Source organism: Myodes glareolus, chromosome 1 (genome assembly GCF_982192425.1).
Source record: "Myodes glareolus chromosome 1, mMyoGla1.1, whole genome shotgun sequence".
NCBI classification, from domain to species: Eukaryota; Metazoa; Chordata; class Mammalia; order Rodentia; family Cricetidae; genus Myodes; species Myodes glareolus.
The window spans coordinates 144,739-205,686 of NC_142026.1; the positions used below are offsets into that span (position 1 = coordinate 144,739).

General features: G+C 43.4%; 1 protein-coding gene and 1 pseudogene across 1 annotated transcript; one reads left to right on the top strand and one right to left on the bottom strand.

The window, feature by feature from the left end:
• The first annotated feature begins 7,957 nt into the window (after positions 1 to 7,957).
• On the top strand, positions 7,958 to 9,154 carry LOC148123197 (glyceraldehyde-3-phosphate dehydrogenase pseudogene; annotated as a pseudogene).
• A 34,294-nt stretch (positions 9,155 to 43,448) lies between these two features.
• LOC148123198 (fibroblast growth factor receptor 3-like) lies at positions 43,449 to 57,692 on the bottom strand. Its single transcript, XM_087903260.1, is given in 18 exon segments — positions 43,449 to 43,876; positions 43,878 to 43,957; positions 44,125 to 44,230; positions 44,376 to 44,513; positions 44,746 to 44,816; positions 44,897 to 45,019; positions 45,137 to 45,324; positions 45,403 to 45,513; positions 45,589 to 45,710; positions 45,940 to 46,070; positions 46,399 to 46,589; positions 47,094 to 47,238; positions 49,016 to 49,206; positions 49,288 to 49,411; positions 49,924 to 50,093; positions 52,971 to 53,024; positions 53,319 to 53,588; positions 57,493 to 57,692. Coding segments are annotated over 18 exon segments (2,406 nt in total). The 5' UTR covers positions 57,623 to 57,692; the 3' UTR covers positions 43,449 to 43,815.
• Positions 57,693 to 60,948: the final 3,256 nt, after the last annotated feature.

Sequence of the window (60,948 nt, forward strand, 5' to 3'; positions counted from 1 at the left end):
AGATGTAATGAATCAAATGGACTTAACAGACATATATAGAACATTCCACCCAAACAGAAAAGGATATACACTCTTCTCAGTATCTCATGGAACCTTCTCAAAAATTGACCACATATTCAATAACAAAGCAAACATCCACAGATACAAAAAAATTGGAGTAACCACCTGTGTCTTATCAGATCACCATAAAGTAAAGTTAGAATTTAACAACAATTCCACCCCCAGAAAGCCTACAAACTCATGGAAATTGAACAGTCAACTACTAAACCACCCCTGGGTCAAAAAAAAAAAGAAGAAAAAAATTAAATTCTTCCTTGAATTCAACAAAAATGAAGACACAACATACCCAAACCCATGGGACACTACAAAAGCAGTGCTATGGGGAAATTTAATAACACTAAGTGCCCACATAAAGAAAATGGAGAAAGCTCACATTAGAGCTCACCTGAAAGCTCTAGAAAAAAAAAAAGCAGACTCACCCAGGAGGAGTAGAAGACTGGAAATAATCAAACTGAGGGCTGAAATCAACAAAATTAAAACACAGAAAACAATCCAAAGAATCAAGGAAACAAAGAGCTGGTTCTTTGAGAAAAACTGACAAAATTGACAAACCCTTATTCAAACAAATCAAAAGGCAAAGAGAGAACACCCAAATTAACAAAATCAGAAATGAAATGGGGAACATAACAACAGACACTGAGGAAATTCAGAGAATGATTACATCTTACTACAAAAGCCTGCATGCCACAAAATTGGAAAATGTAAAAGAAATGGACATTTTTTAGATAAATGTCATATACCAAAATTAAATCAAGACCAGGTGAACAATTTAAATGGACCTATAAGTCACAAGGATAGAAGCTGTCATCAAAATCCTCCAAACCAAAAAAAAGCCCAGGACCAGATGGTAATACCTATAAACCTTAATGTGTTCCACATAATAGAAACAGAAGAGTCATTGCCAAACTCTTTTTATGAAGCTACAGTTATTATGCTACCAAAACCACACAAAGACCCAACCAAGAAAGAGAATTACAGACCAATCTCACTCATGAACATCGATGCAAAAATTCTCAATAAAATACTGGCAAACCAAATCCAAGAACACATCAATAAAATTATCCACTATGATCAAGTAGGCTTCATCCCAGAGAGGCAGGGCTGGTTCAACATATGAAAATCTATCAATATAATTCATTATATAAATAAACTGAAAGAAAAAACATATGATCATTTTATTAGATGCTGAAAAGCATTTGACAAAATTCAACACCCCTTTATGATAAAGGTTTTGGAGAGATTAGGGATACAAGGATCATACCTAAATATAATAAAAGGAATATACAGCAAGCCAACAGCTAACATCAAGTTAAATGGAGAGAAACTCAAAGCAATGTCACTAAAATCAGGAACAAAACAAGGCTGTCCACTCTCTCCATTTCTCTTCACTATAGTTCTTGAAGTTCAAACAGTAGCAATAAGGCAACAGAAGGAGATCAAGGGGATTCAAATTGGAAAGAAAGAAGTCAAACTTTTGTTATTTGCACATGATATGATAGTGTACATAAGTGACCCCAAAAACTCTAACAAAGAACTCCTACAGTTGATAAATACCTTCAGTGATGTGGCAGGATACAAGATCAACTCCAAAAAATCAGTTGCTCTCCTATACACAAAGAACAAAGAAGCAGAAAAGGAAATCAGATAAACATCACATTTCATGATAGCCACAAATAGCATAAAGTATCTTGGGGTAACACTAACCAAGGAATTGAAATATCTATTTGGCAAGAACTTTAAGCCTTTGAAGAAATAAATTGAAGAGGATACCAGACAATGAAAGGATATCCCATGCTCTTGGATTGGTAGGATCAACATAGTAAAAATGGCAGTTCTACCAAAAGCAATCTATAGATTCAGTGAAATCCCCCATCAAAATCCCAACAAAATTCTCCACAGACCTTGAGAGAAGAATTATTAACTTTATTTGGAAAAACAAGAAAACCAGGATAGCCAAAACAATCCTATACAATAAAGGAACTGCAAGAGGCATTACCATTCCTTACTTCAAACTCTATTACAGAGCTACAGTAATGAAAAGAGCTTGGTACTGGCATAAAATCAGAGACGTTGACCAATGGAATTGAATCGAAGACCTGGATATTAATCCACAAACCTATGAACACCTGATTTTTGACAAAGGAGCTAAACTTATACAATGGAAAAAAGAAAGCATCTTTAACAAATGGTGCTGCATAACTGGATGTCAACCTGTAGAAGAATAAAGATAGATCCGTATCTATCACCATGCACAAAACTCAAGTCCAAAAGGATTAAAGACCTCAATATAACTCTGACCTCACTGAATCTGATAGAAGAGAAAGTGGGAAGTAGACTGCAATACATGGGCACAGGATACCACTTGCTAAATATAACCCCAGTAGCACAGACAATAAGAGCAACAATGAATAAATAGAATTCATTTATTCCTGAAATGAAAAGCTTCTGTAAAGAAAAGGGCACAATCATTAAGACAAAAAGGCATCTGAATGGGAGAATATTTTCACCAACACCACATCAGACAATGTTCTGATCTCCAAAATATATAAAGAGCTCAAAAAACTAGACATTAAAATTCTAAATAACCCAATTAAAAAATAGGGTACTGACCTGAACAGGGAATTCTCAACAAAAGAATTTCAAATGGCCAAGAGATACTTGAGGGCATGTTCAACTTCCTTAACAACTCTGAGATACTATCTTACTTCTGCCAGATTGGCTAATATAAAAAACACTAATGGTAGCTTATGCTGGAGAGGATGTGGAGCAGCAAGGGGAACACTCATCCATTGCTGGTGGGAATGCAAACTTGTGCAACCACTTTGGAAATTAGTGTGGCAGTTTCTCAGAAAATTGGGAGTCAACCTACCTCAGGATCCAGCAATACCACTCTTGGGAATATACCCAAAAGATGCTCAATCATACTACAAAAGCATTTGTTAAACCATGTTCATAGCAGAATTATTTGTAATACCCAGAACATGGAAACAACCTAGATGCCCCTCAGTGGAAGAATGGATAAAAAAGTTTGGCACATCTACACCTTAGAGTACTACTCAGCAGTAAAAAAACAATGACATCTTGAATTTTGCATGCAAATAGATGGAAATATAAAACACTATCCTGAGTGAGATACAGACCCAAAAATATGAATATGGTATGTAGTTATTCATTAGTGAATTCTAGTCATAAGCAAAGGACATTGAATCTATAGTTCGCGATCCTAGAGAAGCTAAGTAATGAGGTGAACCCAAAGAAAAACATAAATAGATCTTCCTGGAAATTGGAAACAGACAAGATCTCCAGGTTGGGAGCATAGGGGTGGGAGTGGAGTGGGGGGAAGGGGAGAGGGGGAGAGAAAATGGAGAAGGGGAGTGTTGGGGAGAGCTTGGAGGAGTGGGATGGCTGAGATAAAGGAAGGATGGATATCGGAGCAGGGAAAAAGATATCATAATTAAGAGAGCCATTTTAGGAAAGAAAAGAGAGCCATTTTAGGGTTGGCAAGAGGCTTGGCTCTAGAGGGGTTCCCAGGTGTCCATGGGGATGTTCCCAGCTAGAACCCTGGGCAATGGAGGAGAAGATGCCTGAACTAGCCTTTTCCTGTAGTCAGACTGAAGACCACCTTGAATATCACCATAGAACCTTTGGCAATGGATGGAGATAGAGACAGAGACCCACACTGGAGCACTGGACTAAGCTCCCAAGGTCCAGTTGAAGAGCAGAAGGAGTGAAAATATAAGCAAGGAATCAGGACCATGAGGGGTTGGTCCACCCACTAAGACTGTGTGCCTGATCTAATGGGAGCTTACCAAAGCCAGCTGGACTGGGACTGAACAAGCATGGGATCAAACTGGACCCTCTGAATGTGGCTGATAATTGGGGCAGATTGAGAAGCCAATGATAATGGCACTGGGATTTGTTTTTGCTGCATGTACTGGCTTTCTGTGATCCTAGTCAATTTGGATGCACACCTTCCTAAGCCTGGATGGAGAAAGGAGGGCCTTGGACTTCCCATAGGCAGGGTACCCTATCCTCTCTTAGGACTGGAGGGGGGAGGAATGAGTGGGGGAGCAGGAGGGAAGTGGGAGAAGGGGAGGAAGCAGAAATTTTAGATAGTATTATTTATAAAGCAATAACAAAATAAAGGAAAAAAAGAAAGAATTTCAAGTAGACACAGAAAGTTGAAAGATCTCCCATGCTCTTGGGGAGGCAAATTAACATAGTAAAATGGCAGTCTTACCAAAAGCAATCTACAGATTCAATTCAGTGCCCATCAAATCCCAGAAAAATTCTTTACAGATATTGAAAGAATGGTACTCAACTTCATATGGAAAAGCAAAAAGCCAAGAATAGCCAAAACAATCCTGTACAATAAAAGAACTTTTGGAGGCATCACAATCTCTGACTTCAAGCTCTACTACAGAGCTACAGTACTGAAAACAGCCTGGTATTGGCATAAGAACAGACAGGAGGACCAATGGAACTGAATTGAAAACACAGATATTAATCCACCCACCTTCAAACACCTGATTTTTAATAAAAAGGCAAAAAATATAAAATGGAAAAAAGAAATCTTATTTAACAAATGGTGCTGGCATAACTGGATATCAACATGTAGAAGAATGAAAATAAACCCATATCTATCACCATGCACAAAACTCAAGTCCAAATGGATCAAAGATCTCAACATAAAGCCAGCCACACTGAACTTATAGAAGAGAAAGTGGGAAGTATACTTGAATGCATTGGCACAGGAGACCACTTCCTAAATATAACTTAAGCAGCACTGACACTGAGAGAAACAATTAATAAATGAGACCTCCTAAAGCTGAAAAGCTTCTGGAAAGCAAAGGACACAGTCAAGACAAAATGGTAGCCTACAGAAAGGGAAAAGATCTTCACTAACCCCACATCAGATTGAAAGATCCCCGATTTGGGGAGACTCTCACTCGAGCCTCGGGATGATGCGAACACCCCCAGTAACTCACGAGAGACCGTCCTTGCTGCACTCACACAAAGTTTAATGACAAGACGACAAGACGACAAGACGGGGACCAGTGCACTGGGGCCGAGACTCATAACCCACGCAGGGGAAGAGTTTGACCTCGAGTGACCGGGAGAATTAGTTTTTATAGGAAGAAACCATATAGTCCAGTAATCCGAAAGGGGGGGCAGGGAGGATGTCACAAAAGATTCCAAATATTCCAGTGATGATTACAAAGGGGCAATTCCCTGCATCTCAAGATCATTCTCAAAGGTCCTAATCAGCTAGTTCCTATTCCAGTGATAATTACTAGGGGGTGACAATTACTAGGGGGAATCTCTTAGTCTCTCAAGATTACTCTCAAGATTACAATCCACCTTTATCTTCAGCTAGTTCCTGGAACCCTGGAACTGGTTAACCTTAGATTTCTGATTCTTCTCTTCCTGCTAGATTTTTGGCTCTATTTTCCTGTTAGGGGGATCTGGATTTATCCAGGTCTTTCAAGACAGAGATCTGATCTCCAAAATATACAAAGAACTCAAGAAATTGGTCACCAAAAGAACACATAATCCAATAAAAAAATAGAGTACAGACATAAACAGAGAACTCTCAACAGAGAAACCTAAATTGGTTGAAAGACTTAAGGAAATGCTCAGCATCCTTAGTCATCAGAGAAATGTAAATCAAAACAACTCTGAGATTCCATCCTACACATGTAAGAATGGCCAAGATCAAAAACACTGATGACAAATTATGCTGGAGAGGTTGTGGGGTAAAGGGGACACTTCTGCATTGCTGGTGGGAATGCAAGCTGGTCCAACACCTTTGGATGTTAGTGTGGTGATTTATCAGTAAATTAGGAAACGATCTTCTTCAAGACCCAGTAATACCACTTTTGGGTATATGTCCAAAGGATACTCAATCGTGCCACAAGGACATGTGCTCAACTATGTTCACAGCAGCTTTGTTTGTTATAGCCAGAACCTGGAAACAACCTAAATGCCCCTCAACCAAAGAATGAATAAGGAAAATGTGGTACATTTACATAATGGAGTACTACACAACAGAACAAAATGATGACGTCTTGAATTTTGCAGGCAAATGGATGGAGCTAGAAAACATTATTTCAAGTAGGTAACCCAGATACAAAAAGACAATTATCACTCATAAGTGGTTTTTAAACATAAAGCAAAGAAAACCAGCTGACAAGCCACAACCAGAGAGAACTTAGACAACAATGAGGACACTAAGAGAAACTTACATAGACATAATCTACATGAGGAGTAGAAAATGACAAGATCTCCTGAGTAAATTGGGAATATGAGGACAATGTGGGAGGACTGAACGGGAGGGAAGAGCCAGGAGGGGAGCAGAGAAAAATGTAGAACTCAATAAAAACAAAAAAACCCAAAAGCTCCCAGTGAAATGACAACTAGGCCAGGACACTCCAAGTTTGTTGGTCTCCACTGAAGAAGATGCCTGGATGAAAATCAACCCACTGCAGTGCACCGTCAAGTTCAAACTGATGATCCCAAAGGCTCAGGCTACAAATGACCAACTAGCAGCCTTGAAAGATGGGAAAGAGTGTGTCTTCTCCTTTAGGTACCTAGACCAACCCCATGCAAAAACCTGCCTGGAGATCCACAGAAATATAGCTTATTTTGGTTTTAAAACAAAGAAAGTCTACCACTAAGTTAGCATGAAGGAGGCTGTGATTAACAAAGTCACATGAGAAATAACCTCTACTTATCAGAGTCAAACAGAAAAGCAAGTAGTCTTTCCCATGCAGTGATGATAAACAGTAGCTGCCAGCCCTCTCCCCCAGCCCTCACAGTGGTTCCTGAGCAGGACACAAGTTCACATCTGTTAGAGCCCAACACAGACATTTATTTTCCCTAACTGGACTGGTACAGAGGCGCAAGGAATAACCAGACACAGCTTACACTATTATTATGGAAAAGTGCATCTCAGGCTTCTTCCTCCTGAAGATCTCCCCGTGTTTATTCTCCAAACATCTTTTATAGGAATACATAAACTGGGCAGGAAAATACAACATCATACTGTCTCCTAGGTAACCAGGTGAATGGCCTTTTGTCACATCCGCATCTACCTGTCTGCTGAGTCTGCTAGCTGTCACGTGGCTTGAATTAGCATCTCTATAAGGCATCCTCCAAATTACAAAGAAAAGGAGCAGCAAACATCCTGACCTTTGTCAGGCAGAGACAGCCTGACTGTAGGGCTACTGCAGATCACTCTGGATCTGCCCAATGGCTTCAGAGCCTGGCTGCTACAACATAAAGAAATATGGGCCTACAACATCAGCGCTCAAAACAAATGGCTGCAGAAAGTGCATGGGAAAAATATCCCATCCCGCACAGAGAACCGTGGAGTAGTGACTGTTAGCACCAGCATGAAAACCTGCTTCTTCTGAGACCTTCATGAATGTCTGTGTGCTCTTAGATTAAAATGAAAAGGAAACCCACACAGAGAAGGCCTAGACCCCAGACCCTGGCACATGATGCAGAGGCAGGGGATCAGAGTTTGAGCTTAGCCTGCTGACTCAGAGGAAACAGTCTAAGGCAGGCAGGCAGGCAGGAAAAAAACACTGAAAAAGACCACACTAAAGACTAGCCCTGGGGTGCTTGCTTGACTGGCTTCTACATCAGTTACATATCGCTAAGTCTAATTGAGGCTTAGAAGAAACTCAAGTGCCATTTCTAGTTTTCAAGGACAGTGTTTGTTGCAAAGCACAGCATTTGGATAAAATTTAAAAAAAAAAAAAACCTCTGACATATAAGGAAATACACAGAAATACCTTTAAAAAGCCCTCCTTTAGAAGAAATTCTTCGGCTCTTGCTCCTCCCTGTTCTAGAGATAGCTGCTTCTTTTTGTGCAGAGCCAGCCTCGTTCCAGAGACACGATGGTGAAGGTCAGAGTGAATGGATTTGGCTGTATTGGACGCCTGGTTACCAGGGCTGCCTTTGCTTCTGGCTAAGTGGACATTGTTGCCATCAATGACCCCTTCATCAACCTCAACTACATGGTCTACATGTTCCAGTATGACTCCACCCATGGCAAGTTCAAAGGCACAGTTAAGGCTGAGAATGGGAAGCTTGTCATCAACGGGAAGGCCATCACCATCTTCCAGGAGCTAGATCCCGCCAACATCAAATGGGGTGATGCCTGCGCCAAGTATGTTGTGGAGTCAACCGGTGTCTTCACCATCATGGAGAAGGCTGGGGCCCACGTGAAGGGTGGAGTCAAAAGAGTCATCATCTCCATCCCTTCTGCAGATGCCCCCATGTTTGTGATGGGTGTAAACCATGACAAGTATGACAATTCCCTCAAGATTGTCAGCAATGCTTCCTGCACCACCAACAGCGTAGCCCCCTTGTCTAAGGTAATTCATGACAACTTTGACAACGTGGAAGGACTCATGACCACAGTCCATGCCGTCACGGCCACCCAGAAGACTGTGGATGGCCCCTCTGGGAAGCTGTGGCGAGACGGCCGTGGCACTGCCCAGAACATCATCCCTGCATCCACTGGCGCTGCCAAGGCTGTGGGCAAAGTCATCCCAGAGCTGAACAGGAAGCTCACGGGCATGGCCTTCCATGTTCCTACCCCCAATGTGTCTGTTGTGGATCTGATATGCCACCTGGAGAAAGCTGCCAACAAGAAGGTGGTGAAGCAGGCACCTGAGGGCCCACTAAAGGGCATCCTGGGCTACACTGAGAACCAGGTTGTCTCCTGTGACTTTAACAGTGACTCCCACTCTTCCACCTTCGATGCTGGGGCTGGCATTGCTCTCAATGACAACTTTGTAAAGCTCATTTTCTGGTACAACAATGAGTTTGGCTACAGCAACAGAGTGGTGGACCTCATGGCCTACATGGCCTCCAAGGAGTAAGAAGCCCACCCTGGACCACCCACTCCAGCAAGGACACAGAAAGACAGAGGTCCTCGGCTGCTGAGCAGTCCCTGTCCTAACTCAACCCTTGACACTGAGCTCTCCCTCACAGTTTCCATCCCAGACCCCCAGATAGCAGGAGCGGCTTAGGGAGCCCTACTCTCTTGAATACCATCAATAAAGTTCACTGCATCCCCTCAAAAAAAGAAGAAGAAATTCTTTTTTCCAAGGTCCATTTCTTTCCAGAGGTCATCGGGAACCATAAACATGTCCCCCGTGAAAGTGTACTGAAGTAGTCTACATACAGCACAGAAAGTCACAGTGCTAACCTCCAGTCCCCTTCACTGCTAAGGAAATGGAGGAGGACGCTGAAGATGATCTCCTCACAGGAGCAGTCTAAGACCCACTTCCTCTGACTGGGACCCGTGTCCTAAGAGCCCAATTGCTGTGATGTCACCAATGGGTCATCCATGGAGAAGGTCAGCACAAACATGCTTCAATCACCTCTCAGTGGTGCCACCAGATAGAGAGCAGTGCTTAGGAGCCCTTAGGAGGCTACTCTACATCCACTCCATGACAGGTCAGAATTTTGATAACACTGCATTTATTTACTTCATAGAGTGACCCCAGAACACTGTTCTATTTCACTCTGTTGATAGTCATGGACTCAGTAAAACACACTCTCTCCATTCTTTACACAAGAGTTTTAAACTGAGTGACCAGCTTTCTGGTTTGTGTGTGCTATCTGCATATATACAACTTTAACCATGCTCCACCTGCTTAGACAATAATGATGACACTGTCAGTGCTTTTTAGTTGTTTTTTTTTAATTTAATTTTTGTGTGTGGATGTTTTGCCTGCATATTTGCCTGTGCACCATGTGTGTGCTTAATGCCTAGGGAAGTCAGAAGAGGGTATCAGGTCCTCAGGAACTAGAATTTCTAAGAGTTGTGAGCCACTATGTAGGCTCTAGAGTTTAACCCAGGTTCTCTGGAAGAGCAGCCAGTGCGTTTAGCTGCTGAGAGATCTGTCTAGCACATATATTGTTTCTTCCAAGCATGGTATAGAACAATGTATGCCATAGTGATTACATGGATATGTATCATGGTCAGAGCTCATCAGTGGTACTGTAACATCAGCAATAAACACTAGTGGCTTTTATGTTCACTCACTTGAATTAGTTTCCCCACTTTACTCAATAGGTGAAATGCTTTTCAGATGGAGAGACACACACCTGTGACCCTAGCACTTGGGACACAGAAGCAGGAGAATCTCGAGTTCTTTGAGCTCCTTTACATTTGTATCTTCAAAATGGCTGTCTGTACTACAGCCTCCAATTCAGGACTCCTTACCTCCCTCCCTCTCTCCCCGCTTTCTATTTTGTTTTGTTTTTCAAGACAGGGTTTTTCTGTGTAAACATGGTTGTCCTGAAACTCACTTCATAGACTGGCTGGCCTTGAACCCATAGAGATACACCTGCCTCTGCCTCGGGAGTGATGGGATTAAAGGCATGTGCTGCTCTGACCAGTTTCCCTTTCTCTATTAGGCACACTCCAGTATACTCCCCTGACCATGGGGAACATGTAGAACATGCACTATTGGCCTCTCTCTCTCCTTTTCCTCTTTCTTTTGCTCTTTTTTCAAACATCATTGCATGTAATCCAGGCTGACCCTGAGCTTATAACAGAAGCTGATCTTGAACTCCTGAGTCTCCAGTCTCCACATCCTGTGACTGGCTCCATTCCTTGATTTTTGCAAAGTTCTTCTGTCCTGAACTTCCAGGACATTAGCTCTACAGGGTTGATCCCCTTCTACTGTCCCTGTTCAGACTCCTTTGCTCTTCTGTCTTTGAGATCTGTAACACCTAAGCCTCAGGCCATCTGGGGCTTGTACTTTGGATGGGTCTTCTCTGCTTGCCCTCTCCTTTGGAAATCACAGTCTCACGACTTTAAAAAGTGACTGACCTTAAATGCTACTTGTCCACAGATTCTATATCCAATAGAGACCAACCCTTGACTTCCAGGCATGTGTATGAGAGTTTCTGATCTACAGCCTCAACTTTGATGTTTAATAGACACTCCAGAATGTAAACCTTCCACTCCAGAGCAAGCTCTGGATCTCATCCTCAACACAGTTTCTTTTCTCATTTAACCTTTTCCAAACCATGAGTCAGTGCTGATGCAGCACTCTGCCTCCTCCTTCTTTCCCTCCTCCCTCCACTTTAAAAAAGGAACCAACACTCCAAATACTCATTTATTCTTTGTGTATGTTAGTGTGTGTGTGTGTGCGTGCACGTGTGGTGTGCCCACGTTCCAACATGTGCATGTGAAAGTCAAAGGGACAACTTTCTCACTCCTTCCACCTATATGTGAGTTCCAGGACTCAAACTCAGGTTTTCAGACCTGGAAGATAAGCACCTTTACCCTCTGAACTATCTCCTTAGGCTGACTCTATACTCTTCTAAATACTGGATAACAGCAATTCATTAAAAACTCATGACGACTCTATCACTGTCACCATTATCATTTCATGGACTAGCAAGCTGAGGTATAAAAAGGTGAAAAAACATAGTGAATAATCCTTAAATGCATGAATGAAGGATTGTGTGATCTCACTTATGCAATAATTACAACCTAGGGATTCCATATTTGGGATGCCCCCAGGTGAGCTACAGCCATGTGTACTCAAAGTAGCTAGGATACAGAGGCAAGCTTCCATTCAAGGTGGCCCATGACACATAAGCATCTGGAGACATTGTTCCTTCTCATATCTTTCCCATTTATGGGTGTTTAGAAAAGCCTCAAGGTGCCCAGGAAGTTAATTGCTATTATTTTTTATTTGCTGGGCTGAGATAAAACCCAGGGTCTTGGACATGCCAGGCAAGGGCTTTACCCCTGAGGTCCAGCTATCCTTGCCTAGGAGGTTACTACTTCTGTAGTATGGTTGTGCCTGCCCCACTTTGTCAGCAGAATATTTTCCTTTATTTTTACTGATGGTATGTCATCTCCTCCTAAGCACCGGAGACAGACTAACCAATTGTCTCTTTACCATAAACAGTAGTGCCTTTCAGTCATGATGTTTTATAGTTGAGGAAACTTTCCAGTGGCATACTGTATGGGATTGACTCAGTCCTGAATTGGTCAATAGGAAGAGAAGCTGTTTGTGGAGAGCCAAAGCCATAGGAATGGAGGAGGTCACCTGTACAGACACTGCTGGCCAACACACCTGCTGTGGAATAATCTTTTCGTACACTGTGAAGATGTGTCACTCAGATTGGTTTAATAAAAAGCTGAATGGCCAAGAGCTAGGCAGGACTTCCAGGCACAGAGGATGCTGAGAAGAAGGATAGAGTAGCCAGGAGACAATGCCAGGAACATATTACAAAGTAGGATAGGCGTTACAAAGTAAAGGTAACCAAGTCACATAAAAGAAATAGATTAAAAGAAATGGGTTATTTAAATTATAAGTGCTATTTAGAAACAAACCTAAGCTATCAGCAAAACTTTCATAATTAATAATATGTGTCATGATCTGGGAGCTGGGTAGTTGGATAGAGTAAGACTCACAACACACACCTGCTGAGCTAGGATGCTGCTGGCCCCCATGTGCCTATGCCAGATCTTATCTGTCTGTAGTTGTGTTCTGAGCAAATGGAATTCTCAGAGTGAATGGGTAGCTAGTGTTGCTCCTTTTTGGAGCTCTTGAATTCTTTGACTCCTGGGGCTTGGGGAAGGGATTGTTTTGAAAGGTTTGAGGACAGAGTGGTAGTGGGACTCTCAACCACCAGACACATATACTGTAGGCAGCACTTCCATTGGTGAGGCCAGACTTCCCCTCTAGCTCTTTCTATCCCTCCTACAGTCTGCCCACTACAGTCAGTGTGGTATGAGCTGTCACTTTATAATTGTTGCACATTCCAGTCTGGAAAGTAACCAGCCACTAAAAGCTGCTGTGCTTCAAGTGGCCAGGGCTGCGGACATATACACAGAATTAAAGCCTTTTACATGCAATGCTAGCAAAGTGTGTGATTCTGTCAACTGGAAAGGCAGTGGCCCTTCCTTCCTGTTCTCCATTTGCATGTATGTCCTCTTTCCAAGCACCAGCAAAGTTGTCAGCTCTGTGGCAGAGTGCTTGCCCAGCATGACATCAGCACTGCTGACAGTTTTTCCTTGACAGCTTCACCAGTGATGGGAATGGACGAGAGGGCCTAAGTGCCAGTTACCTCAAAAACCCACTGCATTGGAGCTGCTTAAATGAAATAATATCCTTTTCAGAATTGAAAATAAATGGCCACATGAAATTCACATGTGAACTTTCCCAATAGCTAAGAGGTAGAAACAACTCAAATGCCTATCAATGAATGAATATGGATAAATAAATTGAGGCATATTCATTCATCTACTGGAATGTTACTTAACCATATAAAGAAGTGAATTTCTGACAGTTCCTGCTCCTGCACTGAGGCTACCACCAGAGGGGTGAGTGTGCACCTGCCTGGCCAGAGGGTAGTGCAGGGCACCTCTAGCTCCTGCTCTTGGTTCTGCACAACTCTCCCCCCAGTTCGTCCTTTTGTCTGCAGGGTCCTTAGAACTCCAAGAGTCTTGTCCCTGTGCTGAGGACAACCTTTCAGACCGGGGAACAGTTCCTGCTCCTGCACTGAGGAGATCCACCCAGAGTCAGTTACAGCAAAGATTGGACCAAGACACCAAGACTCTCCTGGCTGCATTTGAAGGAAGAGATGGGCAGGCGCCAATGCAAGAATTCCTCCAACAACCTGAAAGGCAGCATGACACCACCAGAACCCAGGGATCACCCAACAAGAATTGAACACCCTACTCCAGAAGAAATAGAAGAAATCAACTTTAAACGGAACTTTATGAAAATAATAGAGGAACTTAAACAGGAGGTGAAAAACTGTCGTAAAGAAATGGAGATGACAAACAAAAAGGTAGAGGAAATGAATAAATCTCTCAAAGACAACCAAGAAAAAGCAATCAAACACGTAAGGGAAACGGTTCAAGGCTTGAAAAATTAAATGGAGGTAATGAAGAAAACACAAACCGAGGGAAGGCTGGATATGGAAAATTTGGGTAAACAAACAGGAACTACAGAGAAAAGTACTACCAACAGAATACAAGAGATGGAAGAAAGAATCTCAGACACTGAATGCAAATGGATGGAAATAGAAAACGCTTTACTGAGTTAGATAACCCAGACCCAAAAAGATGAATATGGTATGTACTCACTCATTAGTGGATTCTAGCCATAAATAAAGGACATTGAGCCTATAATTCGTGATCCTAGAGAAGCTAAATAAGAAGGTGAACCCAAAGAAAATCATAATATTATCCTCCTGGATATTGGAAGTAGACAAGATTGACAGGCAAAAGTTGGGTGTTGGGGGGGGTGTAAGGGGAGATGGGTAGAGAGAAGGGAGAAGGGGAGGATTGGGAAGAGCTTGGGGGAATGGGATGGGTGGGATGAAGGGTGGATATGGGAGCAGGGAAGTAAATATCTAATTAAGGGAGCCGTTTTAGGGTTGGCAAGAGACTTGACTCTAGAGGGGTTCCCAGGTCCAAGGAGTTGTCCCCACCGTGTTCCTTGGGCAGCAGAGGAGAGGGTACCTGAACTGGCCTTGTCCCATAGCCACACTGATGAATATCTTGCATATCATAGAACCTTCATCTGGCGATGGATGGAGATAGAGACAGAGACCCACACTGAAGCACTGGACTGAGCTCCCAAGGTCCAAATGAGGAGCAGAAGGAAGGAGAACATGAGCAAGGAAGTCAGGACCGCGAGGGGTGCGCCCACCCACTGAGACGGCAGGGCTGCTCTAATGGGAGCTAACCAAGGCCAGCTGGACTGGGTCTGATGAAGCATGTGATCAAACCATACTTTCTGTAAGTGGCTGTCAATGAAGGCTGACTGAGAAGCCAAGGACAATGACACTGGGTTTTGATTCTACTGCATGGACTGGCTTTGTGGGAGCCTGGTTTGTTTGGATGGTCACCTTCCTAGACCTGGATGGAGGGGGGAGGGCCTTGGACTTCCCACGGGGCAGGGAACCCTGACTGCTCTTAGGACTGGAGAAGGAGGGGGTGGGGGAGGGGAGAGGGAAAAGGGAGGCAGGGAGGAGGTGGAAATTTTTAATAAATAAATAAATTTTTAAAAAAAGAAGTGAATGTCTGGTACATGCCACCTTGAAATCATTGTGCTGGGTAGAAAATGAAGGCTATGCACAAAGGGACAGTATTGTATCCACTATTTATGCAAAATGCTATCAACAGGAAAAGCTAAATAGACAAAAAGTCAAGGGATTAGGAACTGACTACTTAAGTGTGGCTTGCTTTTGGGCTGATAAGAACACTCTAGAGCTAGACAGTGGTTGCATGAGAAAGTGCTAGATGTCAGCAATGGCATAATTTCTGTGATATAAATTTACCACAAAAAGTTTTCCTAAAAATCAAAAGGGGAAAAATTCAGGAATATGTGGGCATTATCCCAAATCAAAATTTACCCCTCCTTCCCAAAGAGAAAATTAACCAACTAAAATGTTAACTGTTCAAGTGCATACATTTGTCAGAACTCTTTCACTAAACTCTGCCTCCATTAAAGATTGGCCAATCAGTACTTGAGTTGGCATCACAGACCCTAAAGCATGAGCAGTGCAATTAGCATGACCCCTGGGCAGAGGTGACATGAGAAGTTCCACATTCTGAAAGGGAGACAACAGCTGGTCCAGAGAGACAGAGAACAAAGGAAAATCTCTGAATCTGTGGCCAGCAGGGCTGGTTGGTGGGCCAGGTCCTCTGTCTGCTGTGCTCTGTCAGCTCTGAGATGCACACCACAGTCCCTTACACCTCCACAGAGTTCAGAGGGGTTCAGGTGTGGAGTTAGAATGGGGACAGATGTTCTATGTCAGAGGTCATCTTGTCAAAGGTTTCCTTCCCAGCCCCAGGAAGCTTGAACATCACCCACCTAGCAGTTTTTAAGATGGGTGGAGTGACAGAGGCAGGAGGATTGGCAGTTTGAGGTCAGCCTGGGCTCTGAAATGAGACACCATACTACCCCTTCTTTCCACCCAAGACCTTCATGATCTGCTGTTGGGCAGCCAATAAAGACAAATACCCATTGCCAGTAAACATGTTTAAAAGCACAGACTGGAAAAGACAGGAAGAGGATCTCTGACTGGACACATGACATCACGTCCATGCTACCACCGTCACTGCAAAGTGTTTGAATCACCATGTGATTGACAAGTGAAAAGAAGGCTTTTTCTTCTTTATAGGTTAGAAGTTGGTTGCTCCAGGAATGTGGCAGTCAGGGGCAAAAATAGAAGCTTCCATTAACTATTCACAAACTGATACAAACATTGAACAACCTTGACTATATTGATTGACTAGTTGATCTAGCAAGAGCATAGATTAACAGGTAGTCTTAGAAATTTACTTTATATTCCTAATCTAAATCAGCTAGATGCCTTTGGTATTCCTCCCCATCTAATTGAAAGGAACAGCCATCCAGTTCCCAAGGACCTTTGTCTAGTTTATTTCCTCTGACTTCCTTTCCAAGCCTTTCATACCGGACAGCAAAGGGGCTGTATGAATAAAATGGTCTAAGGCAAGTGGTGAGGTGGGGGTGTGATTTGAAACTCCAGGGGAAAAATGTAAATAAAAAGGTAATTTAAAATATTCTAAACCTCTACAGTGAATATATAAATAATAAGATGTGATTAGTTATGTTTCAACCTTTAGAATCAATAGTTAGGTCTAGACTTCAGTTGTAGAGCACTTGCCCACCAGGCACAAGGCCCTGGCTTTGATCCCCAGCACCACATTAAACCAAGCATGGTGGTTCATGTTTATAATCCTAGTAGGAGTAGAGGCAGAAGGATCAGAATTTCAAGGCCGTCCTCAGCTACAAGTGAACTTGAGGCTAGTTTTGGATTCACAAGATCTTGCTTCAAAAAAGGGAGGGGAGAGACAGAAATAATCAAACCTTTCCACACACACACACACTAAGCAAATACATCTTATTTATAAAAGAAATTTAATGTGCCCAGGGGTTGAGGAGATGGTTCATTGGGTAAATCAAATGTAGCACACAAGCATGACGAGGTGAGTTTGGAATCCAAGCATGGCAGCACACATGTGTAACCCCATCACTCCTACAGTAAAAAATGGGAGGTGAAGAATAGAACCCCTAAAGCTCACTGGTCAGCTAACCTGGCTCACTCAGAGAAAAAACAAGAGAGAGACCTAGTCTCCAGCCTATGGAAGATAAGAATCAACCATCAAGGTAGTCTTCTGACTGTCACACATGTTCTCTGGAAAACATGTCCCTCCTCTCCCTTTCCTCCCCCCACACACACACACACACACACACACACACGCACACACACACACAAACACATGTATACATATACTCAAACATATACATGTACAGACACAAACACATACATATATACACATACACATATACATACGTACACTCAACCACACAGATTTTTAAAATCAATCCAATTTGCCAAATCACCCTTGACTAAAAACCACTAGACTTGGTTAATACCATATACAAGTCAGTACACTAAAAGTATTTCTAGAAGACACAGACAGGGGTGAGGGCCTGTGGCCTGAGTCAATGGTGTCCATTCCCTATTTCACACACGATTCCCATGTAGCTATGTGAGACCATTCAACTTAAGATTGAAGTGGGGTTTTGCTGAGGGTTTGCAGGAGAAAGTCTGAAAAGCTTACACTTTTAAAGAAAAAGTTTTGAAGATTTATTTTATTGCTGGGTGCACACCTTTAATTCCAGCACTTGGGAGGCAAAGGCAAGTGAATCTCTGTGAGTTCGAGGTCAGTCTAGTTTACAAAGTGAGTTCCAGGACAGGTTCCAAGAGAAATCCTGTCTTGAAAGCAAGAATGAAAAAGAAAGAAAGAAAGAAAAAAAGAAAGAAAGAAAGAAAGAGAAAAGAAAAAGGATTTATTTTATGTGTATGAGTGTTTTGTTCATGTGTCTGTGCATCACATGAGCCTGGTGTCCTCGGAGGTCAGAAGAGAGCATCAGATCCCATGGATCTGGAGAGACTGGAAGGTATGAACTACCATGTGGGTGCTAGGAATTGAACCCAGGTCTTCTCCAAGAGCAGCCAATGCTCTTAACCATGGAGCCATCTCTTCAGCTCACAGCTTACAAGGAGACATGATCCTGTTTCTTGCCCATTTCCTTCTTTCTCTCTAGTGAATTTCAGTGATATCTGGAGCAGCAGCAGCTTTTCTGTAATAGAGAGAAGATACTTGTGCACATAAAAGCTAATCCACTAAGAACAGCAGAGAGGAAATAGAGAAAGCCCGGTGCTTCTTGGAGGTTTCTGACAGCTGAACAAACAATAAAAGGACTTATTAAGTAACAGAAATAGCTCCTGTGTAAACCCTGTGGTCAGGTTTCTGTAATTTAAGAGCAAAGCAATCACAACTCCTGAAGTTACAAGCATAATAAAAAAAGGAAGCTAAAATGGGCACTTTATCCTGGCCAGTTAGAGTTAGCAGCCTGAAACAAAGCCAGGCATACCCCAGAAGAGGGGACCTCCACTAAGGGATTGCCTCCAGCAGATCGGCAGCAGGACTTCGGTGCTGTCTCATGCCCTCTGGGTCCTTCCTCCCTGTGACCTCACCTCTGCTTCCTACTCCAGGACTCAAAGGGACGCCATTCTGAGCTCACCCAACACTTGCCCACAGCATCAGGCCCCCGCAGCATCAGGCCCCTGCAGCATCAGGCCCCCACAGCATCAGGCTTTCCATCTGGAAGGCACAGATTGTTGGTGTAGATGCCATGGCTGAGATGCATAGGGCTTGCAGTCTTACTTTTCACACTGGCCTGCAGAATGAGGCGCCAAGAGGCAAGTGTCTGTGGGCAGCTGCCAATCAGCAGGCTCATCTGCTCCTTTTCTAGCATCTGCCAAAAGCAGTTTCCCTTTCCTACAGTTCAGTCTTAGAACAGAAGCCATGGGTCTGGCCTGAGGCAGGTGCTCATCCCTGTCCTGGTCGCTGTGGCCAGAGGAGGACCGCAACATGTCAGGCTTTTCATATACCTGCCTGAGGTACTGGGACTGACTGTGGGGCAGGGAGCTCAGAGTTGTCCTGGTGCAAGGAAGGTGTGAGCTGGCCCTAGAGACATATTCCTATAACCCCACCTACTTGGGAGACTAAAGGAAAAAGCTCACAAGTTCCAAGACCATATGAGTAATTTAATGATAACCTGTCTCAAAATAAAAGGAGGCTGGGACAGAAATAAAGGGCTTCCATTGATATGAGAGGTCACAGTCTCTCAGATATCTGTAATGTTGTTTAGTTTTGTTAATTTGGCACAAGCTGGGACCATCTTCGAAGAGGTGCCTCAACTGAGAAAATTTCTTCATCACAGCATCTTGCTGATTTATGATTGATGCAGAAGGGCCCAGCCCATAGTGAGTGATGACACTCCTGGGCAGGTGGTCTTGGGGTATGTAAGAAAGCAACCCAAGCAAGCCATGAGGATCAAGCCAGTAAGCAGAGTTCCTCCATCATGTCTGCCTCAGTTCCTGCCTCCAGATTCCTGTTTTGCCAGGATGATGGACTGCTTGCTATAAGTTGTAAACTAAGTAAATCTTTTCCTCGAATTTCTTTTTGTCATGGTGTTTAATCAACAACCAATAGAAAATGAAGGCAGCTGCTGAGGAATAAGGGATACCTCTGTTTGCCTTACTGAATCCTCATTTCACCAGGAGAATGAGGCAGGCTGAGGGGATGTAAAAGAGTTATCAAGAACACACCGGTGTGCGTTACAGGTGGATATTTCCACAGTTAAGGGCATTCATTGGCAGTTCTTCCAGGGGATCCAGGTTTGATTTCCAGCACTCAAAAGGCAGCTAAAAACCTTCTATAGCTCCTTTCTCAGAACTCTGACATTTTGGGCCACTGTGGGTACGGAACACCTGTGGTACAGTAATGTGCATAAAAACAGATCCCTCTGAATGAATAAAGGGGGAAATCTGTAGGTTTTTTTAGAGCAGGAAATTTATAGAATAAGAATGAGTGCAACTTGGTGTAGTGTAAAAACATTACTTCTTGTGTGTGATGTGGAAAATTACTAAGAGGCAATGTTAAGAAAAACATGTAGGAAAGACACCCTTGCCATTTTGAGGTAAGCATGCTTTCCAATAAGACACAAGAGAGGCCTCACCCTTCTGTGCCTAGTCAATACAGACTTGGAGTAAACATGTTTACCAGAAACATGGACACAAGAGGGACATCACCCCTCTGTGCCCAGTCAATATCAACAGCCTAGGACATCTGGCTATCGGAAGGCAAGTAAACAATTTGTTTACTAACATATATAAAAGAGAGGCAAAAGAAAGACAGTCATCTCACCATCACGATGGCCCTGGCAAACTGCTGAGCCTCGTAGAGATCCTCCATAAGCCTTGTCTCCCAAGACTCTGCCACCCAAGAGCAGAAACCTCCAAAGGCCCTGCATTCTGTGATAAGACTGGCACCAAAACACAGACTAACTTTATGATCCAGCACCCAGTACCAGCCTGAGAGAAGAACATCGAATGCCTGCTTCCTGAGAGCAGAATCTTCCAAATGTCCTGCATCCCAAGATAAGCTACTATCACCAGACCATACAGACTACGTTTTCAAGCAAGCTTCATGATCAAGCACCCAGTGCAGTTGAACTTCCAGCTGGAAGAAACCTAACAGTCCCTTTCAGCCCTTTATAGAACAGATCAGGTCATATAATGTGTGTGTGTGTGTGTGTGTGTGTGTGTGTGTATGTGTGTGTGTTGGCAGGATTATTTAAGTAGAACACTTTGTAACATGTGTTTAGAGTGTGAGTTGTTAAAAGTTATTGAAACATTAGTATTAATATTAGAGCATGAAATGTTAAGGGAAATCAATATTTTAATACATATGTTTAATGTTTGGTATTCGTATTAGGAAATGTTAATTGATAAGTTGCATTAAGGTTAAGAAGTGCTTCATGAATAATTGATGAGCTGAATTGAGGTTATTAATTGATTTTATGTATTAGGATTAGTAGGATTAATAATTGTGATATCGAATTGCCTGTGTGTTGCCCATCATCAATCCCCCATGCCTATTAAGACTGTAAATCCCATTGATGCATTGGATATTGAAATTGCTAGTAAAGAATTATTATAAAGACAATTCTTTTGCTTGGTCTGGTTACTCATCGATCTCTGGGGAGAAAGGCACTGAGTCCTCGTAGCACTACTCACAAAAGAACATTGAGCTGAGGAAATCACAGTGATTGAAGTGTTAGCCACTCAGCAGCTCATGACAGGTACACAGGCATAAATACAAACCAAACACCCATACAAAACTTTAAAAAAAAAAGGAGGATACCCAGTTCAGTTCAGACCTGTCCCATATACCTTCTGTACAGCACACATTTTTTTCTTGCTCGCCCATAATGACTATGGCCAACAGACATGTCTACAGGGCAATCTGGTGGAGGCAACTTCTCACTTGAGATTCCCTCTTCCAAGGTGAGACCATTTTGTATCAAGTTGACAGATTAACCAGAACAACACCTCCCATCCCTCCCCCCACAAGCCATACCTGATTCATCCCCTATCCTGCAGGACCAGGAAGACATTGGTGGCTAGGGGGCTCCTTTGGAGAAAGCAGCACCCCATGGGTCAGGGTTGTTCTCACAGAAGGACTATGTCATTTTGGCCAGACATCTCCCAGACATTGGGTCTGGGGTTTTCCAGGTGAATTTCCCACTGTCTCACTCTCTGAACACTGCACTGTCCCCAGCTCCACAGGGCAGGTAATGGAAAATCGCCTCACCTGACTTCGGGGACAGAAACACGAGTGTTCCACTCCAATTTCCTTCTGCAAGTGGAGATCAGGGCCCTCTCCAGTTAGGCCTCCCATCCCTCAGGACCCCTGAAAACTGCTTCTTCCATCTCAACTGGCCAGGTGGGAGATGGGTTGACTTCCAGAAACACAGGCCCCTCCTATCTTAGTGCTGGCTTCTCATTAGACTTTTCTGTCATGTTGCCTAAAGGGTGTCCCAGAATCAGCAGGGGTGGCTGTTCCAGCAATGCCTGCTAATGCTGACCAGTGAAGGATCAGGTGTCTCAGCCCCACTTTCTCTAGCACAGGTATTCCAAATGCTCTAAGTCTGCAGCTCTGGGACCGTCACAAGACACAAGTGGATGATTAAACAGCACTTTGCTTCATGGAGTTATTAAACACATTATATAAGAGCAACCTCGGGCATGAAACACATTCATTCCTTGTTGACGCTTGAACCTTCCCTGAAGATACCTCATCATATATTTGCGGAATACCCCACATATACAACTTGAAACATTTCTGGTGCTAAGCATTTGAATAAGGATTCCACAGCCCAAGTGTCCTTCCTGTTTTTCCTCTGGGATATTTGTGACATCATATTGACTTAAGCAAATAAAATCAGCTAAGAAATGTTTATTCAGCACCTACTATTGTAGCTTTCAACTATTCAGCTACATTTGGGGATGAGAGATAAATGGAGACTGGACTTGTTCTTGTTACCCACCTCCCCCCAGCTCCACACCACAGTCATAGAGGTTTCCAATGGACCATATCCCTCTTTTATACAATGACTTTCACTGGCTCCCCACTTACTTAGGCTACAGTCCAAACTACTTTGCATGAGTTAGCCGCTCTTTCTGATCATGCTGACCCTTGAGAGTGTGGTTTCTTCTATAGAGTCTCCTCCCCAAATGTGGCTTGAGATTTCTGACTCTTCATCTGTGTCCTAGATGTGATGGTGACAATAGGGAAATTCTGGTCTGGGTGGATGGACCTCATACATGCTTAGGGAGTTAGCCAGCCAGAGTCCTTAGGGATTATGCCATGACATAAGGGGGTGTTACTGGGTAGGTGAAGGAGGTATTTTGTCCCAGTCTGCAGCTCAGGTCAGAGGCAGGCAGAAGGCAGATGGTCTGAGGGGAGGGACTAGACACCCAGGATCAGACATGCAAAAACTATTGAACATTCCCATCACCTTTTAGACTCTTGATCAATGAACAACCTGGTAGCATCTGCCTCCCCCTGCTCCACTCTTGATCCACACTCAGCAGGGCAGTGCCCACTTTCCCTCCAGGAGTCTGGTCAGGGGCCATAGGGTGCTGCAGAGTCGGGGGATGAAGCCTATGATGACTCATATGGAAGTGAGGATAAAGTGCTTCCAGGAATAGTTGAGGTCAGGGTCCTCAGTGGGAGTGATAGAGACCAGGCATCTACTAACATGGGCTTAGACTCTCACAAGCCCCCAGAGTAGTCCTTGGCTGGGAAATAGTAGGTTCTGGATCTCTGAAGCTGTGGTACCTCAAACTTCTTGTGTGACTGCAGAAGATTGGAGCTAAAAGGAACCATGTGCACAGAGTAAAGACATTGCACAGGACATTGTAGCTCAGAAAGTCATTGTACCAATTAAAAGAGCTTATTCTTCGATTTAGTAAGGACTACTCTTCCATTTTTTGAAATAAAGCCCTAGTTTTAGTTGGAAGCCTAGCCACCCCAGAATGGTCATGCTTTGTCCATTTCTAGGGCATCTGTGGTGGTTAATGTTGAAGGAACTGAGTGAAGGATGTCTCTGTTTAAATCATCAACACTTTACATGGCCTGTGCAAAGGATTATATGGCAACCTCATCTCACATTAACGCCAACATTTTCTGAATCTCTGACCCATGAGAGATGTGAGGTTTGAGTACACATGCACAGGCCACTGACCGTATCACTTTCTTTCAGCTCTCATTCTGCTTTACAAACATCCCTGAACTTTATCCTCAGACTCAAGGTGAATTTGAAGCTCTTTTGTTCAAGGCAAACTTTATCTCCAACCTCCATGCCCGGGCTGTGTAATGACTCATCTTGAACGTCAATGTGATTAGATAGTGATCTGTGAGATTAATAAAGCATCTCTTTGTGTCTTGGAAGGCATTTCTAGAGATGATTGACATGTAAGACAGTAAATGGACAGGGGAGGACCCAGGATGAATGTGGGCAGTGCCATCCAACAGCATGTGTGTGAAAGAGGAGAAACAGCTATCACATGCAAACTCCACTGTTCTAGAGAGAGTGCATCTACATGCTGCTGTTGCCCTTGGATGTCATCTCATTCTCCAGTCCCTCAGCACAGCCCTATAGCAGTAGCTCTCAGACACTTCCAGCCTTCATCTTCAGGGTGGGACTGCATCACTGATTGTATCTAAAGCAGAGCAGCTACTAGATTCTCTGGTTTTCCAGCCTGACAGACAACCAGGAGACTGTAAAGCATCTTGTGCTTGTGCATGCTACTCTAATAAACCCCCTTTGGTAACCTCAAGATTTTTTAAGCATCATGCTATCTATCCATCCATCCATCCATCCATCCATCCATCTGAAAGACCTGGATAAATCCAGATCCCCCTAGCAGGAAAACAGATCCAAAAATCTAGCAGGAAGAGAAAAATCAGAAATCTAGGATTAGCCAATTTCAGGGTTTCAGGAACTAGCTGAAGATAAAGGTAGATTGTAATCTTGAGCGTAATCTTGAGAAACAGAGAGATTCCCCCTAATAATTGTCACCCCCTAGTAATTATCATTGGTATAGGAACTAGCTGATTATGACCTTGAGAATGATCTTGAGAGGCAGGGAGTTGCCCCCCTGTAATCATCACTGGAATTTTCGGAATTTTCTGTGACACCCTCTCTGCCTCCCTTTCGGATTACTGGGCTGCGTGGTTTCTTCCTATAAAAACTACTTCTCCCGGTCACTCAGGGTCGAACTCTTCCCCTGCGTGGGTTATGAGTCTCGGCCCCAGTGCACTGGTCCCCATCTTGTCGTCTTGTCATCTTGTCATTAAACCTCGTGTGATTGCAGCAAGGACGGTCTCTCGTGAGTTACTGGGGGGGTTCGCGTCATCCCGAGGCTTGAGTGAGAGTCTCCCCTAATCGGGGGTCTTTCACATCCATCCATCTATCTGTCTAAAACAGTTTTTTCTCATTTTACATATCTATCTCCATTCCCACTCCCTACCCTCCTCCCACTTACCCCACCTTTCCCCTACCCCAGCTCCAATCACTCCTTAGAGAGGGTAAGGTTTCCCATGGGGAGTCAACAAAGTCTGACACATCTCTCTGAGGCAGGACCAAGGCTCTCCCCCAGATATCTAGGCTGAGCAAAGTATTCCTCCAAAAAGAATGGGCTCCAAAAAGCCAGTTCAAACATTAGGGATAAATCCTAGTCTCACTGCCAGTGGTCATACAGACTTTCCAAGCCATACAACTGTCACCCACATTCAGAGGGCCTAACTTGGCTCTCTGTAGGTTCTTCCACTTTCAGTCTGGAGTCAGTGAGCTTCTACTAGCTCAGGTCAACTGTTTCTGTGGGTATCCCCATCATGGTCTTGACCCCTTTGCTCATATTATTGCTCCTCCCTCTCTTTGACTGGACTCTAGATGGTTGGCCCAGTGCTTAGTTGTGGACTTCTGCATCTTCTTCTGGTGTGGGAGAATTGTCTGTATTCTGTCAATCATATTTTAATAAAATGCTGATTGGCCAGGCAGGCAGTATAGGCGGGAAAGCCAGACAGGAAGTAGGGGTGGAGCAAAGAGACTGGGAGTATTCTGGAAGTAGAAACTCTCTCACCACTCCTGCGCAGAACACCGAAGAGGCAACATGTAAGCTGTCACACTGAGAAAGGTACTGAGCCCATGTGGCTAACATAGATCAGAATAATGGGTTAAGATAAGTTATAAGAACTAATAAGTAGCCTGACCTAATGGGCCAATCAGTTTATAACCTGATGTAGACTCTGTGTGATTTTCTTTGTTGCTTGCTGGCTGTTGGGGTACTGGGAGGGACAGTAACCCCAACAAGCCTGCCCCTTCATGTTACATATGGCGCCCACGTGGATAACTGCATCCACAGAAAGCCTGAGAAAGTTTGGGAAAGAATAGAGTAAAGCATGTTTTCTTGCTTTTCTTGGTGGCAGCAATTTCTCGGGTCTGCTCTGCTTGCTAGAGGCAAGCAAGGCTTTCATCTAAGAGAGGCTTCCTGACTCAGCTTTAGCTGCAAAACTTTGTGGCTCTTTTAAGAGGTCCTGCCACGAAACACTTAAACGTTGATGAAAAGCTGAACACACGCTTTTCGGTTTTCAGCCATAGCAGGAAAAAAGCTGTGCTGTTTTAAAATGCCGGCTTTCTGGGCTGTCCTGCCAGGGCAATCTCTGACTCTTTCAGGCAGGCAGTCTGACTGAGTGTGGTCTGTGAGCAGAATGCTGTAGCTTGCTTGCTAGCAGGGACCTTGAAATGCCACAGAGTTGTGGCAATAAAAATGGCTTCAGCAGTACCTCTACCATGAGGCTGAAAAGCTAAGAAATGGCCTAGATCCAGCCGTCAAAGCCACGGTTTTAGGCTCATGTGGTCAGAAAAAAGGAGAGATATACAGTAAAGAGAGATTCAAAGACAAAAAAAACCTCTAAATGGTTTATAGTGTGTTACAAATAAATGCAGGATAAAAGTTAAAGTTCTTAAAGTAAAAAGAGAGTAGTTAGGTGTGGTGGTACACACCTTTAATCCCAATGCCTGGGAGGTAGAGGCATATTGACCTCTGTGACTTCAAGGGGTAGAGATAGATTGACCTCTGTGACTTCAAGGTGTGGTAGCACACACCTTTAATCCCAATGCCTGGGAGGCAGAGACAGAAGCATCTCTGAGTTCAAGGTGTGATAGCATACACCTTTAATCCTAGCACTGGGGAGGCAGAGACAGTGGATCTCTGTGAGTTCAAGGACAGCCTGATCTACAGAGTTATTCCAGGACAAAGATATACAGAGAACCTGTCTCAAAAAGTAAAAGTAAAAATAAAAGAAATAGAGGTTAAAATAAAGCCACATAGAGATGGAAAATACACAGAGAATCTTGATACTGTGTGTTATTCTGCTCTCTTTGAATTGTTTGAATGATGAGGAAGGAGCAACAGCTGCTAAAAGATATTTGTTTATGAATGCTGCTGAACTAACCCAAGATAGGTATTTTGAAAATACCTTGGCTTCAAAACTGAAGTCAAAAGGTATGTTACTTTGGAGAAGAGATTTTGCTTTTGTTTCCACAGAAAATGAGAGGCTATGGATTTATTCAGAGTTAAGAAAAATCATCTTTGACCAAGGGAGGCCACCTGAGAAATCTGACAGGAACAGATGGCCCAGATGACAGAGTTCTACATCCAGAACTGATTCAAGACTGCTGCCTGAGATGATCAAGACTCCCAGGATACTTCAGTCAGGACTTGATTATAACTCTAAATTTTCTTTAGGTCCCCATAAGATTATCAGCGCCCCCAACCAGCAGGAAGTAGCCTGAAATACTACGCCCACATTCCCAACAAATGGACTTTGTATTTTCCTATATTTAAAAAAAAAAGAGGGAAATGGTGTGGGAGAATTGTCTGTATTCTGTCAATCATATTTTAATAAAATGCTGATTGGCCAGGCAGGCAGTATAGGCGGGAAAGCCAGACAGGAAGTAGGGGTGGAGCAAAGAGACTGGGAGTATTCTGGAAGTAGAAACTCTCTCACCACTCCTGCGCAGAACACCGAAGAGGCAACATGTAAGCTGTCACACTGAGAAAGGTACTGAGCCCATGTGGCTAACATAGATCAGAATAATGGGTTAAGATAAGTTATAAGAACTAATAAGTAGCCTGACCTAATGGGCCAATCAGTTTATAACCTGATGTAGACTCTGTGTGATTTTCTTTGTTGCTTGCTGGCTGTTGGGGTACTGGGAGGGACAGTAACCCCAACAAGCCTGCCCCTTCATGTTACATTCTTCCATCAGTAGCTGGATGAAGATTCTATGATGACAATTAGGTAGTAATCAATCTGATTACAAGGGAAGGCCAGTTCAGGCACCCTCTCCATTATTGCTTAGAGTCTTAGCTGGCATCATCCTTGTGGATTCATGGGAATTTCTCTGATGCCAGGTTTCATGCTAGCCCCCAAATTGCTCCCTCATTCAAGATTGATGTGGGAAGTCCTTCTGTATGGTGTTGCTTTTATTGGTCAATGAATAAAACTGTTTCGTCCAGTGGCTTAGCAGAGTAAAGTCAGGCAGGAAATCTGAACAGAAATATAGAAAGACAGCAGGTGGACTCAAGGAGATGTCATGTAGCTGCCAAAGGAGACAGACACCCAGAACCTTTGCCAGTAAGCCATAGACTTGTGGTAACACACAGATTATAGAAGTGGGTTAATTCAAGGTGTAAGAGCTAGCTAGAAATATGCCTGAGTCACTAGCCAAGCAGTATTGCAGTTAATTAAACTATATTTTGGAATATTTTCATTACTTTCATCTCATAGATTTATGAACACTCTCCTTTCTTTTGACTGTCCATATTTTTAAACTAATTTCCTAAAAGAATGTTTCATTAGTAAAATATAGTCTAACAAAAAGGAATAGCCTCAGTACTAATATGAACAGAAAGCTCTTGATCATGCTTTCTCTTCATCCTTTAGAGTAATGGGAACTAGGAGACAAACTGAGGTTTCTGACTTTTTCATAACATTAGATACTGTTCTTCAATTTAGAAAAAATATTTTTCATCAAATTTAACTGTTCTTTAATATAAGTATCAGTTAGATAATTCTATTCTAATTAAAACGATTAAAATCAGAAACTTCCAGCTTTGTATTTCTCACTATTTTAGAATCCAGAACTGGGGGGGTTGGAAATGAGAGCATAAAATTCTCTTCAATGCATATATGCATTGGCCATGGACTGAGCAAGATGGTATGCTATTTCCTACTGTTGAACTCAGTTGTTCTGATATTCTTGCCTGGCTCACTTCATTTTAGAATTAAATCAAATTGCTTTAATTTGAAAATTTGGTTGCAATGATATTGTTGCTTACAGAAATAAATTTTAAAATTTCTATTTACTGTCCAGAATTTTATATAAAATGTAACTGTCTGTGTGTACAGTTGTTCAATAAACAATATGTATAAGAATGAGTAGTGGTTGAGAAGAATGAAGGGATGATATTATTTGCAAGAAGCAAAAGCTATTTTTAACAAATTTCAACAGAGAACTTGGGAAGCTCATCAGCTTATATCCATAACTAAATTTAAGTACACGCTGTTCTCCACATAGGTATACAGGGAACAAAACAAAACAATGCTCTTCCATAGTTTAGAGTACACTTATGCTACCTTGTTCAAACAGTGAATTATGGAAGGCATACTGTTAAATATTTTCACTATAATAACAAAGCATTATAAAAGGAATATTGTCAGGTGGTGGTGGCACACACCTTTAATCTCAGCCCTTGGGAGGGAAATTCAGTGAATAATGAATCCTGAGTCTGTTTTTGTTTATGTTCCACACCTTTTTATACCCCGTTCCAAAAGGGGATGGGGAAGGCAACATACTTCACTAACACGGTACAAGAAATAGACAGAGCATCTATGATCTTTGGTCCAGGTGGAGCAGATACACCTTTATACTCAAAACAGCCAGCCTAGGTCAGGATCTCTGTGTTGTAGCCACCCATAGTTAACAACTCTGAGAAAGCAAAACAAGCTCAAACTCTCTAAACACTAGTCAGGGTGGAATGGACTCACACCTGTGGGCCCCAACAATAGAAATAATCCTATGGTAGGTAGTGTCAGAACAATGCACATGCCTATCAAATATGCTATACTTATAAAAATGCAACATTTAATTGTCAATTATTCCCTTCAAAGTCTGGGTGAGAAAAAGAATTCACAAGATTAGGCTATAAACAAACTGTTTTTTTCCTTCCTTTCCTCTGACTAAAGTCAGTTAAAATGCTGTGAAATGTCTTGGAACATGTGACAGGGAATGGGGAGAAGTGTTTGGTCAAGAGCCAGCGAGAAACTCGGTCCTCAGACCAATAAACTGAGATACTGAACTCTGCATACAACTGTGTATGAACGTAAGATGAAGCCTATCAGCCTTCATTTCTCATCACTAAAGTCAAGGTGTTGACTAAACTTTCTGAAGCTCTAGCAGAAAAATTGATGTTCCTATCTCTTTTTTTATCCTCTAGAAACTTCCTGCCGTCTTTGGTTAACAACCCCTTTCCCCTTAAAGGGCAAGAGTGTTGAGTCTGGTTGAGTCTCTCATATGGTATCACATTGGCTCTCCCTCTATGTTTCCCTCTTGCATTTAAAAGTGACCTAGAGATTATACTTAACCCACACACATAATCTATTCCAAGGGCCTCCTAGTGAAACCTTACACAACTTTAATTCTCCCTTTTCGTGTGCTGTTAACATATTTACACTTTCTAAGGATTAGATTGGGCATCTCAAATGTTCTCACAATTATTGGCTATATGAAGTAATGGACTATTATCAATTTAATTAAATCATTCACAATGCATATAATATATATTATATACACATCATTTACAGAAACCAAGGGTTCCTCATTCTTGTAATCATCATGTCATTTTAGTTTGCTTTAAACTCTAAGTTGTGCTGCCAATTTGCTTTAATAGCACAGACTATACTCTGGCACTGAAAACAAGCAGTCCATGTGAAAACAACACCCTAGAAACCACTAGAGGGGGTGGAAGAGGTTTGGGATTCTTGCCCACACTCTCTCCAGATAGTTACTCATTTGATCAGTTCAGCAGCTACACGGAAAAGATTTACTTACAGAGATTCTCTTTTTCATATTAACTTATTACTTAACTTATTAATTTGTGTCTAAGTGTGTGTGCTCAAGAGGGTGTGCACACACATGTACATTTTCTAAATCATGCATTTAGTGTCAGGTCTTTTGTACCACTATCTGGGTCCTAGAACTTGAATTCAGCTTGTCAGGCTTGGCAGCATGGACCTTTGCATGATAAGCTATCTCACTAATCCCTGTTTACTGAGATTTACTTTATGTGACCTAATTCTGAGCTCACTCAGGGACTAAACTGTCTGTTTGTAGGATGATTATTTTTTGGAGAGTCACTGGATGAGAAAAACGAAGCCATTTGAGTTGCCAAGAGGCTGAACAAAAGCATAAAGGAAATTCTTAGGAATGAGATGTCTACGAGGTCTTTGAAAACTTCAAACCTATTCCTACAAATTTACTACAAAAACTGTGCGTACTGGCCAATAAAAGTAGATAGACATTCTGAACAGATACTTCATTGGAGAAGATTGACAGGTGACAAACATGCATATCTACAGATAATTCAACATTTTTACCCATTTGGGAAATACCACTGAAAACCATAATGAGACCATGCTTCAAACAACAAGCAATGAAGAGTAAATGGGGAGCTAAAGGCAGGTTAGCCTGAAGTGACACATAAATTAACCTTAAAACTTTGTAATACCACTCCTAATGAAACTAGAGAAGTGAGACCTACACGTACATAAAGATGCATATGTCTCATGATATTCCCAAAGTATTAAATTCTGGAAACTACTCGGTTTTTTAAACGGGTGAATGAATAAAAAAACTAACACATTCAACTAATGGAAAACTCACCAGCAATAAAACTGAATGCTCTGATACATACAGAATCATAGATGAATCTCAAATGCATCCATCTCAGTGAATAAATCAATGTCAAAAGGATCCGAGCTGTGTGGGTCTATCTATACAGTGTATTGGTAAAGATAAGCTACAGGAGCAGGAAACGTAGAACAATTGGCAAGGGTTAGACATTAGAGAGTTTGATGACAAAGGACAACACTAGAGAACTTTGGAGGGGTCCTGAACTGTTGTACACTCCAATTTTAGTGGTGGTTATACTATTTCAAGTGGTAGAAACAGGCAGACTCTGTGGCACACACCTATAATCCAAGCATTCATGAGATGAGGCAAGAGGACTACCATGGATTTGAGGTCAGTCTCATCTACAAAGTGAATACTAGGTCATCCATAGCTACACACAAAACACAATCTTGAAAGAAAGTCTGTAAATGTATGAAAATATATATGTGCTGACTGGTCTATGTATTTTGTGATAGTACATCTAAAAATGGATGAATTTTAGTCTTTGTAAATTATACATCAAAGTGTTTATTTAAAGACTACTTTGAGGGGCTGGAGAGATGGCTCAGAGGTTAAAAGCACTGACTGCTCCTCCAGAGATCCTGAGTTCAATTCTCAACAGCCCACATGGTGACTCACAACCATCTGTAATGAGATCTGGTGACCTCTTCTAGTCTGCAGGCATATATGGAGGCTTAATACTGTGTACATAAATAATAAACAAATCTTTAAAAAAAGACTACTTTGAATGCCAGCACTGCCTGACTAGGGCAAGCATCCTACAAGTGACTGTCAACTTGATGTTGGTATGTAGAATGCAGGACTAGAGAATTTAGTTTGGGGAGAAAATGACAGATAGTAAGTTCTTGCTGCCCTAAAGAACATAAGAGCATTCAGTTTGAGATAAAATATACTTTTTTTCTTATTGCTGATTACTTTAGATAGTAAATAGCAAAAATAAACATTTTACTCATGAATCTTTCAAAACTTTGAACTAAAAATCCTACTCACCTGTTGCAGGGTATTTGATCATACTGTAAACCCTGAGATTGTGAAAAATCAATTCCAGTTTTGGTGTGACTCAGCCCCAACACACACCTTTAACCCAAAAACTTTTTCCCTAAATACTGTAAACAGGTTTAATAAAGTCAAGTTTACTTAATCAAGAGACAGAACAAACAACCAGCTGACAGGAAAGTGAATTTAGGATCATTAAGAAAACAACGATAGAGAGTTAGGGTAGTGAGGAGGATGAAGAGAGACACAGAGAGAGAAAGGAGGAGATGGGATGCCAGTGGAGGTCAGCTGGGTATTTTCTCTGCTTCTCTGAGCTAGCAGGCTTTTAACCTAGCATCTAGTTCTAGAGTCTTTATTGGTAAAATCAAACAATTGAGATTTTGTCAAAACAAAACACATTAACCCCATCTTGAAAATAACCATGATTTATAGTGTGGCTTTTACTACCTAGAACATACAATTATATAACAATCACCATGATTTATAGTGTCGCATTTACTTCCTAGAACAAGTAAATATAAATGTGAAACAAACACACATGATTTATAGTGTGGTATTTACATTCAAGAACATGTAAATATACAAAAGTTACTATGATTTATAGTGTGGCATTTACTGCCTAGAACATGTAAATATATAAAACAACCATGATCTATAGTGTGGCATTTACTGTCTAGCTCATGTTAATATATAAAAAAACCCCATGATTTATAGTGTAGCATTTACTGCCTAAAACATGTAAATATCTAAAATGAATCATGATTTAGAGTGTGGCATTTACTGCCTAGAGCACATAAATATATAAAAATAATCATGATATATAGTGTGTAATTTACTGTCTAGAACGTGTAAATCTATACATTTTTCTGGTGAATATATGAGATTTTTACAATCAGTATGCTTTGCTCTTTTATACTCAGTGTCTTCAACATTACATATATTCACATATATTCTGCCGGGGACCAGCCCAGACATAAACTATTTCTCATATCAGAGTGGAGGTGTGGGATAGAAAATACAACTCACACAGCTTTATAGGGAGGAAGTTTCAGAGATCCTTCATGAAATCCTAAATTTACATCCTGAAACTCACCTGCATGTATTATTTAAACCATTTTCATATCAAAATGTAAACTGAGGGTAAAGTTCATTAGCATCCATTTCCTAGGGAGCAGGGAGAATGACTTAGGTCACATCCACACGTATGCCTGCTCTGTCACAGAGACTGAAAAACCACCTCTCCCCCAGGGGATCTCTTAAATTACAATAGAAGGAACAGCACGACATTAGCATAGCCTGACCACTTACTTAGGGTGGTGTCAGGTTGTCTCACTCTCAAAAGGCTAGGAGAGCACTTTCTGTGCAGTAGGTGCAAACTGTGACTGGTCAGGTCACTCAGAATTCTGAGTGCCATACAATGTAGGAAAATGGGGCTGTATAATCCACCGCCTACAATCCATTCCCTTATATTAACTTTAATAAGACCTGTGCTTCTGCAACAGGGCAGATGATTGTGTTCGCCTTAGGCAAAGACTCCTTCATCTACCAATGCTTACCATCAGAAACAAGCATTCTAATCATGCGAGTTCCTGTCTTAGGCATCAGGGGAGAAGCTTCAAACCCATCTCTGACACTGACCTCTGTGAATAAGAGATTAAGGGAGAGAATTATGAATAACCCTGCTCCTAAAGGCTATAATCTCCTATTTAAAGGAGAGGAAGATCGCCTGAGTTGAAAATGCTTCTTCAGCTGGTCTAGAGCACCTCTTGGTAATTTTATACTGTATCAAAATCTAGACTTCTTAACACATGCATTAAGTCCAAACATTTACAGGGCATGTCAAAACTTTTCTCAACATCTTATAAGCAGTTACAAACATTATCAGGTCAATACTATAATTCTAGAATGGGAATAAAAATAAATCCACAATTTAACACATCACACTTTTTAAAAATCCATATTAATCAAAAGCAAGAAAAGTTTTTTTTAATAGGTGAGAGTCCAATTACATTGCTGCTATCAAATACCAGTTCCGGTCTCTGAGCAGCAGTTAAACCCTCAGGCTTGCCCTCCTCTTAAGTGAAGAAGGGCTTCAATCATTTCTTATTTTGTGTCTTTCCTTCCATGAGAAGACAGTTTAGTTCTTAGTTTGCAGGTTCAATATTTTAATCAAAATGAGTTCTGTGTCCCAAAGATTAAAACAGTCAAATGTTCAGTCTGCATTTCAGCTCCAAAGTAAACAGGATTCAGACTGTAAGCAAGTTGTAGTCATCGTACAGCAGGACCTCTGTGACTCTGTGTGTGTCCCAAGTATCTGGAAGCAGCTCAGAATGGCATCCAGCAATGCAGAATGATGTCATCAGGTCCCGTGAACCGGGCACTCTTCTCTGTGGAGGTGGAGAAGACTATGGGCTTTTTATCCAACTCCTTTCACTCCGACTCCTCTATGGGGATGTGATCAGCTATGATGTCATCGGACTACCACTCCTTTCCTGTGCGTGCAGTCATCTCATCCAGCTTTATTTTCTTTCTGTGAAAAAAGGCACAAACACTTTGTGGACCCCAAATTAATAAAGGACCGGGTCTTTTTATAATTCATTACAAGGGTTTTTTTCACCTTGCCTTAACAAAGGTCACTTTGGTGCCACCATGCCAGAATCTGTTTGCAACGTTTATCCATTTAAGCTGTTTTCACGGAGTTACAGGCACACTCCACAATTCCTTTTTATCATTAACCATATATGCAGTTCTTCCATTGGATGAACCATCTGTAAAATTTAGCAGAATATCCTTTAAAGAATCTTCAGCTATAACATTAGCAAAATATAGCTGTGCAAATAGCAGCAGCAATCAGCTGGGAAAAGATTATTAATCTGGCTTTTTAATTGAACAAACACAATTGTCCAAGAATCTTTAAAATTATTAATTTATTGCTTAGTATAAGAAACATTGATCATAGTCAGTACTCTGCTAAAACATCCCCTAGATTCCACACTGCTCTTTTGTACTGTTCAATCCCCTGCTTTCAGTTAAGAGTTTAATATTCTAACTGGCAGAATGGGAAGGTGCTGTCATAAAAAGCAAACCATTTTTTTCATTAAACTGCTGTAGAAATAAGTTTTGTATTCACTATACATGCTTGCTAAGGCTGAATCAAAATTAATATAATGTACTCACTGATTATTGTACAGCAAACTCTACCTGCTTGAGTACCTGTTTGGCATCTCCCATAAGCTGTCTATTGGAAGTTGGCTCAATTGCTTCCTCTAAGAATTTTACTTAGTGGCTCAAGGTCTCCTATAAGAATATTATAAAGACTTTAGCCATTGTATCTAATTAAAAATTTTTAAACTATCCTCCTTATGAGTTATAAGTCTGCCTAGCTTACAGAAAAATGGAAATAAGAAAGCATATTCAAAAATTGGTGCTGGCATAACTGGGCATCAACATGTAGATGAACGAAAATAGATCCATATTTATCTCTGTGCACAAAACTCAGGTTTAAATGAATCAAAGTCCTCCACATAAAACCAACCACACTGAAACTCACAGAAGAATAGGTTAGAAGTACACTAAAATGCACTGGTGTACCTCAAATACAGCCTCAGTGGCACAGACATTGAAACAATTAATAAATGATATCTCTTAAAACAGAGAAGCTTCTATAAAGCAAAATATACAGTCAACAAGAAAAAAACATCAGCTTATAGAATGGGGAAAGATCTTTACTAATCAACTTCAAAACATACAAAGAATTCAAGATATTGGTCATCAAAAGAACAAATAATCCAACAAAAGTACAGGGTACAGACCTAAACTGAAAACTCTCAGCAGATGAATCTAAAATGACCAAAAGACATTTGAAAGATGCTCAACATCCTTAGCCATTAAAGAATGCTAATCAAACAACTCTGAGATTCCATCTTATACCTATAAGAATGACCAAGATTTAAAACACTTATGCCAACTTATGCTAAAGAGAATGCGAGGTAAAGAAAAAACTCCTGTACTGCTGGTGGGGAATGCAAATTGGCACAGCCACTTTGGATTCTAGTATAGCAATTTCTCAGAACATTAGGCAATAAACTACCTTAAGACTCAGGAGTACCACTTTTGGGCCTATACACAAAAGATGCTCGACCTTACCATAAGGACATGTGCTCAACTATGTTCATAGAATTATTTTGTCATAGCCAGAACCTGAAAATAACCTAAATTCACCTCTTCTACACAGATGATAAATGAGTTGAGATAGAAATCAGAGAAACATCACCCTTTACTAATAGCTACAAATACCATAAAATATCTTGGCATAACTCTAACTTTGTTTGTGAAAAAACCTGTATGACAAGAACTTTAAATCTTTGAAAAAAGAAAGGTAAGACATCAGAAAATGGAAAGATCTCTCATGGTTTGGGGATGGTAGAACCAACATAGCAACAAATGGCAATTTTATCAAAAGTAGTCTACAGATTCAATGCAAATGCCCATTAAAATTATAGCAGAATTCTTCACAGACCTCAAAAGAACAATCTTCAACTTCATAAGGAAAACAAAACCTCAGGATAGACTAAACAATCCTGTACCCAGAGTGCTGAGTGTGGGAGGTAACATTAGCTCTCTGAACTTTGTCACCGGCTGGCCTTTTGGCTCCACCACACAGGCAGGTGAGACTCAGCTTCCTACTGCATGTGGGTCAAACCCCGCTAGCTGCAGCACATGAGCATGGACAATCTCAGTGGTAACCTAGGTCGTTTGTGGGCCAAATGTCATATTTCCTTCATTCTTCCTACCCATTCAGCAGCAATAAAAGCTACATCTTTGTGATCAGAATGCCTACAGACTCTAAATATCTCTGCCTTTGTTTCTGCTCCACTTTAACTTCCTTTAGCTGCCAACATACATAACTGAATACTGTCTCCTTGTCAAATATATATACCTTATTGTTTATGATTATTTTTATTCCTGATTTACTCTCCCACTTTCATGCTTTTTAAAATTCTACCCCTTATTTCTGTGCATTCATTCCTTACCTTTCCATCTGTGGTGCAATTTTCTCAGGAGTTCCTCACATTCTCCATATTTCTGGTCATTCTTCCATGTGTTTGGAGCCTCACATTGTGGGGTGCCAATATATCAGGGACCAGCCCAGACATAAACTATTTCTCATACCAGAGTGGAGGTGTGAGAATGAAAACACAACTCACACAACTATATTGGGAGGGAGTTTCAGGGATACTTCATGAAATCCTAAATTCACATCCTGAAATTCATCCACATTTATTATTCAAATAGCTTTTATAGCAAAATGTAAACTGAGGGAGAAGTTCATTAACATTCTGTTTCCTAGGTAGCAGGGAGAATGACTTAGGTCACATCCACATCTATGCCTGTTCTGTCACATAGGCTGAAAAACACACTTGAGAGCTCCTGAATTACAATAGAAGGAGCAGAACAACATATTAGCATATCCTGACCACCTGCTTAGGATAGCATCTGGTTGTATCACTATCAAAAGGCTAAGTGATCACCTTCTGTATGGCAGGTGCAAATTGTGCCTTGCCATGTTACTCAAAATTCTGACTGCCATACAATGTAGGAATATGGGCTTGTATAATCCGGCCCCTACAATATTCCATTCATGAATGTCACCTGGTTCAACAACACCTTCTGTCGTAAAAGAGGCCTTGGTGGGAGATGGAGGAGAGGCTTCATGGTCTTTGTGAATTATATTTTAAAGGTAGATTGACTGCTACTCTGTTGTTGTGACAGCATTTATGTGACACGCTATCGCTTTTTCTGTTATCTGAGGTAGGATCTTACTCTCTGTTTGTCTCAAATTTATAATCATTCTGCCTCAGCTTCAGAGTTTCTGGGTTTAGAAGTATGTACCACCATACCCAATAAAATGTATTTCTCAAAGTGGATTATCAGGTCTATATAATTTGCATTTATCATGGACATGATATTTGAGCTTATATAGCTACTACTAGGTTGCCCTCTCTAGAAGCAAACACAGAGCTTAAATGAGACCTAACAAATCTTTCAGTTTCCTCTCTCTCAAAACCTTGTACTTGTGCCTTTCATGGTGTCATGCTGATATAGAGTGTAAGTTTGCAAGGACTAAGTTCTGAATAAGACACTTTGATGAAGGTGGCACATGCCTCCTCCTTTAAACACTATCTCCAGTCTCAAACCATTTCCCTATCGTGGCAGCTGGTTTGACAACACCTTCAGTCCTAAAAGTGATCCTGATGGAAGAGACAAGGTAGAACTTACAAACCTCACAGTAGATTTTTTAAAAATCTGTTTATCAGAATACAACCTTTTTCTTTTTTTCCTTCTGCCTGAGAGTTCCTATTTTAATTATCATAAAATCACTCGAACTTATGCTTTTGTTATTTCTCAGGCAAGAGAGACTATGTCATTCTACATTCCTATGTTTATCAAATCACTGGGGCTGGGGAATGATATGGGTGCAGGCTGAGTGATGCAAGCTCCCTGTCCATGCTGAGCCACAGGAACATCAAGTTGATGACCTGGTACAGAATCAACATCAGGCACCACTTCCTTAGTGGGACTAGACACAATAGGCCTTGGCCAGTTCTGCAGAGTTGCAGCAAAGTCTATTCTACCTATGTGAGGACTTGACTCGGGTAGGGTCCCTGTCATATACAAGAAGCTGTGAGATTTTCAGAAACTGACTAGCCACTTTTAATTTTAATTTTCTCCTCTTTGCAAGAAAGCAGAGCTATATGGTAGCCTCCCAGACATGGCCAAAGAGGTTTTGTGGTCCAGGTGTTGTGAGGCTGGGAGAAATGAGATGAGGTGAGAGGAGAAGAGAAGCAGAGCAAGAACTGTGGGATGATAGGTGTGCAGTGCTGGCCACAAGGCCCTCCCTTGTCACTCATGAGTATGCCAGGGAGGCCGGAATGTCTCACTTTTCCTGTGTGGAGCCAGAGGCCTGCAATGATCAGACCCCAGTGTTCAGATACTTCTTAAGGTTTGTCCCCCTTGAGATGCTCCAGATCCTTCCCACCACCACTACATCCCACCAGAAAGTGCCAGTCTCCAAATAGAGCGACAAAAAACACATCCATTATAAATAACATGTGGTTTAAACCCATATCAGAGGTACTCTGGCCCAATGAGAAACTAGGGCGGGAGTGTTCCACCCCCTGCCCCTCACAACATGTACGTTCGGTCTGGAACACTGAGCATGTGCACACTAGAGACTGTTAAAAGAGCTGCTGAGGAACTGCTGAGGCAGTGGAAGAAGAGGTCTGTGAAATTCAGCATGGTGAGAGCAGCCCCCAGGCCATGGAGACCTGACTCAGGGCCTCTGACAAGTGGGTCTCACAGCTGGTAGACCACCATCTCCTCAGAGTCTGGTGACTACTCACAGCCCATGTTCTCATGAGGGTTAGATGTCCTTTGTGAAGATTCAGAGGTGATGGATGCAATTCCTGCCTTGAGTCCCCGCCCTGCAGAGGATGACAGAACAGATGCAAGAATTTGAGGCCAGCCCCATCTAGGGCTCCAGTCTCAAAAAGAATAGAGCAAAACAGTGGCAGATGAGTTTTGGAGAGAGAGCTTTGGTTTTGTTTTTGTCAATGCACTTGATCAAGAGAACAAGTAATGGTGTTGTTTCCAGCAGTTCCTACAAGCTACCAAGATTTCTAGCCTACTGCTCAGCATAGGAAAGTGAAAGTTACTGAGCCCATTGGCATTTTAAGAATCTCTCATAGCACATGTTGCTCTCTGCTTCGCTCTATAACAGAAGTTGCCCTTGAACACCTGGTAGGCCTCCCCTCTGCCTCCCCTCTGTCTCCTCCTTGCAAGGATGACAAGCATTTGCCACCAGCTCCATCCAACTTCCCAAAGAATCTTTATGTGGTTTGTGGTGCTGCTGTTCCTCATGTAATGTGGTTTATAAGTGGGATCCTTTGCTCACATTAGGAAGTAAATTTATTCTAGTGCAAGTGGTTGCCATGCCTTCGTCTGAATGGTCAGAGCTTGATCACCTATTACATTTGATAAACAGAATACTCTCCAGAGTACCTAGTGTAATGTTGCATACATATTTGTGTTTCATTATATATATGTTTGCATTTGAAGATACTGTCTCAGATATGATTGTGAAAACCTGTTTTCAGTATACAGAAAATGAACCTCTGTCCCTTATCTTCTACCACACAGACTCTGTACCAAATGGGTCATGGATGTCAGAATGAGACCTGATACCCAGAATGCCAAAGGGCATGGTAGAGAAAATATTCCCACTTCTAAGCACAAGTAAGGGATTTTTGAACCTATTCTAATAGAACCCTCATCTAATAGAAAATGAGACAAAAAAAATTAACAAATAAGATCTCATGAAATTAAAACTTTTCATTACAAGGCAAGAAAATATGAAAAAAATATCACTGGTGCAACAGTGACATAAGAGTCACTGTGTAATTAGTTTCCTTCTGATCTGCAGAAGGAAACAAAAAGAAATTAGTACCGTATACAGTACCTGATCAGAAGACCATGGCTGGAAGGGTCATAGCTCTTTAAGATTATGCTACTAGTAACTGCTTTGCAGATATTTCTATTTCTACAAATAGATCTCTTCAGCTCTCAATCTTGGTCAGGGGTTCTTCTTTCTGTAGTAGGCAGCCATAAATACACAGCCTCGAAACCTCAAAATGCTGACGAGACCATGAACACTGAGTTCTTTATGGGGCCATGAAGAAAAGCCACTTGACATATTTAGAGAATATTATAGAAACACGTCCTGAATATTGTGACTGAGGATGAGGAGACATGCTGTGAAATGTCTTTTGGACATGGCGTAGCCATAGTTAACTTGTGGTCATAGCTAACATATGACCACCTGCAGCTTCACTTAACATCTTCAGAACTAACCATGAACATATCTATCTGTACTGAACCGAAGAGCTAGGAGATGAAGCCTGCTGGTGGAAGAAAAAGTCCACTATGCTTTTGTATCTGTGTTGATGGTAACATGGCTCTCCTGCAATGTATCTGGATAGAAAATCAAAATGAATCAAGAAATTGGCCATTGCTATTATTTACCAGTTCCCCCTTTCATTACCTGACTGCCTCCCAGGGAAGACAGTGCAATTCCTAGTCCCTCGAATTAATGAGTTTATTGAAGTTAATTAATAGGAGTACAGGTAAGGAATTACTTACAATAATATGAATGACTCAAATGCAACAACATCACCAAGGCTCATATTAAAATGAGTGATTCATGAAAACTAATATCTCGAGCCTGAATATCTGTACATTACTCACCATTTCAGCTGTCCTGCTCAGCACCTATATAACCTTGGGAGGGGAAGGGCCTTATTAATCTTGTCAGTTTCAGTTTTCCCAACCATGGTTTAATGCCGAAGTCTTAGTAACCTCCTTCATCTTTTTATAGACCTTTCTGAGCCCAAGGAAGAGCATACAACTTGAATATCCATTATCAAATAACCAGTCCTGAAAACATACTTGCTAGCTATACAGAATAACTGGTTTAAAGTTAGCAGTATATAATTGCATGCATATACACATGCATGTAACAACAATTAATAAAAAGAGATGTCATAAATTATACCTGTGACCCTGACAGTAGATGCACATGGGTGTATGCATAGTCCTTCCCCCATTATGAACCCCCAACTCCACACACCAAGCTGACAATGTCTTACCCCAATGTGCTCTCTCCCCAGGCTCAGAGCAAGGTTTGGGTCACAGTGGTGATAGATCAAATGCTCAGAACCCCAGTCACTGGGGACAGCTGGACAAAGTTATATGTGGAAGTCAATCAAGGCAGGCAGTCCTAGGTATCAGGAAAATGCCACATCCCCACAGATCATAGATTGCCTTTTTGGAAAAATGCTACAGTAGGTACTTTAATCACTGAGGGTAAGATAGATACAACCATATGAGTCTCCATAGTCAACCCAGGATGATGGCCAGCCACAGGCCAATGTTAATAAGCAGGAGTGTCAGCCTGGGAACCAGCCTATTCCCAGTACTACCCAGAGCAAACAAGAAAATTGATTGTCATTATCACAACCCATGTCCAAAAGGCAAGGCATTTGGGTAGAGAAACTCCTCTCGATCAGAGGAAACCAGACACAGCAGAAGGAACCTAACTTCAATAGGACTTGGGAGATTTGAGTAGGAGGCTCAGGCTGTTTAACTACTTCCTCCTGCCTGTTCACTGTCACCAGGTATCTTCATGGCTCTGAGTTCTTGGTATGAAGCTGTCTGGTGCCCCTTGTTTGGTTGCTGTGGGGGAACCAACAAACATCCAGACCTACAGCTTCTTCTCTACATAGATCTGGCTGTCCTAGAACTTGTCGTGTAGAACAAACTGGTCTCATAGACCAAGTGTTGGGATTAAAGGCATTCCCTATCAGTGTATACTGTTTAAACCAGGGATTTTGCCTACCTTCTTTCCCACAGAAGTTACTACAAATATCTGAGCATCCTGTGTCCTCATAGGATCCCTCCTCTGGCAAGGCAGTCAGGGAGCTGGACAGTCCCAGAGTACATCCTTCACACCCCCATTGTGCCCTCCTATGGACACTTACTCTCTTGAATCCTCTTTGGAACCTCTAAACTGGTAACCCTGAGGCTCTGCCAGGTAGTTTGGGTCACAGACAAGCATGTCCAAGCCCAGCTGCCCACACACTGGGAAGGAAAAGGTAAGACAATTAGTCCTTTGTGGCCTGAGTCCAGCACTTTGCACTAGGGACCAGTCAACAGCTCAGATTCCTCAGCAGTTATTATCCCCTACCCCGCACAGAGACAAATCTCACAACCCGTCCCACAGAGAGTGAGGACAGAGCTGTACAGACGCCAGAACGGAAGGTAAGTGGCACAGGTGGGAACCAGAACTAGTTATCTCTTTATTCTTTTGGAATGTAAGTTGTTTGCATTAACAAAACTACATCTGCCAATGTGGGCCGACAAACCACATGCTGGGCTCCAAGAAAAGTTGCCCTGAGACACTGTCCTGGCACTGCTAGCTTATAGGCAAGAGACAGCCACCAAAGTCAAGGGCTCAGTAACAGTAGAGAAAAAATAACAAGAGTAAGTCCACTGCTTTTTCTTACTAGGTTTGAAACACAATAGTCAATACTATAAAATGAGGAAGTGTCACATAAGAAGTGTTAACCCTACAGCAAATACAACTTGTAAAGACTCAATACATTTTATATACATAAACATTAACCGGGGCTTGGTCTATGAGATTCTTGACCCCTCACATCTGAGGCCTCCAATTCTTGGGTTGGGTTGGGGGCAGCAGGTCATGGGTGAACAGTTATCTGTAAGGAACTGGGGTTCCTGGTATCCTCATCACCTGGCAAGCTCTGCTCAAAAGGCATTGATAGGTCCAGGTATACCTGTTGGTAGAAAAGGTTAAAGGACTGAGTGAGTATGCATCCCCTTGATCCCATGGCCATCTATGTTCAGGCTGGCCCTTGAAGGCCCACCGCATCACTGGAACTTGGAGGAGCAGCCTGCACAGGAATCACAGAAGGCAGAGAGGGCAGGATTGAGTGGTACTTACATTGGTTGATGTCACAGTGAGGATGCCATCTAAATCCTCTACCAGAAGCTTGAAGGTGGGCCTCTGTGAAGGCACTGCATGCCAACATTTCCGCATAATTGCATACCTGTGGCAAATATGGCTGTGGTTTCTTGGCCTTTTGTCCATCCCCACCTCACCCTAGGCTACCAGTCTCCTACCAGGGGCCCTGGTAAGAAACCAGCCACTCCCAGGGACTAGTTAGAGGAGTGAGTAAGGAATGCATTGCTCACAGGTCATGTGTGCAGTTGGTAGGCTTGTGCATGCGGTAGCCCCCTTTCAATAGCTTGAAAAGCTCTTCCACTGGAATGCCAGGATATGGTGAGCCCCCCAGTGTAAAGATCTCCCAGAGCAGGACTCCAAAGGACCACCTGTATGGGAGTGAGGGCAGAGGCCTGTTACTCCTGGTCAATTACTGTAACAGTTCTACAACAGGACAGGTTACCAATGGGCAAGGAGGGGTGTATGGATGAGAGGGATGGCAGGGTTATGCTGTTGGCCCAAATGAGGAGACAGAACACAGTCTGAGAGGGCCAGGAATCTAAAGGCTGCTATAGGTGTGACTTGGGTCTTGCTATTCCCATCCTATGTTAGGACACATACACATCACTCTGGTGGGTGAAGACTTGGTCAAACAGGGACTCTGGTGCCATCCACTTCACAGGTAGCCGGCCCTAGGCAGAAGGAGAATTTTTGGCTGTCAGGTGACCCCTGGTGGAGCACAGCACCCCAACCACCCTGGAATGGGGCTCACATTTGTGGTCTTCTTGTAGTATTCCAGATTGTGCATATCACGGGCCAGGCCAAAATCTGCAATCTTCATCACATTGTCTTCAGTCACCAACACGTTTCTGGCAGCCAAGTCTCTGTGAATACACTGAGGAGGCATGAAAGGAACCTGTGCTAAACTGACATCTCCCTAGCCTAAGCAAGCTTGACATCCACTCTTCCACTCAGAAAGACCCTACCTGGCCTGTGTCCCAGCTCTGCTCACCTTCTGAGAAGCCAGGTACTCCATACCTTGGGCCACCTGATAGGCACAGGACACTAGGTCTTTGTAGGTAAGCTGTTTTTCTGGCAGCCTGGAGTCATCACAGTATTCCATGCTTAGGGGCCTTTGTGCCCGCAGGAACTCCCGGAGGTTGCCCTTGGCTGCATACTCCATCAGCACAAGCAATGGCCCTGGAAGCACAGGCACCTCGGAGATGATGTGTGACTCAGGGATTCCCATCTAACTGTCCACCCACCTGCTGTACTTACCACCCTGTGTGCAGGCCCCCAGCAGGTTGATAATATTCTTGTGCTTGCTAATAACTTTCATCATCTCCATCTCAGATACCAGGTCCAACAAGTCCTGGTCATTGGCATCATCTGTGTTGAAAGTAGGAATGTCAGGTGGTAGCCCTACAGCCCCATAGGCCCTGTGTTACTTCTCTCCCTCCTCACCTTTCAGCATTTTCACAGCCACAGTGACAGGCTTGACAGTGTTGCTCATGTTAAAGCCAATAGCCTCTGCCATAAAGACCTGGCCAAAGCAGCCTTCTCCTAGAGAATTGCCAAGTGTCAGCCTGTCCAAAGAAGCAGAGGCAGTGAGTATGTGACCAGGACCCTCAGCCCTCATGGCCCTTTGCCACTGTATCCATAGTTGGCAACGGGCTTTTGCTTATGAAAACAGAGTAACCCAAGTCTCACCATGGACCCCACCTCAGGAGTATTTCATCCCACCTCCAACAGGCCTCTGCCTGGTAACCATCTAGCCCCCAGTCACAGTATACATAAAACCACACCAGCACTGACCGAGTTCTAGATATTTCCCACTTTGGGTCGACTGGCAGCTCAAGCTCAGAAATATTGGCCATTACAGTACGTTCTCTTGAAAATGGGTGGACGATGCGGACCAAGGGTATATCAGAGTTCATGAAGGTCACCTGCTTGGATTATTGGGGATAGGTTAGTGCCAGACAATGAATTCTGGGCATTGGGAAAGGGTTGAGGTGGTTTAACTCCCAGGAGTGGCAAGGTCAAGTCCATGAGAGGCAGTTTGTAGCGCCAAGAAGTAGGATGCTCAAACAGTGGTTACTGAAGACTCAAAGTTGTTTTGAGTAACGTGGGATCCATGTGGAGGATAGGAACAGGGAAGGCTCAGTTCATCTGACTGCAGAGAAATGAGTACTAACAGGCCTCAGGTATTGCTGAGACTTTAGGAGGTTCAAGGCACAACAGAGAGATCAAAACTTGGTATCTACTTTCAGTTACCTGTTGCTCAGGTGTGAAGCGAAAGTTATTGTCAACATTGGGAGACCCCAGGTTCTTTCTTGAGACTCTACGCAGGTAGCAGAGTGTCACAGTTGATGCAGTCAAGATTAAGATGGAGAAGCCCACCCAGAAGCTGATGGTGCCTGCAGATAACCTGCCAGCCGCACTACTCTCCGCCAGCTCTCTCTCAGCTGCAAAGACATAAATATTGGGGCCTCATCCAGCCTTGTGGGACTTCCCATTGGCCTGAGCTCTAGGTACCTGTTAGGGAGCAAAGCTCCTGGGATACTCAGAGTTTGGTGACCTATGTCCCCAACTCACATTGGTAGTCAAAAACATCTGTGAGTCAGCAGGGACCAGACTCGGGAGAGAAGCCTGGCAGAGCCAGAAGCATCCACACCACCACCAAGACTCCCAGGAGATCCTCAAGGCTAGACTGTGAAAATCCAACAGAGGATTGTGTGGGAGGCCTTTGCAAGATCAAGATGAGGCAAGGTGACCCTCCCATACCAAGCACAAGGCCAGGGTGATTACCACAGGACGGACTGCAGTAAGTTATAAGTGCACCCCTGCTGTCCCTGTCCCTGGCTGTTTTGTTATGTTCTGAGCCAGCACCACAAGAGGACAGATGCAGCAGCAGCAGCAGCAGCAGCAGCAGCAGCAGCAGCAGCAGCAGCAGTAGCAGAAGCAAGTACCTGGCAGCACCTCCAGCCATGCAGAGTGATGAGAAAATCCAAAATAATTGCCTGCCAGACAGGTGTACTCCCCTGAGTCCTCAAAGGTGATATTGCGCAAAGACAGAACTTCTAGCTCCTTGTTGCCTGTGTTAATGCCTGATGTCTACAAAGAGAGAACAGAGATCAATAGGCAAGCACCAGCGTGTCCCTTTGGGTACCACAGCACAGTACACATGGAGATGATCAGGCAGGCTTCAAGGAAAATGCCACCTCTCCTACCACCTTGACAACTACAGCCCTACCACTGCAATGAATGCCCTCCGCATCCTGAACCAAGGCACAGAGCCTGGAACTAGTCTCTCTATTGGTGGATAGTTCCCTGTCCCAAGGTAAGCATCAGGTACTTGGGCAGCATGGTGCCACAAAGAAGCAACATGCAGAGTTAGTGCAGAAATAAAAGAGGTACAGAAAACAATATGGGCAGACAGATGTATGGACAGAAAACCACAGGAAATCAGTGTCAGCCAGAGAATGGTGGAAAGTTGATGTTCTCAAGCAGCACAGGGCTCAGCCCCTGGAAGGTTCTGAAAACTCCTAAACATGCATGTGGTGAAGCAAAAGAACAGCACAGACTCAAGTGGCTTTGAAGGAGATAGTAAGTCAGTGCTGGCTGGGAGCTACCAGTATTATCAAGGCATCAGAAAGAGAACATGAGTCAAAGGTGGAGTCAAGCAGGGAACAGATGGTACAAGGCATTTGGGAAGGTACATAGTTGGGGCATTGGAGCTGGAACTGTGTGCCAGATTGTCATAGAACAGTTATCACCTACTTGAGGACTGTGAACATACCACCAAAATGCCTTCTCAGACATGCTTATGAAATTGATGGCTCAACAAATGTACTTGCCCCATTCCATTCTGACACACTGAAAGATAAAGGTGTGCATCTGCCTTCAGATTGTCACTGATCTAGGATATCTCTAGGATACCTCTAGAAGAAAATGAGGACAAGACCAGGCAAGGGAGATGCCAAAGAATGGGAGAAAGCACCTGGAAGGCTGCCTGAAGCGAGGCACATAATGGCAGTGGTAGGTGTGGTTTCACAGACTGGCCTCCTTCATGTCCACTCTCCCTACACATACACACACACACACACACACACACACACACAGAGAGAGAGAGAGAGAGAGAGAGAGAGAGAGAGAGAGAGAGAAACACAGACACAAACAAAGACAGAGAAAAACACACACAGAAAGAGAGAGGGGGAAGAGAGAGAGACAAAACCCATACTCTTCAAATCTTCGTCCCAGGGGTCATATCACATCAGCCTGTGCTAACAAAACCACACACCCACAGTGGGAGGTACACTGGACATGGCCCTAGTGGTTTCTCACAACAGCCAGGATACCAACTCCTGCCAACACCTGTTCCTCACTCCCAGCAGACCTCCAAGTCTCTCAAAGAATATTTTTCTTTTCTGTGTTGCAAAGCCCAAACTCTCTCTCATGTGGCCCCCTCCTGAGGTTATGAAGCAAAGCTACAGGCAGAGGGAGGCATGAAGAGTCCGTCAAGGCAGGGTGGAGTGCTACAGTGCATGCAGCTGGAGAGTGAACAGTCGGTACTCTGATGTCAGAGGGTACTAGTTCAGCAGACATCCTCCTGTCCTGAGCCACCACAACTATCACCCAAGAGAAGCCTTCTGTAGGCCCAAGCCTCAGAGCAAACAGGGAAACAAGTCCTACGGGAGGGCACAAGTAACAGAGCCTGCCTGGAGCTCAGAACAGGTGATAAGTTCTGAGACGTAGGTGCCCCCTTCCAGAAACTCCAACACCTGGGTCTCAGTCCCAAGGTATTCCTCAGCCAAAGAGGGACTTAAGGACCAGGGCCAAGGCACTTCTAGCTAACCCATCCACCCAACCAGCTGTCAAAAACAGAGCCCACCTTGAGTACGGTGACATAGGGCTTGCCATTCGGGCCTATCTTGCTGCCATTCACCTCAACATGCTTCAGCCACTGGATGTGTGGCTGGGCATCACTGTACACCTTGCAGTGGAACTCTACATCACTTCCTAGAGTGGCTGTCTGGTTTTCTGGCAGCCCAGCATGCAAAATGGGCCGATGTGGGAAGCGCTCTGTAAGACACAGACATGTCAGGTGCAGTGGGTCCAATGGTCCGAGGCTGACCTGCTTCAGTCACCCAGCCTGGCTCTTACCCAGTACATCCAGTGTGTAAGTCTGGTGGATGCTACCAAACTTGTTCCGAACCACGCAGGTATAGTAGCCACTATCAGAAGGCACCACACTCTCCATGACCAGGCTCCAATGTCGGTGCCTAAGCTGCAGGTAAAGTTAGTAGGTGAGTGACTGTGGATGCCCAAAACTGTGAGCCTATTTTCAATCTGGCAGATAGTTAGGATATGCAAACATACTTCTGCTCTTTCTTTTGTAATATAAGGCTACCTAAGAAGTGACTGCCTTCAGGATACTTGGTCTAGAGTTGCTTCACTACTTAAACAACAAAATGCTAATGATTTGACACCTCAAAACGTTAAAGTAATTAACTGTTTTACCTGTACTTTGTATCAAGTTAAAGAAGTCTTTTGTTGCCTTCTTCTCCTTTTGTATTTGGATATAAAAGTATAAGGAAAACTAAACAGGGAAAATTTCAGTATTCACTGGAATGCCCTCCTGGTACTTTTCTATGGTTTCAGTTTTATTACTTTTCATTTTACTTCTATTTCTAAAATCACATGCCCCTACCCTGGCAGGAGGTATTTTTGTTGAGGCTTGTCTATGACAAGTGATATGGGCTATACCCTCTGTATCCAGTGTCCCTTTCCCAGACTTACCTTGATGCCCCCCATGCGATGCTCCCCTCGGAATTCCTTGCCATTCTTCAGCCAGGAGATGGAGGGGGTGGGGTTGCCAGCAGCTGCACAGTGGAAGCGAACAGTGCTGGTGGCTGGCACAGCCAGCAGTTTCATATCCATACGGTCTGGCCGAGTCCAGTAAGGGGCCCCTGATGGCAGAAGTACTCATGACAGCATAATCAGTACACCCTTGCAAAGCTCGCCTACCAACACACCCTCAAGCCTCATCCCTCATCTGTACTGAGACTCCTTTGTTTTGTCTGAACACTGCATCCACAGCTGTCCTACTTTCAGTCTTGGGCTATTCTCTCCATCTGAGGCAGGCTCACAGGTGTAGGTACCCAGGAAGTAGAACCCAGTAGGATGTAAATCCCGGGAGGCAACTAAGCCAGGTCATTCCACCAGTATGCCAAACCTGAGTTAGCCTGTATAGTACCCAGTGAAGGCAGGTACCCTTCAGGTCATGCTTCCCCTCCACTGAGTTCCCTCCTTCCTCTTGGCTGGGTGGAGGATGCTGTTATGTAATATCAATTGAAGATGTGTTACATTTTTGTATGTTGTGGAACAGTTGCTTCATGATGCAAAGATGTGTTTCACACTTTTATGTTATATTTGCTTAACTTGGTGAAGCTGTGTTACTCTGTCTGGTCTAATAAAGAGCTAAATGACCAATAGCAGGGCAAGAGAGGAAAATAGGCAGGGCTCACAGGCAGAGAGGATAAATAGAAGGAGAAAGTTTAAGAAGGAACAAGAAAAGAAAGAGGTGGACGCAAAGGCCCAGTCACAGCTTCACAGTCGGCCACAGAGTAAGAAGTAAAAAAAGGTACATAGAATAGAGAAAGATAAAACCGCAGAAGCAAAGGGTAGATGGGATGATGTCAAGTTAAGAAAAGTTGGTTACAAATAAGCCAAGTTAAGGCCAGACAATCATAAGTAATAAGTTTCCATGTGTTTATTTGGAAGCTGGGTGGTGGGCTCCCAAAGAGTAGAGCATAAACAACCAGCAACAGGATGTCATATTGCTTGGACTTATGAGGAAGCTGAGGGAGGCAACAAATTTCCAAAACAGAGAACAAAGGCAGGGGCAGGGTCTTCCATAGTGACTCAACCAGAGGGCCCTATGCATCTCTGGGAGGAAAAACTGCCATATAAAGTAGGAAAAAAGTGTGCAGACACTGGTGGGGTGTCCCTGCTAGCTCTGAACAGCCCTTCCAGGCTCCAAATTTGGTCAGTAGGCTTGAGAGAAGAGTGCCACAATGGGAGACTACAGCGACTTAATGCTGCCTAATGCCAGGTAAGGTCAAGAAGGTGACCCTTCATGCATCTTACCTAAGCCTTCATGGTGCAAAAACACTAAATACAACCTGGGAAGGCCAGGATGACAGACGAAAACAGGAAATTAGGGCAAACACACTGGTAATTGTTGGGGCAGAAGCTAGAGACCAACTGGGTTAGAAATTTTGCTCTGAACAACCTGATAGCCAAAGTTGAAAAGGAAAATGAGAAGCTGACCCACTTCTCCGGACTACTACCTTTTTTTGGCTTCAGCCCTAGAATCTAAATCCATTTCTATGAGGGTTGTGAAACCTCAAACAAGTCCCTATAGCTGCTCTCTTCACCCACACACACTCATAAGACTCATTACCCTGTTTTCCCCTTAAGTTTTTCTCTCTGATTCCTCTCAACCCCTTGTCCACTCTACCCCAGAAGGTTCCAGGTGGTCTGAGGACTCATTTAACACCAGCCTAGTCTCATAGTCATAACCACTGCCACATACAATGTCTGGACCCCTGATGTTCCCCCCTTCTCTCTCTCTTTTGGGGGCTGTGAACCCAGACCCTGAACTTCCTGTAAACAACTTGTTATGCTTGCAGCTGCTCTGAGCAAAACAACTTGTTTTCCTGTGTTTGTAGCTACTCTGAGCATGAGCTCCTCAGGAACTCCTGATGGTAGGAGAGTGGTCTCTGGTGGGTTTGCCTGGGGCATGGCTGTCAGTTAAGGATTCATATATAAGGGGCTCTGGTACACAATAAAGGGGCATTCTTGTTTCAAGGATGACCCATGTCTCTGTCTGTGTGTCTTCGTGTGTTTTAATCTTCAGGCCCTTGCCCAGCTCACAGATGGTCCTTTAGTAAAGGCTCCGCACTACATGTGCAGCATAATCATATACGTAGTAGTACGGATGGTACCTCTCTCTCTCTCTCTCTCTCTCTCTCTCTCTCTCTCTCCCTCCCTCCCTCCCTCCTTCCCTCCTTCCCTCCTTCCCTCCCTCCCTCCATGGTTCTAGGCCATAACATGGGCACTGCCATATACTCACACCAAATCTGTGATGCCCCCTTTACAATGTATGCTTCAGCATGGCACTGCTCCCCTCCTGCTGGTCTGCAGCAACAGCCACTAATTCTGTGAATCTGATCTGGGACAATGGTTTCTACCCTCCCAATTGTATTTTAATAAAACACTGATTGGCCAGTAGTCAGGCAGGAAGTATAGACAGGACAACTGGATAGGAAGTAGAGGCAGGTCAATGAGAACAGAATTCTGGAAAGAGAAAAGCTCTTTCTGCAGTCCTGGCCCTGCCACAGAAGAAGCAAGATGTGAATGCCTTGCTGCAAAAGGTACTGAGCCATGTGGCTAGCACAGATAAGAATAATGGGCTAATATAAGTTATAAGAGTTAATAAGAAGCCTGAGCTAATGGGCCAATCAGTTTATAACTAATGTAGACCTCTGTTTGATTTCTTTGGGACTTAACAATTGTGGAAACTGGGCAGGAAAGAAACCCAGACAACATGAATCCCTGGATCTATGTACTCGTCAGTGGCAACTTGAGCTCCTTGCCTGGTTTACTCACACCTGTGATGTTCCTTCCCACCAGAAACCTTACCAAAATCCCTGCCAAGCAGCCCTGCCCCCTCACTGCCCCTGGGGCACTGTCTACCTGTAGCAGTGCCCCTTAGCAAGAAGACTACATGAAGGAAGAAGCCTGATCCTGACCAGCTCAGTATGCCAAGGCTCTGATCTTACCTGTGTCTTCAGCCACATTCTTGCCATCTTCATCATCTCCTGAGAATGGAGCATCTGCAATAGTTATAAGCAACCAGTGGTCCTGTGACACTCCTACATCCAGAGACCTGCTGCTCCCTATTTTCAGAGTACACTGCTCTCCATCTTTAGGGACCACTGCTCCCTGCCTTTGCAAGGCCATTCATTCAAATAGCACATAATTGGGGGTACCCCCTCTGATGTGGGGAACTACAGCCAGCAACACTCTTGAGCCAGGGATACTGGAGCCATGCTGCCTAGGACTGCCCTGACCTCCCTAGCTATGCAGCTGCTCAACACATTTGTCAGCCCCAGCCACCAAGAACTTACCTGTCACATGCACAATGAAGTGGCACAGGACATCCTGAGTGAGCTGCTGCTGGCATGTGTAGACTCCAGCATCATCATGAGCGACGTTCAGCACTTGTAACCTCTGGGGCCCCACCAGGATGCGGTGGGAAGCTACCAGCTCTGTGCCATCCTTAGACCAGACAGTGCAGCCTGTGCAGGCACCTCCAGGCAGAGAACAGACCAGCTCCATGGTGTCCCCGCTGACAAAGACCACTTGCTCTTGCTGGCTAGGCTCAGGGCCTGGGACCTCTGTGGATGAAATGGAAAGCTGTGAAACAGATTCTTCACAGTAGCACGCTGAAGGCCCCATACTTTACTTTGCAAACTAGCAAAGCTGTGGCAGGCAAGTGAGGGGCATGCTTCTGGGGCTTAGGGTTCTTTCAGACAATGTTCAAACCAGGAGTGGGCAGACTATTTCAGTAAGAGCCCAGGGGTGTCAGTATCTCAACTCTCAGTGGTGTGTGTTAAGGTTTCTGTCTCTGTCCTGTAGGAGGAAGCTGTCTTCCAAGGATGATATGGAAGAGACACAGCTGCTTAAGATAGCCTAGATTGGATTCACACATTCCAGGGTAGGAGTGTGATGATTAGAATTATTAAGCAAAAAGAAACAGAGATGAGAGAGAAATAAAAGACAAAACACAGAACAGCATCAGGAGGGAAATTTAGTGAATACTGAACCACCCCTTTATTTTCCACATATCTTTTCATACCCCACTCCAAAGAGGGAAAGGGGGAGGCAATAGATTTCATCAACATGATAACAAATAAACAAAGCACCTCTGATCTTTGGTCAAGATGAAGCTGATACACCTCTGTACTTAAAATACCAATTAACCACTCTAGGTTAGGACCCCTTGTTTTGTAGTCACTTGTCAACAACTTTGAAAAAGCAAAACAAGCTCAAACTCTCTGACCTCTAATCAAGGTGGAATGGACTCACATCTGTGTGCCCTGACACACAGCAGCACTCCTAGTAGCCAAAATATCTAAAAATGTCAAGAGGGGCGGGGACAGCTCTATGGTACAGCACCTGCCTGGAATGAATGAAGCTTTAAACTCCTACACCTGGGATCCCCATTTCACAAATGAGGGCCATGCTTTGGCTAGGGGATGTCAGAGGGGCCATGTGAGCCAACTGGAGCTAGGATCACAGCCAAGTGGAGACAGTCACCCATCCTGAGAGTTAAGAAACTGGAGTTCTTGGGTGCTTAGACACAAGTAGCCATACCCCTCTCCCCTATCCAGATGGTGCCCAGCTCATGAGGAGACCCAAAAGCCTCACACTTAGGGAGACACCACCAGCTCACTATCACACTCAGATTTCCCTGCTAGGACCTAACAAAGCCCATCACAAGTACAGATGGGCTCTGGGCCCAGGGGCAGGTAGTCCTGCTGATCAGAACTCCTTCCTTAGATTCAGATGGACTGGTTAATATGTCACTTGCCATTCTGCAGATGCATAGCCTACATTCGATGCCCAAATGTCCACTCAAACCAAACCAGTACCAGTTTTGCCCATCCCAGGGTCATCCCACCAAGATTCCAACAGTGAGAGGGACTGTCCCCAAAAGTATCCATGAAGCTTGTGTCCCATGGAGCCATGCAGATTTTGTCTGTTTCTGAGTGGGCCTCACAGTAAGGGATCTTCTATCCTGACCTCCAGTTCTCCTGCTGCCATGTCCTATGGAGGCAATTTAATGCTGTAAGCTTCCTGAGGCTCCACAGAAGACCCAGAACTGTCTAGTCAGTGGCCTCAGGGCAACCATGACCCAACAGCAACAGTTGTGGTTTAGTCTGGGCAAGGCAAAAGGTCAAGTTATTCACACAAGTACTCTCATAAGGAGAGGGACTGGGGAAAGACACAGCATTCCACAGGATGGAGAGGCAAATGCCTGGATGTATGGGGTAGGGAAGGGAAATGGCCCTGAATCAGCTGAGCTGACATTTGATCTATCCATCCATCCTGTCCACTAGGAGCCAGCACAGCACAGATACCTGGACTTTGGGGGCCTCAGGCAACAGCAAATCCAACCCTATGATCCCATTCCAGTGTCACAGGGCCTATAGGGGCTTGTGTTGTGAGTTATGCAAGTAAGAAGGGAAACACAGTGTAGGATGCAGCTTGAGACAACACAGAATATGGTATATGCTGAGGAGGTAGTATCAGATCATGGTCTAATGGAGCCATCACACCCCCATTAGCCTTGAGACCTTCAAAAACACAGATATTTTAGATTACAATTCATAACACTAGCAAAATTACAGTTAAGAAGTAGAAATAAAAATAATTTGATGGTTGGGGGTCACCACAACACGAGGAATTGTATTAAAGGAAAATTAATTAGGAAACTTGAAAACCACTGCAGGCTACTGTCTACCACTACTGAGAACACAGAACCCAGATTTCCCTACCTACCAGGGGTGGCCAGTGTGATTGGGGACTAGCCCTGCTCCAGAACCCTTAGGTTCAGCCAGCTCCTGCTTGGTGATTTATGTTCCCAGAGACAGTCAGCCATGTCTTTGTATTTTCATTGCCAGGCCCATCTAGTTAAGGAATAGGATGAGGTTTATTGGCCTGTAAACTCCCTTGGTGGGGCAGGGCTGGTGCATTTCCCACCAATCCACCTTCATTGTCTGGAGCACAGAGAAGGTCAGAGCTTTCCCCTGAACCTGAGATCACTGACACCAGACACAGGGAATAATATCTTCTCCTGACATTACTATGGTCCCCTGTCACTGGCCATTGGTTCCTGGGGAAGCACTAATATGCAAGCCGATGCGCACAGAGAGCTGACCTGACAGCTGCTGTCATACAGCTAAGTGACATGCACACTCAATGTTCCAATCACAGAGAGCTGACCTCCTGACAACTGCTGTCACTCCAGCTGAGTGGCATGCACACTCAATGTTCTGCTCACAGAGAGCTGATCTTCTGACAACTGCTGTCACTCCAGCTGAGTGACATGCACACTCAATGTTCCAGTCCACTACCATTCACAAAAAAAAAGTTCCAGGCCAGACAGTGGTGGCTCATGCCTTTAATTCCAGCACTTGGGAGGCAGAGGCAGGTAAACTTCTGTGAGTTCGAGCTCAACTTGATCTACAAGAGCTAGCTTCAAGATAGGCTCCACAGCTAGAGAAACAGCCTGTCTCAGAAAAAAAAAAAGAAAGAAAAAAGTTCCAGGAGACCCAGCTGCTCAGGTAGAAAGGTACTTGTCCCCACTTGCACCTTCCTGGGAGACTGAGCTTCCATCAACTGGGTGGAGGAGAGGGAGGCCGAGCTGTGCCACCAGGGTACAAAAGCCAAGGTTCAATGGAGTGACTGTTGGGACATCTGCTCCAGTGGGGCAACAGCTCACCATGCACTGTGTGGCACCATCAGGCCATTGGCCTGCATTGCCATGCCATACCCAGGCACAGTGGGCAGGGGGCAGAGGTTAGGGAGAGCCTGTACACATATATTTACCTCGGGGAGGTAAAGTCTCAGACTCTGGCTTTATTTAATGGAATTCAGTGTCCCATCAGACTTTGCTGGCCAGCCAGTCTGTGTAGCTGAGCTGGTATTCTGGGACAAGAGCCCCTCACCTCCCAGAGTGTGGTCTACAGAGGTATGCCACTGAAAGATCACCCCTCAAGACACCTCCAGGCAAAGAGAGGAGTGGAAGACCTGAAGCTGTCACCGTATCATGTGAGACTGAGACACTGGCTGACAAAAGCTGAGCTTTCGCTGGAGTCCTCCTGTATACCCCCCAACTCTAGCCTTCATTTTGGCTTAAGATGAGCAAGAACTGTCCTGGGGCCTTGGAAACCAACAACAGGCAGTTTTTGTCAACAATGGGAATATGGAAACCCAGCAAGTGGCATTCCTGACCACTTAGGCTGAGGAGCCTGAGGCTCCCTGCCACTGTGATCCATTCTATGCGGTGCCTCACACTTGGGTAGTGGTCCTGAGACTCTAGATACCTCATACACTGACACATAGCAATCTGTGGATTTGGGCAAAGAACCAAACTCACTGCTCCCCTTGGTGCTACTCAACCTGACATCCCATACTCACTCAGGAGCTATTTACCATTCCCAAAGCTTCTGATGGCCAACATCATCACCCCACATGTGTCCACCCTGCAGCCAGGCACATTGAGTCAGTCCATACCTGGTAGTTTCCTCAAAAGTCTCTGCTCTGGGCTAGGAGGTTGGGAGGCAGCTCTGACCCCAACCACTGTGCATAGCACTAGCAAACAAGCCAGGACTCCCATGGCTGGAGATGGCAGTGGCATCCTCATGCACAAGGCATGGGGATGTTACATCCCCAATGCCTACCTTCTGGTCCAGTGTGGGTAGATCCACTCTGGAGAGTCTGTGGGAGGAGATCAGCAAGTTTATCTGAGTAGGCGTAGGGGTGGTCTGGGGGCGGGGGCAGGGGATGGGGAAGACAGGAGGGCCTCAAGTACCAGAAACAAGAAACCAGACCATTCTACCTTCTGTGGTCCCTCTCTTTTCTTTCCCTCCATAGAGGCAGAGCTCTTCGCTATATTTTCTCTAAGTTTTATTTTTTTCTTTTGACTACAACTGGTAAAATTAAGGTAAATTTAATTGTGATGTTTTGGATCCATTTACTCTTAAACCCCCTCAGCAGTTTTCTAGGATGTTTGTGCTTTGGGAGGCTTCTAACTAAATGTTTCATTGTATTCTTTTTGAAAAAGTTTCCCCCCTCCCAACCCCCAGGGACTGGCCTTCCTGAGAAGTAAACAGGTTGTTACTCTTCAGACTCCTGCAGAAGTAGCCATCAAGGCCCCAGGGCCCATCATCCCTTGCCACAGCAGAATCATGCCCTCTAGGGTCTCTCTATTCCCCTGCAGACTTTCTCAGTCCACTGGTGGCTCCAGGTGTCACCTATGGCAGTCTTGCTCTGTCACCCTCTGACAGTTGTCCCTTGCACCCATCACCCATGTGTGACCCTCAGTGAGACCAGCAGACAAAACTTCCTTGAAGTTAAAAGATTGAAAAACAATGCAAGTTTATTTACAGGAGCATTGCCACAAGAGTCTTCTTGACTATCTGAGAGCTGCTACAAAAGGGGAAGGCTTGATGGGAGTTTTTAAAGGCACAAACCTCAATTGTCTCAACTCCTGGGGTATTTTTGCTATGTGAGAAATTATCCTGTTTTTGTTTTTTAGAACAAGCAAGGATAAGTGAAATTACAGAAACAGAATGAGCATCTGGTTAATATTTTTAAAATAACAATTATACAGTATGAGAACAATTTTGAGAAATGATCCAAGTGGCTCTGGGATCAGTCTTCCCTTTAGATTGCTATCGAGACTCAAATGCTGAGGGCCATGACTTAGGGTTGTAGTCCAGACATCCTGTGGTTAATAATCCTTAGGCTGAGAATAGTCTTGCTGACTCCAAGGTTTTTCTTTTTTTACATAACTTACTTAGTTTGACACTCACTTTGAAATGAAACTAGTTTTTAACCATTACATAAGTAAACAGACCCAGTTTCTGATTTTAGAGTAGCCAGCTTGGGGGTCAGGCAGGTGGGCTCAGCATTTGCACACAGAAGGCTGTAGACAACCCTTCAACACAGGCTGCTGATCTCTTACCCCTCACACAAAGGGCTGTTAAATCTAGGTCCTGTGTAGCCAGGAGAATATGAAGTCGGTAGTTGTCATAGCTCCTAACAGAACCCTCATTAACTAGTCAGTAGTACTGATGTCTCTAGGTCAAATTCTCAATTTATTCATGTTTTATGACATAAGCAAATGGAGACTTAAGTGAATGTGAATGGTATCTTTAGCCATTAGGCCTTACTGTCAGGTTGTAAAGGTTTAACAACAGCATAATAACTTATAATATTTGGGAGGTGTACTATGTGACTCCTTTAGGAACAACTCATCAAGATGTAGCATATTCCTAGTCCTGGAAATTTGATTTTATAGCATATGATATCTAACTGGAGTACTGTCTTCCTCATCACATAGTAACCATATTTAAACAAATTTTATATATGTGCATATTTCAGGAAACTTCTAGAGTTCCAGGTATCATTTTAGCCTCCCTGTTTTAGCCAGTATTCTATTGCTGTATAAAGACACCATAACAATAACAACTCTTATAAAAGAAAGCATTTAATTGGGGCTTGCTTACACTGTCAGAGGCTTAGTCCATTATTGGTATGGTGGGAAGCATGGCTGCATGCAGGCAGACATGGTGCTGGAGGAGCTGAAAGTTCTACATCTAGATCAGCAGGGAGCAGGAATAGAGAGTCACCGGTCTGGACCCCCAGTGATACACTTCCTCTAACAAAGCTATACCTACTCCAATAAGACTATACCTCCTAATCCTTTCAAAAATGCCACTTCCTGATGACAAATATAAAATATGTTAGCCTATGGGGGCCATTCTTATTCAAACGACCACACTTCCCATATACCTTCCTTTACTTTGCCCACCCACCTACTTCCTCCATTGAATCTTTCCTTATCCTGTTGTAACATTTTATTCAATTTTCTCTTTTTGGAAGAGCCCCTACCCTACCCTTTGTAGAAACCTGACCTCTGTTTGTATCCTAAATGAAACACACATTTAAATGATAGCATCTATGTATAAAGAGGGAAAAATACATTATTTGTCTGTTTTGGTCTTGGTTACCTCACTTAGTAAGACTTTTTTCAGTTCCATTATTTAGTTGCAAATTTTATAATTTCATTTTGTTTTCACAGCTGAATAATATTCCATTGTATAAATGGATTATATTTCCATTATCCCTTCCACTCTTGATAGACATCTAAGCTGTTACCACTTTCTGATTAGTTGGAGAGAAAAGCAATGAACATTGGTGTGCTGTGGCAGGTGAGGCCCTTTGTGTGTATGTCCAAGAGTTGTAGAGCTGGATCCAGAGGTAAATCTATATTCAACCCTGAGAAACCTCCTCACTGATTCAGTAGTGGCTGGACCAGTTTGCACTATCATTTCTTTCTTTCATCTGGGCCATTCTGGATGGAATAAGATGAAACCTCCAGGTAGTTACAGTTTTTGTTTCCGTGGTGGTTAAGGATGTTAAACCATCTGCTCTGTTCACATGCAGTGAACATATATACATACAGTGACACATTTAGACATGTGAAATAAAACAAACAAATCTTTACAAAAGAGTTGAAACCAGAAAAAAAATGAACTGGGCTGGCAATAAGGCTCTGCAAGAAAAGGCGCTTGCTGCCAGGCCTGACAACCTGAGTTTGGTCCTCAGAACACACATGATGAAAGGAAAGAACAAACTCCAGCAAGTTGTCCTTTGACCTCCAGGGCACACCCCTTCAATAAATAAATAAAAACTACCAAACTGCCCAAATCAATAAAATTCTAACAATGACAAAAACAAACAAATAAACAAACCATTGAAAATTGTAGATCAGAGGGTCAAATTTCTCTCCCATACCACCTTAAACTGTTAGAAGACCAGAAATCCCCTCAAATCTATTGTCATTTCTTTCTGTTTACTTCCGGAGACTTTTGTTGTTATTGGTTTTTTTAAATGATTTATTTACTTATATTTAACATGCACTTGTGTTTTGAGTGCACAAATGTTTGCATGAAGGTGTTGGAT